This window comes from Manihot esculenta, chromosome 2 (assembly GCF_001659605.2).
Source record: "Manihot esculenta cultivar AM560-2 chromosome 2, M.esculenta_v8, whole genome shotgun sequence".
Lineage (NCBI taxonomy): Eukaryota > Viridiplantae > Streptophyta > Magnoliopsida > Malpighiales > Euphorbiaceae > Manihot > Manihot esculenta.
The window spans coordinates 35,247,362-35,319,450 of NC_035162.2; the positions used below are offsets into that span (position 1 = coordinate 35,247,362).

The following is a 72,089-nucleotide window of genomic DNA, read 5'->3' on the forward strand; positions in this document are numbered from 1 at the left end:
AGAGATTCGAGTGGACCGATCAGTGTGAAGAAAACTTTGAGGAGCTCAAGAAGAGGTTGACTTCAGCACCAGTGTTAGCTCTGCCAAACAGCAATGAGGATTTCACAGTGTTCTGTGATGCATCCAGAGTAGGCCTGGGTTGTGTGTTGATGCAGAATGGTAAGGTGATCGCTTATGCTTCTAGACAGCTGAAGAGGCATGAGTTGAATTACCCCACACACGACCTGGAAATGGCAGCAGTTATCTTTGCCCTCAAGATGTGGAGGCATTACCTCTATGGGGTAAAATGTGAGATCTTCACAGATCATAAGAGCCTGCAGCACATCTTGAACCAGAGAGAGCTGAACTTGAGGCAGAGGAGATGGGTAGAACTGTTGAGTGACTATGATTGCAAGATCCAGTACCATCCGGGTAAGGCTAATGTAGTAGCTGATGCCTTAAGCCGGAAATCACTTGGCAGTCTATCCCACATCACGGCAGAGAGGAGACCGGTGGTGAAGGAATTTTATAAACTCATCAATGAGGGTCTACTGATGGAGTTGTCTGGTACAGGTGCTTTGATTGCGCAGATGAAAGTAACACCCGTGTTTCTGGAGCAGGTGGCTCAGAAACAGCATGAGGACCCAGAGTTAGTAAAGATTGCCAGGACTGCTCAGTCAGGCAAAAACAGTGAGTTCAGGTTCGATAGTAAGGGGATCCTCCGCTATGGGAATAGACTATGTGTACCAGATGACATCGGGCTAAAAGGAGACATTATGAGAGAGGCTCATAATGCAAGGTACAGTGTTCACCCTGGAGCCACCAAGATGTACCAGGATCTGAAGGGAGTGTATTGGTGGCCAGCTATGAAGAGGGAAGTGGCACAGTTCGTGTCAGCCTGCGAAATATGTCAGAGGGTGAAGCTGGAACATCAGAAGCCGGCTGGAATGCTTAACCCACTGCCGATTCCAGAGTGGAAATGGGAGAATATCGCTATGGATTTTGTAGTGGGGTTACCGGCAACATCCAACAGACTAGACTCCATATGGGTGATTGTGGACAGACTCACCAAATCTGCTCACTTCATCCCTGTTAGGAGCAACTACTCTGTGGATAAGTTAGCGCAGGTTTATGTGGATGAAGTTGTCAGGCTGCATGGGGTCCCAGTTTCTATAGTGTCAGATAGAGGGCCCCAGTTCACCTCCAGGTTTTGGCGGAGTCTGCAGAATGCTATGGGTACCAGGTTGGATTTCAGTACTGCCTTCCATCCCCAGACTGATGGACAATCAGAGAGGACCATCCAGACAATAGAGGATATGCTCAGGATGTGTGTGCTAGATTTTGGCGGTTCTTGGAGGCAACATCTACCCTTGGTAGAGTTCGCCTACAATAACAGCTATCATGCTAGCATTGGGATGGCTCCATATGAAGCTTTGTATGGGAGGAAGTGCAGGTCACCTGTTTGCTGGGAAGAGGTTGGAGAGAGGTCCTTAGCAGGGCCTGAGCTTGTAGAGATCACCAGCAGAGTGGTACCCATGATCAGAGAAAGAATCAAGACTGCTACAAGCAGGCAGAAGAGTTATGCAGACATCCGCAGGAGACAGGTAGAGTTTCAGGAGGGGGATCTAGTATTGCTCAAGGTGTCCCCAATGAAAGGGGTGGTTCGGTTCGGAAAGAAGGGTAAGCTAGCTCCGCGGTACATCGGACCCTTTGAGGTCTTGCAAAAAGTTGGGAACGTATCGTACAAGCTGGACTTGCCTGCTTCTATGGAGAGAATCCATCCGGTTTTCCATGTTTCCATGTTGAGGAAGTTCGTGTCAGATCCGGGCAAGGTTCTTAGTGAGCCTGATGTGGAGATCCAAGAGGATCTCACTTATGTTGAACAACCAGTGCGGATTCTTGACGCTCAGATCAAAAAGCTAAGGAACAAGGAAATCCCGATGGTGAAAGTCCTTTGGAACCACCACAATATGGAAGAATGTACTTGGGAGACACGGGAGTCCATGCTCCAGCAATATCCCCATCTCTTTTAAGGTTAGTCTCTATGTGTTTTATATGTATGTTATGTTGTTTTGCTATACATGTACTAGTTGAGGAACATTCGGGGACGAATGTTCTTAAGGGGGGGAGAATGTAATACCCGACTAGACTCCGGTATCGGAATTCCCACCGTCCGATGGAATTTGGGTGTCGGAAACCTCTAGAAGGGTAAAAGCATGTTTTTATAAAATGTTTTCATGTTTTTAATGTTTTTAAGTATGATTTTAAATAAGTTTTAGCATGAAAATTCTTTAAGGAAAAACCCAGGTTCGGCCGCCGAAACTTACTTTTGGCCGCCGAACATGCATGGACTTTGGGAGGCACGTTAGGCCCCCGAAAGTCTAAGTGAGGGAAGTGCAGGTTCGGCCGCCGAACCTTATGTTCGGCCGCCGAACATTGCATGGATGCGGAGGCACATTCGGCCCCCGAACGTGGTCTGGCCAGCCACTATAAAAGGGTCCCCTTGGTCCGCACGGGCGAGCTTTTTCTCTCCCATCGTCGGCCAAGGTGAGTCTCCGCCGCTCCTCCCTCGATCTTGAGTGTTTCCTTTAGATCTTTCATGGTTTTAACAAGTCTTCATCTTGCTTTGAAGTTTTTAAGCTTTTGAAACGAGTTTTGAGCAAGTTTTGAACTTGGAGACCCAAGGAGCTCAATCTCTCCCAACTCCAAGTTAGATCGCCTCCACTCTCGATCTTCAAGAGGTAAGAGTCGATCTCTAGCTTACATTATGTTTTAAACAAGTTTTATGCAAGATCTATGGGGTAGAGATGCATGTTTAGGTTTGTTGATGAGTTTATGGTTTTGATGCTTTGATGAACAATGTAGCTTGATTGTGTATGAATGAAGTGTTGTAGATGGGGTATATGCATGTTTGAGGCCCCTAGGAACTTGTATGCATGCTTTGGTTGAAAAATATGCATGATTTATAGATTTGGAGGCGAAATGTGCAAAGGGAGCCAAGTTTCTGCCCTTTGGCAGAAACCAGGTTCGGCAGCCGAAGGTACTTTCGGCCGCCGAACATGGCTGGGGAGGCAGGCCTTTCGGCTGCCGAAGTTGCCCCCGAAAAGAGACTTTCGTCTCTGTCTGGCACTTTCGGCCGCCGAAGGTGCCGCCGAACCTAGCTGAGTTTCGTCTCTGTCTGGCACTTTCGGCCGCCGAAGGTGCCGCCGAACCTAGCTGAGTTTCGTCTCTGTCTGGCACTTTCGGCCGCCGAAGGTGCCGCCGAACCTAGCTGAGTTTCGTCTCTGTCTGGGACTTTCGGCCGCCGAAGGTGCCGCCGAAGGTGCCCTGTTCAGCCATTTCATGCATATTTTCTGTGATGTTTTCATGATGTTTTAGGGGGTTTTTGGGGGATACATTAGAGTTATGATTATATATGTTGGTCCCTCATTGGAGTCCACCTGTGTAGGTTCGGACCCGAGGAACCAAGGACCCCAGCAGTGAGCCAGCAGCTGAGAGTTTGACAGAGTCAGCCAGAAGTGAGTGGAACTAAACTTAACCTTTTAAATTAAGAAATGAAATGCTTTTATCATGTTTCATGCATCATGACTATAATATAGGATGTTTGCATTAGAATCACGAATATGCTACATTGCATTATTATATTGTGGTTGATGAGGAGGGACATTGCACGACTCACTAGTCCTGTATACGAAGTCCTGTGGTGCCCATAATAGGGCCGGGCAATAGCTCCGATTTACGAAGTCCTGTGGTGCCCATAATAGGGCCGGGCAATACGAAGTCCTGTGGTGCCCATAATAGGGCCGGGCATGGAGCTGAGGGATTTTTGGGTCGGTCCTTCCATGATGTGAAATGTTTGTGCAATGATGCATTCCATTATAGCATGTTTTAAATATTTTTTTTATATAGTTCTACTCACTGGGCATCTAGCTCACCCCTCTCCCCTAACCCCAGGTTTGCAGGTATGGGATTGATAGAGAAGAAAAGAAGAGAAAAGTCATATGTATGTAATAGCTAGAATATGTGGACATGACAAATGATAAGAATGTAATGTAAAGTTTTGAACAGTTATGTTTATGTAATTACGTTATTGAGGATAGAGTTGTGCTTGACCATAGTATATGTTAATCCCTTGGTATGTACATGATCTTATTTATGATGTATATGTGAACCAACTCAACACAGGATATATATTGCCCATTGAGGCTTTGATGAAATCCCACAGAGGGATTAATGTTTATGTATATGATGAACATAGTGCATGCACAGGTTGAGTTTGGTGAATGAAGAAAAAGAAAAGTTTTTAATTCTTATGTATGTTTGTTGATCATGTATGGGATTAAACAGGTAAACAGGATGTATGTAGGCTTGCTACGGGTTCCGGCGGCCTTAAGCCGACCTGAATCCTAGCGCCGGTAGCGGTCCGGATTTCCGGGGCGTTACACCTACACCCATACTTACATCTCTACTCTGATCCTCTTCCATCACACCTCTTTCTTCTACTGACCTTCCCCCTCTGCTTACTCCTCTCCTGCTCTCGTCAGAAGACCTTCTAGGGTCTCGTGACGTTCCTTCCCTGCTTGACCTATGAGATCTTGCCCTTGGCAAGGCAGGTGGACGAGCAGCTGTACCCTCACTTACAGGTGGGACTCCAGTCAATCTCGCGGATCGACGAGTTCCTCGCATCTTCACTCTCTGGGAAACAACAAATCACAGAACACATCAGCAACACATCAAAAACATGCACATGCATAACGCATAGCATTGCACATCAGCATAACATCCTATCCTCATGGACATGTTTTACCTATGGTGCTTGACCTGATTAACCTCTCTATGAGCCCAACTCTCTCTCTATAGGTCCGACCATATGAACCTAGGGCTCTGATACCAATCTGTAACAGCCTGGAAACCGAACTGCCACCGGCACTAGGATCCAGATCGACTTAAGGTCGCCGGGACCCGTAGTAAGCCTGCTATCCTGTCTGTATACCTGTGAAATCCCATACATGATCATACATTTGCTGTAAAAACAAAAAAAAAAACTTTTCTTCATTCCAAGGCTTAACCTGTGCATGCACTCTCTCTGTTCTCTACTCATCCCTACTAGAGCTCCTCATGGCTCTAGGCGGATCAAACTCATAATGTTAAGCCTGGTTTTGCTCATAAACATACAACAACAAAGAAACATACATAAACTGATCATGTGACTCCACAAAGGGGTTACAAGTCTTATAAGTCAAGCACTATGCTATACACTGTACATATACACTATCTCTATACAGTTACATGTCCACACTAGTTATGACACTACTCTGTACTCTTCCTGTACCCTGCTGACGTCCCACTGACCTCTGAACCTGCACAACTGGAGTTAGGGGAGAGGGATGAGCTACGATAGCCCAGTGAGTAGAAGAGTAATAAAATAATAGGTGATAAAACATGCTCTCATGGAATGCATCACATCATCACATCACCTCGGCCGGACGGATCAAAACTCCCTCTATCTCATCTGGGGTACCAGAGTACCATGTGCCTGGTCCCCGTAGGGCTGTTCCAGGTCTTTGTGCCTAGTCCCCGTAGGGCTGTTCCAGGTCTTTCCTCTGAGGGCTAATGAATCCTCACGAAGTCCGTGCCGTCTCACATAAGCAATGTACAAGGAGCCATGCCAAGTACAAGGATACATGCAATGCGTCATATTCGTGTCCTCTAATGCACTCACCCTATTGCATAGTCATGATGCATGAAACATGATAAAATATTCAATTGTCATATGAAAACACGTTAAGTTCCACTCACCTGTAGTTATCTCTGAACTGACTCTGCAGGTTCTGACACTGGACTCACTGCTGACCTCCCTGAGTCCTCTGGTCCGTACCTACACAGGTGGACTCAAATGAGGGACCAAACTCACTCACGCATATCTCTAAGAAACTCCCCAACACCCCTCTAAACAAACCTCAAACCATTACATAAAACATGCTAAAGAAAGCTGGACAGGGCACTTTCGGCGGCAGGTTCGGCGGCCGAAACCCCACTCCAGAGACGAAACTCATGCATGTTCGGCGGCACCTTCGGCGGCCGAAGGTCTCGTCCAGAGACGAAACTCACACACTTTCGGCGGCCGAACTCCCTCTTTCGGCGGCCGAAAGTCCCTTGCTAAACCGAAAGCCTAGCTTTCGGGGGCAACTTTTGGCAGCCGAAACTGCCTCCACAAGGGGTTCGGCGGCCGAACCTTCCTTCGGCGGCCGAACCTGGTTTTGCCCGAAGGGCAGAACCCTGCTCTGTTTCATGCAAACTTTGCCCAAAAACCTACAAACATACATATCACCTACTCCCAACGAGCATAGACACATATATATGCACAAGGGGTCTAAAACTACCCTAAAACCCCAAACAAACATAGCACATAACACTTACACATGTTTGAACACCACAAATCACCAAAAACCTCACCTAAACCTAAACATGCATACTACCCATACAAACTTCATAAAACCTTTCCAAATCATCAAAGAAGCTCAGGATCTTCACTTACCTCGTACACAACTTGAGGATGAAGGATCCTAACGTGGAGATATGAAGAAAAGCTCTTCCTAAGCTCCAAGCTTCAAAACTTGGTTCTTTTGCTCAAAACCTTCATAAGTCACCAAAACTCTTAAAACTCTTGAAAGATTTGATGAAAATCATGGAAAACATGAAAGTCAACGTGGGAGAGGCTGAAACTCACCTCTGGCTGCAAGTGGAGGAGAAATAACCTCCTTCCACCGACCCTTGGCCCTTTTATAGGTGGCTGGCCAGACCACCTTCGGCAGCCGAACGTGAAGCCGCAACCATGCAATGTTCGGCGGCCGAAAGTGACCTTCGGCGGCCGAACCTTTGCATTTCTCCCTTGTTGCCTTTCTTTCAACACTCAAGTCTTTTAACACTTCAAAACATGAAAACAAGTGAAAATACCATGGAAAACATATGCATTACCCTTCTCGAGGGTGCCGACACCCGAGATTCCACCGGACTACAGGAATTTCGATGCCGGACTCGAGCCGGGTATTACAATCTAGAGGAAAAGCATCAAAGATCGGTGAGGGGAGGCGGAAGGCTCACCTTGGCCGAAAATGGGGAAAACTCGCCCGTTTTCGGCTAAGGGACCCTTTTATAGTGGCTGGCCAGGCCACGTTCGGGGGCCGAATGTGCCTCCGCATGCATGCCATGTTCGGCGGCCGAACTTGAGGTTCGGCGGCCGAACCTGGACTTCCCTCACTTGTGCTTTCGGGGGCCTAAAGGCGCTCCCGAAGGCATGCATGTTTGGCGGCCGAACTTGAGCTTTCCTCCAAGGTTGTTCTTATGCAAAAACTCATTTTCTTTTTACTTAAAAACCATAAAATACCTTAAAACATTTTATGAAAACATGATTCTACCCTACTAGAGGCTTCCGACATCCGAGATTCCACCGGACGGTAAGAATTCCGATACCGGAGTCTAGCCGAGTATTACATTCTCCCCCCCTTAAGAACATTCGTCCCCGAATGTACCTCAACTAGCACATAACATGGCATAAAACATAACATACATACATAGCACATAAACACATAGAGATCTAACCTTAAAAGAGATGAGGGTACTGCTGGAGCATAGAATCCCATGTCTCCCAAGTGCATTCTTCCAAATTGTGGTGGTTCCACAGGATTTTCACCATCGGGATTTCCTTGTTCCTTAACTTTCTGATCTGGGTGTCTATGATCCGTACTGGCTGTTCAACATAGGTGAGATCCTCTTGGACCTCCACATCAGGCTCACTAAGAACCTTGCTCGGATCCGACACAAACTTCCTCAACATAGAAACATGAAAAACCGGATGGATTCTTTCCATTGAAGCAGGTAAATCCAGCTTGTACGACACATTCCCAATCTTTTGCAAGATTTCAAAGGGTCCGATGTATCATGGAGCTAATTTACCTTTCTTTCCGAAGCGAACCACTCCTTTCATAGGAGACACCTTGAGCAATACCAGATCCCCCTCCTGAAACTCTAACTGCCGTCTGCGGATGTCTGCATAACTCTTCTGTCTGCTAGCAGCAGTCTTGATCCTTTCTCTGATTATGGGTACTACCCTGCTGGTGATCTCAACAAGTTCAAGCCCTGCCAAGGCCTTTTCTCCAACCTCTTCCCAGCAAACAGGTGATCTGCACTTCCTTCCGTATAAAGCTTCATATGGAGCCATCCCGATGCTAGCATGATGGCTGTTATTGTAGGCAAACTCCACCAAAGGTAGATGCTGCCTCCAAGAACCGCCAAAGTCCAGCACACACATTCTGAGCATATCCTCTATGGTCTGGATGGTCCTTTCTGATTGTCCGTCCGTCTGGGGGTGGAAGGCAGTACTGAAATCCAACCTGGTACCCATGGCGTTCCGCAGACTCCGCCAAAATCTGGAGGTGAACTGGGGCCCTCTATCTGACACTATCGAAACGGGAACCCCATGCAGCCTGACGATCTCGTCAACATACACCTGCGCCAACTTGTCCACAGAATAGCCACTCCTGACAGGAATGAAGTGAGCAGATTTGGTGAGTCTGTCCACAATCACCCATATGGAGTCCACTCTGTTGGACGCCGCCGGTAACCCCACTACGAAGTCCATAGCTATTTTTTCCCATTTCCATTCTGGAATAGGTAGCGGGTTAAGCATTCCAGCCGACTTCTGATGTTCCAGCTTCACCCTCTGACACACTTCGCAGGCTGACACAAACTGTGCCACTTCTTTCTTCATAGCTGGCCACCAATAAACCTTCTTCAAATCTTGATACATCTTGGTGGCTCCGGGGTGAATGTTGTATCTTGCATTATGAGCCTCCCTCATAATGTCTCCTTTTAGCCCTATGTCATCTGGTACACACAACCGACTCCCATAGCGGAGGATCCCCTTACTGTCAAATCTAAACTCACTGTCCTTGCCTGACTAAATAGTCCTGGCAATCTTCACTAACTCTGGGTCCTCATGCTGTTTCTGAGCCACTTGCTCCAGAAACACAGGTGTCACTCTCATCTGGGCCACTAAAGCACCGGTACCAGACAACTCTAACTGTAGACCTTCATCAATGAGCTTGTAAAACTCCTTCACCACTGGTCTCCTCTCTGCCGTGATGTGGGATAGACTGCCTAGTGACTTCCGGCTTAGGGCGTCTGCCACGACATTCGCCTTACCCGGATGATACTGAATCTTGCAATCATAGTCACTCAGCAGCTCTACCCATCTCCTCTGTCTTAAGTTCAAATCTCTTTGACTCAGGATGTACTGTAGGCTCTTATGATCTGTAAAGATCTCTCATTTAACCCCATAGAGGTAATGCCTCCACATCTTGAGTGCAAAGATTACTGCTGCCATCTCAAGGTCATGCGTGGGGTAATACAACTCATGCTTCTTCAGCTGCCTAGAAGCATAAGCGATCACCCTCTCTTTCTGCATTAGTACACAACCCAGTTCCACACGGGACGCATCACAAAAGACTGTAAAGTCCTCATCACTAGATGGCAGAGCTAAAACTGGTGTTGAAGTCAACCTCTTCTTAAGCTCTTCAAAACTCTCTTCGCACTGGTCGGTCCACAGAAACTTCTGATTCTTCCTGGTTAGTCTGGTCAGAGGAGCTGCAATCTTTGAGAAGTCCTGAACGAACCTCCTGTAGTAACCTGCCAAACCCAAGAAACTCCTGATCTCCGTCACTGAAGTGGGTCTAGGCCAGTTAGCCACAGTTTCTGTCTTCTTGGGGTCTACCTCTATACCATTCTCTGACACTACATGCCCCAAGAACGAAATGCTCCTCAGCCAGAACTCACACTTAGAGAACTTGGCATACAAGCCATGTTCCCTCAAAGTCTGCAAGACCAACCGCAGATGATGGGCATGCTCCTCTGCATTCCTGGAATACACCAAGATATCATCTATGAAGACAATAACAAAGTGATCCAGGTATTGGCTAAATACTCTGTTCATGAGGTCCATGAATGCTGCAGGGGCGTTGGTTAACCCGAACGGCATCACAAGGAACTCAAAATGCCCATATCTGGTCCTGAAAGCTGTCTTTGGCACGTCTTCTTCTCTTATCCTCAGCTGATGGTACCCAGATCTCAGATCTATTTTGGAGAAACAACCCGCTCCGGCTAGCTGGTCGAATAGATCATCGATCCTTGGCAGAGGGTACCTATTCTTGGTAGTGACTTTGTTCAACTGCCTGTAGTCGATACAAAGTCTAAGGGATCCATCCTTCTTTCTCACAAACAAGACCGGAGCACCCCAAGGTGAGGTACTCTGTCGGATGAAGCCCCGTTCTACCAGCTCCTACAATTGCTCTTTCAACTCCTTCAACTCGGCTGGGGCCATCCTGTAGGGAGGGATAGAGATCGGTCTAGTTCCAGGCATCTACTCTATCTCGAACTCTATCTCCCTAGCAGGTGGTAAACCTGAAAGCTCATCGGGAAAGACATCCTGAAACTCTCTGACAACTGGCACTGAGGCTGGCTCCCTGACCTGACTGTCTAGCTCTCTCACATGAGCTAAGTACCCCTGACATCCCTTCCTAAGCAACCTACGAGCCTGAAGAGCTGATATCAGACCTCTAGGTGTGCCCCTCTTGTCTCCTCTGAAGACGACCTCTGACCCGTTCTGATCTCTGAACCTAACTACCTTGTCCCTGCAGTCCAAGGTAGCACCATGGGTAGATAGCCAATCCATCCCTAGAATGACGTCAAAGTCTATCAAATCTAGAACCACAAGGTCGGTGGAGAGGCATCTTCCCTCAACAAAAACTGGACTGTACTGGCAGACTGACACTGCCACTGACGGGTCACACTTGGGTCCACTGACCCATAGGGGACACTCTAACCCAGAGACTATCAGACCCAACCTCTCGACGGCTCTCGGAGCAATAAATGAATGAGATGCACCCGGGTCCATTAAAGCATACACATCAGAACACCCAATGACGAGATTACCTGACACCACGGTGTTGGATGTGTTAGCCTCCTGCTGAGTCATGGTGAAGTTCCTGGCTGGAGCTGATGGACCTTCACCTCGAGAACCAGAAGAAGAGGCTGCCCCTCTCCCTCTACCTCTGCCACTGCCCTGAGTTGTGGCTGGAGCTGCTGGCTGTGCCACACTACTAGAAGCTGTCTGCTGGGGTTGGCCCATAAAAGGCGCTCTAGGACACTCCCGAGCTATGTGTCCCTCCTGTCCGCATCTGAAACATGTATTAGTCCCAGCTCGACATACTCCCCTGTGCGGCCTTCCACATCTCTGGCATTCTATACCATCTGAGCCTGAGCTCGAGCCACCACCAAATCCCAGACCGGATTTCAACTTGTTCTAGAACTTATTCTTCTTCGGCTTCTTGGTGGTGTTATCCCACCTCTTCTTACTTGAGCTCTGAGAAGAGAAACCTGGTCCTTCTTTGCCTGGGGTCTTAACCCCTGAAGACTAGGTCACTGACTGCTTCACTGACCCCTCAACTATAGCACTCGCCTCCATCCTTCGAGCCATATCCACCACAGTGTGGAAACTTTCCTTCTCAACTGACTGAATCAACGAGGAGTACCTGGAATGCAGCTTCATAACATATCTCTTGGCTTTCTTCGTATATGTATCTAGAGCTTGCCTTGAAAAAGGCAATAGCTCCAAGAATTTATCCGTGAACTCCTCTACACCCATGTGCTCTGACTGCCTCAGTTGCTCAAACTCAATCATCTTCAGTTCTCTGGAACTGTCTGGAAAAGCCCATCCTGCGAACTCATTCGCGAATTCCTCCCATGTCATGCCGTCTAGTCTCGGGTCCACATAACACTTGAACCATTCCCGTGCCTTCTTGCACTTTAAGGTGAACCCTGCCATCTGAATGGCCCTGCTATCATCCGCCCCTAGCTCATCAGTTATTGTCTTCACCACTCTCAGATACTCAAAGGGGTCATCCCCTGACTTGTATTTGGGAGCATCCAGCTTGAGGTAATCTGTCATCTTTACCTTGCTCCCACCAGCTGAGCTAGGTCTGGGAGGTTGAGTAACTGGGGCTGCTGGTTCTGTAGGTGGTGGAGGTGGGGGTGCAGCATTCCCCGAGGTGGGGTTTGCCGGGTTAGGATAGAAGGGTGAGGGTGGATAAGCTGGGTACTGTGTATAAGGTGGATAGAAAGGTGGATAAGGCATGTAGGTAGGGTAGGGGTTAAAGCTGGAGAAGTCCGATGTGCCTCCCATCGGATACCCTGAACCCTGTGGGAAGGGTGGATAGTGGGGTGGAAAACCATACCCCGAGGCCTGAACGCCTCCCTGAGACTCCCCTGTCCTTTCTTCCTCTATGCTCACATCCTGGTTCCCATCCCTCCTCTGCTCCTCTTCCATAACCTCCCTCACATCTGAAGAATTTCCTCCTCTATCTGTCCCCCTTCTGCTAGCATCAAAAGACCTTCTAGGGTCCCTTAACACTCTTTCTCTGTTTGCTCTACAAGACATTGCCCTAGGCAATGTAGGAGGACAGGCGCTCGTGCCCTCATCCTCAGGTGGCACTCCAGTCAATCTTGCAGATCGACGGGTTCCTCTCATCCTGTTTTCGGAAAAGCAGTACACATCATACAAACATTAGCATCATATGGTTCATGTGGGCACACATGAACCCTCATCACATATACATATCATTCATATCATTAATGCACATGCATATAATCATGGCATTTCACATCATCATACAAGACAGGACTCCACATCCTATCCTAGTGAACATGATCTTTCCTATTGTGCTTGACCTTCTAGAACATCTATGAGTCCGACACTCTAGGTCCGATCCTATGAACCTAGGGCTCTGATACCATTCTGTAACGACCCGAAAATCGGACCGTTACCGGCGCTAGGATCCGGGTCGGCTTAAGGCCGCCAAGACCCGTAGCAAGCCTGACATTCATCCTGAAAACCTGTTTAATCCCATACATGATCAACAACATACATAAAAATTTAAAACTTTTCTTCAAACATCCAACTCAACCTGAACATACATGTACATAGTCATGATCATAATCATGATCCCTCTGTGGGATCTCATCAATGCCCCAACGGGCGATACAACATGAGATGAGTTGGCTTTCATGAACATTATAAAACATTTTGATCATGTAATAAAAGGGATACCTCATACACAATGTCAAGCACAATATCTAATCCTCAATATCAATACATGACTGAAACTGTACTTTTACATAACATTCATACGTCTAGCATGTCCACACTAACTATTACATACACGTGACTTCATTACTCTTGTAAACCTCCTGGTCTACCCTGTACCTGCAAACCTGGGGAAATGGGAGAGGGGTGAGCTACTAGAGCCCAGTGAGCAGAATAATAAAAACATTTAAATCATATGAATCATGGTATGCATCACATCACAGCTAATCACATCAAGGATGAACTTGTCACCAATAGCCCTCTACATGGTCCAACTGTGCCAGAATGTAGAATGGGTCCTGGTCTTTCCCTTACATATCATAACATAACAGTGTCCAACTGTGCCAGAACGTAGAATGGGTCCTGGTCTTTCCCTTACATATCATAACATAACAGTGTCCAACTGTGCCAGAACGTAGAATGGGTCCTGGTCCTTCCCTTACATAGTGCCAGCGAACGTAGAATAGGTCCCACTGGTCTTACTTTCCATGCCGTACATATCATATCGTCATATCATAGATCGAGGGCTATGGATCATCCAACATTCATCCACATCAACATTTAACATATGCAATGCAACATATTCGTGAATTCTAATGCAAACAACCTAATTCATCACATGGCATTCATGATGCGTGAATCATGCTAAAAAGTTCATCATTTGCTTTAAAACATAATGAGATATTCCACTCACCTCTGGATAGCTCTGACCAGACACTGGGGCAACAGACTCACTGCTGGGGTCCTCGGTTCCTCGGGTCCGAACCTACACAGGTGGACTCAAATGAGGGACCAAACATACAGGAACATAACTCTAAACTATTCCCCAAAAACCCCCTAAAACATCATGGAACAATCATAGAAAAACATGCAAGAAAGGGCTGGACAGGGCACTTTCGGCGGCAGGTTCGGCGGCCGAAAGTCCCTCCAGAGCCGAAAGTCAGGCAGGTTCGGCGGCACCTTCGGCGGCCGAAACTCCCAGACAGAGGCGAAACTCATGCATGTTCGGCGGCACCTTCGGCGGCCGAAAGTCCCAGACAGAGACGAAAGTCTCCTTTCGGGGGCAAGCTTCGGCAGCCGAAGGCTGCCTCCACAAGCATGTTCGGCGGCCGAAAGTTCCTTCGGCTGCCGAACCTGGTTTCTCCCAGAATGGCAGAAACTCAGCTCCCCTATGCATTTGTGCCTCCAAAACTAACCATTCATGCATAAACCTATTCTACAACATTCCCAATCATTCACAAGCAAACATACAAGTTCCTAGGGGCATCAAACCATCAAAAACCCCAACTACAACACACAAGCAACTCACATTGCTCAAAAACACATATAAAACCCATAAACCTAACTATGAGCTAAACATGCATTCTACCCCCATGAACTTCATAAAACTTGCTTAAAACATAAAATAAGCTAGAGATCGACTCTTACCTCTTGAAGATCGAGAGTAGAGGCGACCAAACTTGGGGTTGGGAGAGATTTGAGTTCTTGAACCTCAAAGCTCCAAAACTTTGCTCAAAAGCTCAAATCTTCAAAACAAAGTTAAAACAAGTGAAAAACTTGAAGGATCTAGAGGAAAAGCATCAAAGATCGGTGAGGGGCGGCGGAAGGCTCACCTTGGCCGAAAATGGGGAAAACTCGCCCGTTTTCAGCTAAGGGACCCTTTTATAGTGGCTGGCCAGGCCACGTTCGGGGGCCGAATGTGCCTCCGCATGCATGCCATGTTCGGCGGCCGAACTTGAGGTTCGGCGGCCGAACCTGGACTTCCCTCACTTGTGCTTTCGGGGGCCTAAAGGCGCTCCCGAAGGCATGCATGTTCGGCGGCCGAACTTGAGCTTTCCTCCAAGGTTGTTCTTATGCAAAAACTCATTTTCTTTTTACTTAAAAATCATAAAATACCTTAAAACATTTTATGAAAACATGATTCTACCCTACTAGAGGCTTCCGACATCCGAGATTCCACCGGACGGTAGGAATTCCGATACCGGAGTCTAGCCGGGTATTACACTAGCCATCAGGGTAGAGTCAGGTATATAGACAAAGGCAGGGACCAGCACAAAGTTTTGTAGGAAGATTTGGGAAGCAAACTAGTACTTTTGTAGCCAGTTTAGGAGGGGCAAGTAGGGGACAATACCCAATATGTGAGTATTGTGATAGAAGGCATTTGGAACCCTATAGAAAACTAATAGGGGCTTGCTTTGGGAGTGAATCCATTGAGCATCTTATGAGAGACTATCTTAGGGGATAGGTACCATCAGCACCACCTATAAAGAGGCCTATTCCTGCTAGACCTAAAAGAAGAGGAAAGGGTAGAGATAATCAAACTGGGGCAACTAGCTAGGGGTGTAAACGAACCGAGCCGAGCCGAGCTTTGAAGAGCTCAAGCTTGGTTCGTTAAAATTTTTTCGAGCTCGAGCCGAATTCGAGCTTTACTCATATCGAACTCGAGCCGAGTATTAAGAAGCTCAAGCTTGGCTCGTTTAGCAAACGAGTTTAGACGAGTCGAGCTTTTATCGAGCTGAGTCGAGTTTTAATCGAGCTGAGTCTCGAATAGTTCACGAGTAATTTAATTTATTTACATGTATAATGAGTTTTAGTTTAAAACTAATAAGTTTAAAACTAAAATAATTTTAATTAAATAAGTATATCTACAAATTAGCATGTAAACTTATAAAGATGAGTTTTTAAATCTCAATGATCCAAATATATGCAAGTTTAAGAGTGTAACTAAACTATATAGAGCTGAATTTTAAAAAATTTAGATTTGGCTCATTAAAATATATGCAGGGTTTGAGTTTATTTCTCTTATAATAGTAATTTCAGTTTGCTTAACGAGACTGTTCACGAGCCTATTCGCGAGCCTGCTTATGAACTCAGAAACGAACCGAGCTCACGAGCCTTAATGAGCCGAATACTATGGAGCTCAAGCTTGGCTCGTTTAGAAATCGAGTCGAGCTCGGTCGAGCTTTTATCGAATCGAACCTCGAATAGCTCACGAATGGTTTGGTTCATTTACACCCCTAACTTCAGCTAGTCAGAGGGTGTCTGAAATAGTAGATAGACCAAACTTCAAAACACTTACTAGAGCCTATGCCATCAAGGCTAAGGAGGACATAGACTCTCCAGATATAATTGTTGGTACATTTTCAATCTTTAATAAACCTGTGCATGCATTGATAGGCCCAGGATCTACTCATTCATACGTATGTACACCCATTATTAATGAGAAGAAATTACAGGCAAAGATATAATAGTAACTAACCTCTTTGGTCATAGTGTGATAGTGAGTAAAGTATATAAAGATTGTCCTATATCCGTTCACAGTTAGACTTTTTATGGTGATTTGATAGAGTTACACTTTAGAGAATTTGTTGTAATCTTTGGCATTGACTGGTTATGTCGGCATCAAGTAATAGTATATTATAGATAAAAAAGAATTACATTTAAAATGTTGGAAGATAACGATGTAATAATTGTAGGGGAGAGGTCATATTACCTGTCTAATGTTATATCGACAGCTACAACTAGGAGATTAATTAGCAAGGGTGTGAAGTCTACCTAATCTGTGTGCTTGAAACTAAAAAGGAGAATCCAAGTGTGCATGACATACCCACAGTATGTGATTTCCTTGATATTTTTCCTGATGATCTTCCCGAGTTATCATCAGAGAGAGAGGTGGAATTTGCCATAGATGTTATACCAGGCACTTCACCTATCTCTATTGCTCCTTATAAGATGGCACCTACTGAACTAAAAGAGTTAAAAATATAGTTATAAGAATTGCTTGACAAGGGTTTTATATGACCTTGTATCACACCTCGGGACGCACCTGTATTGTTTGTAAAAAAAAAAAGGATGGGAACCTAAGGTTATGTATAGATTACAAGCAACTAAATAAGGTGACAATTAAGAATAAATACCCTTTGTCCTGAATAGACGACTTGTTTGATCAACTGAAAGGAGCAAGTATTTTTTCTAAAATTAATATGGGATCGAGTTATCATCAATTGAAGATAAAAGAAACAGATGTCTCTAAAACTGCATTTAGAACCCGACATAGACACTATGAATTTCTTGTTATGTCTTTTGGGCTAACTAATGCCCCTGCAGCTTTCATGGATCCGATGAACCGCATCTTCTATCCCTACCTAGATCAGTTTGTAGTAGTGTTCATGGATGATATCTTAATATACTCAAAGGCTAAGGAAGATCATGATCAACATTTGAGAATGGTACTACAAACTCAGAGAGAGAAACAACTTTATGCTAAGCTTAGTAAATGTGAGTTTTGGCTAAGTGATATATTCTTTCTTGGGCACATTGTGTCTGCCGAAGGAATCATAATAGACCCTAAAAAGCTAGAAACTATCCTTAAATGGAAACTACCTAAGAATGTAGCAGAGATTAAAAGTTTTATGGGTTTAGCTGGATACTATAGGTAGTTTGTAAAGGGATTTTCAATCGTTGCTGTCCGATTGACTAAACTGTTGCACAAGAATGTTAAGTATGACTGGGATGACAAATACCATAAGAGTTTTGAAAAACTTAAAAAGATGCTTACAAGGTCACCTATCCTTACACAGCTAGAATTGGATAAAGATTTTGTAGTCTATAATGATGCCTCACATAATGGGCTTAGTTATGTACTCATGCAAGAGGGAAAGTTAGTTGCTTATGCTTCAAGACAATTAAAGCCGTATGAGATGAATTTATGGCTAAATGTCTGACTTGACAGCAGGTGAAGGCTAAGCATCAAGTTTCATCTAATCTTTTACATCATATTTCCTGTAACGACCCGAAGATCGGACCGCTACCGGCGCTAGGATCCAGATCGGCTTAAGGCCGCCGGGACCCGTAGCAAGCCTGACATATAACCTGTAAACCTGTATAATCCCATACATGATCAACAACATGCATAAAAATTTAAACTTTTCTTTCATTCATTTCTCATACACCCAACTCAACCTGTGCATGCACTAAACATAATCATAACTTGACCCCTCTGTGGGATCTCATCAATGCCCCAATGGGCGATATACATGTGTTGAGTTGGCTAATATCTGTATCATCAAATTTCTAAGATCATGCATTAACAAGGGATAACAATACTCATAGGGTCAAGCACATCTATAACCTCAATATACCTCATTACATAACATACTGAATCTCTTACATTACATTAGTACAATTGTCATGTCCACAATCTAGCTATTACATAGACATACTTCAAAACTCTGGCTAACCTCCTGGTCTACCCTGTACCTGCACATCTGGGGTTAGGGGAGAGGGGTGAGCTACAAAGTCCAGTGAGCAGAATAGTAAAATCATATATTAAAATTTCATGCTTTTATGAAATGCAACACATCACAACAAATCACATCTCGGATGGTATTGTCACCATTAGTCCTCTACATAGTCCAACTGTGCCGGGACGTAGAATGGGTACAACCGGTCTTTCCCTTAACATAACATATCATACAGTCCAACTGTGCCAGGGACGTAGAATGGGTACAACCTGGACTTCCATACCATATCATGCCGTAACATCATCATGCCATATGAGGACTAAAGGATCATCCAATAACCAATCCACATCAACATCATAAATGCAATGCAACATATTCGTGAATACTAATGCAAACAACCTACTATATCTCATGGCATTCATGATGCATGGATCATGCTCGAAATTCATATTTCATTTAATTTAAAACTTAAGGTTTATTCCACTCACCTCTGGCTAGCTCTGACAAACTCTGTAGCAGCTGGCTCACTGCTGGGGTCCTCAGTTCCTCGGGTCCGAACCTACACGGGTGGACTCCAATGAGGGACCAAACATACATAAACATGACTCTAATATACTCCCCAAAAACCCCCTAAAACATCATGAAACAATCATAGAAAAACATGCAAGAAATGGCTGAACAGGGCACTTTCGGCGGCAGGTTCGGTGGCCGAAAGTCCCTCCAGAGCCGAAAGTCAGGCAGGTTCGGCGACACCTTCGGCGGCCGAAACTCCCAGACAGAGGCGAAACTCATGCATGTTCGGCGGCACCTTCGGCGGCCGAAAGTCCCAGACAGAGACGAAAGTCTCCTTTCGGGGGCAACTTCGGCAGCCGAAAGGCCTGCCTCACCAGCCATGTTCGGCGGCCGAAAGTGCCTTCGGCTGCCGAACCTGGTTTTTGCCAAAGGGCAGAAACTTTGGCTCCTTTATGCACATTTGCCTCCTAACTCTTCCAACATGCATATAACTCATCCAAATCATGCAAAAATACATACAATGGTTCCTAGGGGCCTCAAACTAACTTAAACCCCAACTACAACACACAACAACAACACAAGCCAACATACATTGCTCAAAAACACATATAAAACCCATAAACCTAACTATGAGCTAAACATGCATTCTACCCCATAAAACAACTTAAAACTTACTTAAAACATATAATGAGCTTAAGATCGGCTCTTACCTCTTGAAGATCGAGAGAGAGGCGACCTAAACTCGGAGATCCAAGCAAATGAGCTCCTGAGTTCCCAAAGCTCCAAAACTTGTTTCAAAAGTTCGAAATCTTCAATGCAAGCTTAAAACTCAAGAAAAATGGTGGGGATTTGAAGGAAAAACACTAGATCTGGGGAGAGGGAGGTCGGAAGCTAGCTATGGCCGAAAATGGGAGAAAGCTCGCCCATTTCGGCTAAGTGACCCTTTTATAGTGGCTGGCCAGGCCACGTTCGGGGGCCGAAAGTGCTTCCGCATGCATGCCATGTTCGGCGGCCGAACTTGACTTTCGGCGGCCGAACCTGGACTGCCCTCACTCATGCTTTCGGGGGCCTAACGTGCCTCCAAGACGCATGCATGTTCGGCGGCCGAACCTAGGTTTTCCTCCAAAGTCTTTTCATGCAAAAACTCATTTAATTTTCATACTTAAAACCATGAAATGCTTTAAAACATTTTATGAAAACATGTTCCTACCCTACTAGAGGCTTCCGACATCCGAGGTTCCACCGGACGATAGAAATTCCGATACTGGAGTCTAGCCGGGTATTACATTCTCCCCCCCTTAAGAACATTCGTCCCCGAATGTACCTCAACTAGCACGCATAGCATGGCATAAAACATAATGTAATACCCGGCTAGACTCCGGTATCGGAATTCCTACCGTCCGGTGGAATCTCGGATGTCGGAGACCTCTAGAAGGGTAGAATCATGTTTTATAAAAATGTTTTCATGTTTTAATGGTTTTAAGTATGAAATTAAATGAGTTTTTGCATGAATAGTCTTTGGAGGAAAACCCAGGTTCGGCCGCCGAAAGTCAAGTTCGGCCGCCGAACATGCATGCGTTTTGGAGGCACGTTAGGCCCCCGAAAGCATGAGTGAGGGAAGTCCAGGTTCGGCCGCCGAACATGGCATGGATGCGGAGGCACATTCGGCCCCCGAACGTGGCCTGGCCAGCCACCTATAAAAGGGGCACTTAGCCGAAATGGGCGAGCTTTCTCCCATTTTCGGCCACAGCAAGCTTCCGACCTTCCCTTTGCAACTCTTGTGTTCTTCTTCCAAATCTCTTCCATTTTTCTAGAGTTTTAAACTCACATTGTAAGTTTTGAGCTTTTAAACCAAGTTTTGGAGCTTTGGGAACTCAGGAGCTCATTTTCGTGGATCTCCAAGTTTAGGTCGTCTCCCTCTCGATCTTCAAGAGGTAAGAGCCGATCTTAAGCTCCTTATGTGTTTTTAATAAGTTTTATGCTAGATCTATGGGTAGAAATGCATGTTAGGTTATATGTGGAGTTATGGGTTAATCTTGATGTTTTGAACAATGTGTGTTGATTGGGTGTATTTGAAGTGTTGTAGTTGGGGTATATGCTTGTTGAGGCCCCTAGGAACTTGTATGCATGTTTTGGTTGAGATTTATGCATGATTTGAGAGTTGGGAGGCAAATGTGCATTTAGGAGCCAAGTTTCTGCCCTTTGGCAGAAACCAGGTTCGGCAGCCGAAGGAGCTTTCGGCCGCCGAACATGGCTGGTGAGGCAGGCCTTTCGGCTGCCGAAGTTGCCCCCGAAAGGAGACTTTCGTCTCTGTCTGGGACTTTCAGCCGCCGAAGGTGCCGCCGAACATGCATGAGTTTCGTCTCTGTCTGGGAGTTTCGGCCGCCGAAGGTGCCGCCGAACCTGCCTGACTTTCGGCTCTGGAGGGACTTTCGGCCGCCGAACCTGCCGCCGAAAGTGCCCTGTTCAGCCATTTCTTACATGTTTCTATGTGATTGTTTCATGATGTTTTAGGGGGTTTTTGGGGAGTATATTAGAGTTATGTTTATGTATGTTTGGTCCCTCATTGGAGTCCACCTGTGTAGGTTCGGACCCGAGGAACCGAGGACCCCAGCAGTGAGCCAGCTGCTACAGAGTTTATCAGAGCTAGCCAGAGGTGAGTGGAATAAACCTTAAAGTTTTAAAATAAATGAAGTATGAATTTTGAGCATAATCCATGCATCATGAATGCCATGAGATATAGTAGGTTGTTGCATTAGTATTCACGAATATGTCGCATTGCATTTATGATATTGATGTTGATGTGGATTGGTTATTGGATGATCCTTTAGTTCTCATATGATATGATGATGTTATGGCATGATATGGTATGGAAGTCCAGGTTGTACCCATTCTACGTCCCTGGCACGATGTAAGAGAAAGTCCAGGTTGTACCCATTCTACGTCCCTGGCACAGTTGGACTGTATGATATGTTATGTTAAGGGAAAGACCGGTTGTACCCATTCTACGTCCCGGCACAGTTGGACTATGTAGAGGACTATTGGTGACAATACCATCCGAGATGTGATTTGCTGTGATGTGTTGCATTCCATGAAAGCATGAAATTTTAATATATTGTTTCCACTATTCTGCTCACTGGGCTTTGTAGCTCACCCCTCTCCCCTAACCCCAGATGTGCAGGTACAGGGTAGATCAGAAGGTTAGCCAGAGTTTTGAAGTATGTTCTATGTTGTAATAGTTAGATTGTGGACATGACAATTGTATTATGATGTAACGTAAGAGATTCAGTATGTTATGTAATGAGGTATATTGAGGTGATAGATGTGCTTGACCCTATGAGTATTGTTATCCCTTTTGATACATGATCTTGATGTCTATTGATGTTTATGTTTAAGCCAACTCATCTCATGTTGTATTGCCCGTTGGGGCATTGATGAGATCCCACAGGGGGATCATGATTTTGATCATGTTTATGTACATGTATGTTCAGGTTGAGTTGGATGATGAAAGAAAAGTTTAAATTTTTATGCATGTTGTTGATCATGTATGGGATTAAACAGGTTTACAGGTTTTATGTCAGGCTTGCTACGGGTCCCGGCGGCCTTAAGTCGACCCGGATCCTAGCGCCGGTAGCGGTCCGATTTTCGGGTCGTTACACATAACATACATACAAAGCACATAAACTCATAGAGATCTAACCTTAAAAGAGATTAGGGTACTGCTGGAGCATGGACTCCCGTGTCTCCCAAGTGCATTCTTCTAAATTGTGGTGGTTCCACAGGACTTTCACCATCGGGATTTCCTTATTTCTTAACTTTCTGATCTGGGTGTCTATGATCCGTACTGGCTGTTCGACATAGGTGAGATCCTCTTGGACCTCTACATTAGGCTCACTAAGAACCTTGCTCGGATCTGACACAAACTTCCTCAACATTGAAACATGGAAAACCGGATGGATTCTTTCCATTGAAGCAGGCAAATCAAGCTTGTACGACAAACTCCCAATCTTTTGCAAGATTTCAAAGGGTCCGATGTATCGTGGGGCTAGTTTACCTTTCTTCCCAAAGCGAACCACTCCCTTCATAGGAGACACCTTGAGCAATACCAGATCCCCCTCCTGAAACTCTAACTGTCTCCTGCGGACGTCTGCATAGCTCTTCTGTCTGCTCTGAGCAGTCTTGATTCTTTCTCTGATTATGGGTACCACCCTGCTGGTGATCTCTACTAGCTCAGGCCCTGCCAAGGCCTTTTCTCCAACTTCCTCCCAGCAAACAGGTGATCTGCACTTCCTTCCGTACAAAGCTTCATATGGAGCCATCCCGATGCTAGCATGATGGCTGTTGTTGTAGGCAAACTCCACCAAAGGTAGATGCTGCCTCCAAGAACCGCCAAAGTCCAGCACACACATTCTAAGCATATCCTCTATAGTCTGGATGGTCCTTTCGGACTGTCCGTCCGTCTGGGGGTGGAAGGCAGTGCTGAAATCCAACCTAGTACCCATGGCATTCTGCAGACTCCGCCAAAACCTGGAGGTGAACTGGGGCCCTCTATCTGACACTATCGAAACAGGAACCCCATGCAGCCTGAGGATCTCATCCACATATACCTGCGCCAACTTGTCTACAGAGTAGCCACTCCTGACAGGAATGAAGTGAGCAGATTTGGTGAGTCTGTCCACAATCACCCATATGGAGTCCACTCTGTTGGACGCCGCCGGTAACCCCACTACGAAGTCCATAGCTATATTTTCCCATTTCCATTCTGGAATAGGTAGCAGGTTAAGCATTCCAGCCGGCTTCTGATGTTCCAGCTTCACCCTCTGACACACTTCGCAGGCTGACACGAACTGTGCCACTTCTTTCTTCATAGCTGGCCACCAATAAACCTTCTTTAGATCTTGATACATCTTGGTGGCTCCGGGGTGAATACTGTATCTTGCATTATGAGCCTCTCTCATAATGTCTCCTTTTAGCCCTATGTCATCTGGTACACATAGTCTGCTCCCATAGCGGAGGATCCTCTTGCTGTCGAATATGAACTCGCTATCGTTGCCTGACTGAATAGTCCTGGCAATCTTCACTAATTCCGGGTCCTCATGCTGTTTCTGAGCCACCTGCTCTAGAAACACGGGTGCCACTCTCATCTGGGCCACCAAGGCACCTGTACCAGACAACTCCATCTGTAGACCTTCCTCAATGAGCTTGTAGAACTCCTTCACCACTGGCCTCCTCTCTGCCGATATGTGGGATAGACTGCCTAGTGACTTCCGGCTTAGGGCGTCTGCCACGACATTCGCCTTACCCGGATGATACTGAATCTTACAATCATAGTCACTCAGCAGCTCCACCCACCTCCTCTGTCTTAAATTCAAATCTCTTTGACTCAGGATGTACTGCAGGCTTTTATGATCTGTGAAGATCTCGCATTTTACCCCGTAGAGGTAGTGCCTCCACATCTTGAGTGCAAAGACTACTGCTGCCATCTCTAGGTCATGTGTGGGGTAATTCAACTCATGCTTCTTCAGCTGCCTAGAAGCATAAGCGATCACCCTCTCATTCTGCATTAGTACACAACCCAGTCCCACACGGGACGCATCACAAAAGACCGTAAAGTCTTCATCACTAGATGGCAGAGCTAAAACTGGTGCTGAAGTCAACCTCTTCTTAAGCTCTTCAAAACTTTCTTCGCACTGGTCGGTCCACAGAAATTTCTGATTCTTCCTGGTTAGTCTGGTCAGAGGAGCCGCTATCTTTGAGAAGTCCTGAACGAACCTCCTGTAGTAACCTGCCAAACCCAAGAAACTTCTAATCTCTGTCACTGAAGTGGTTCTAGGCCAGTTAGCCACAGTTTCTGTCTTCTTGGGGTCCACCTCAATCCCATTCTCTGACACTACATGCCCTAAGAACGAAATGCTCCTCAGCCAGAACTCACATTTAGAGAACTTGGCATACAAGCCATGTTCCCTCAAGGTCTGCAAGACCAACCGCAGATGATGGGCATGCTCCTCTGCATTCCTGGAATACACCAAGATATCATCTATGAAGACAATAACGAAGTGATCCAGGTATTGGCTAAATACTCTGTTCATGAGATCCATGAATGCTGCAGGGGCGTTGGTTAACCCGAACGCCATTACAAGGAACTCAAAATGCCCATATCTGGTCCTGAAAGCTGTCTTCGGCACATCTTCTTCTCTGATCCTTAGCTGATGGTACCCCGATCTCATATCTATTTTGGAGAAACAACCCGCTCCTGCTAGCTGGTCGAATAGATCATCGATCCTTGGCAGAGGGTACCTATTTTTGGTAGTGACTTTGTTCAACTGCCTGTAGTCGATACAAAGTCTAAGGGATCCATCCTTCTTCCTCACAAACAAGACCGGAGCACCCCAAGGTGAGGTACTCTGTCGGATGAAACCCTTTTCTACCAGCTCTTGCAACTGCTCTTTCAACTCCTTTAACTCGGCTGGGGCCATCCTGTAGGGAGGGATAGAGATCGGTCTAGTTCCAGGCACCAACTCTATCTCGAACTCTATCTCCCTAGCAGGTGGTAAACCTGGAAGCTCATCCGGAAAAACATCCTGAAACTCTCTGACAACTGGCACCGAGGCCGGCTCCCTGACCTGACTATCTAGCTCTCTCACATGAGCTAAGTACCCCTGACATCCCTTCCTAAGCAACCTACGAGCCTGAAGAGCTGATATCAGACCTCTAGGTGTGCCCCTCATGTCTCCTCTGAAGACGACCTCTGACCCGTTCTGATCTCTGAACCTGACTACCTTGTCCCTGCAGTCCAAGGTAGCACCATGGGTAGATAGCCAATCCATCCCTAGAATGACGTCAAAGTCTGTCAAATCTAGAACCACAAGGTCGGCGGAGAGGCATCTTCCCTCAATAAAAACTGGACTGTACTGGCAGACTGACACTGCCACTGACGGGTCACACTTGGGTCCACTGACCCATAGGGGACACTCTAACCCAGAGACTATCAGACCCAACCTCTCAACGGCTCTCGGAGCAATAAATGAATGAGATGCACCCGGGTCCATTAATGCATACACATCAGAACACCTAATGACGAGATTACCTGACACCACGGTGTTGGATGTGTTAGCCTCCTGCTGAGTCATGGTGAAGATCCTGGCTGGAGCTGATGGACCTTCACCTCGGGAACCAGAAGAAGAGGCTGCCCCTCTCCCTCTACCTCTGCCACTGCCCTGAGTTGTGGCTGGAACTGCTGGCTGTGCCACACTACCAGAAGCTGTCTGCTGGGGCTGGCCCATAAAAGGCGCTCTAGGACAATCCCGAGCTATGTGTCCCTCCTGTCCACATCTGAAACATGTATTAGTCCCAGCTCGACACACTCCCCTGTGCGGTCTTCCACATCTCTGGCATTCTGTACAATCTGAGCCTGAGCTCGAGCCACCGCCAAATCCCAGACCGGATTTCAACTTGTTCCAAAACTTATTCTTCTTCGACTTCCTGGTGGTGTTATCCCACCTCTTCTTACCTGAGCTCTGAGAAGAGAAACCTGGTCCTCCTCTGCCTGGGGTCTTAACCCCTGAAGACTGGGTCACTGACTGCTTCACTGACCCCTCAACTATAGCACTTGCTTCCATTCTTCGAGCCATATCCACCACAGTGTGGAAACTTTCTCTCTCAGCTGACTGAATCAACGAGGAGTACCTGGAATGCAGCTTCATAACATACCTCTTGGCTTTCTTCGTATCTGTATCTAGAGCTTGCCCTGAAAAAGGCAATAGCTCCAAGAATTTATCCGTGAACTCCTCTACACCCATGTGCTCTGACTGTCTCAGTTGCTCAAACTCAACCATCTTCAGTTCTCTGGAACTGTCTGGAAAAGCCCATCCAGTGAACTCATTCGCAAATTCTTCCCATGTCATACCGTCTATTCTCGGGTCCACATAACACTTGAACCATTCCCGTGCCTTTTTGCACTTTAAAGTGAACCCTGCCATCTGAATGGCCCTGCTGTCACTTGCCCCTAGCTCATCAGTTATTGTCTTCACCACTCTCAGATACTCAAAGGGGTCATCCCCTGACTTGTATTTGGGAGCATCTAGCTTGAGGTAATCTGTCATCTTTACCTTGCTCCCATCGACTGAGCTAGGTCTAGGAGGTTGAGTAACTAGGGCTGCTGGTTCTGCAGGTGGTGGAGGTGGAGGTGCAGCATTCCCCAAGGTGGGGTTTGCCGGGTTTGGATAGAAAGGTGAGGGTGGATAAGCTGGGTACTGTGTATAAGGTGGGTAGAAAGGTGGATAAGGCATGTAGGTAGGGTAGGGGTTAAAGCTGGAGTAATCCGATGTACCTCCCATCGGATACCCTGAACCCTGTGGGAAGGGTGGATAATGGGGTGGAAAACCATACCCCGAGGCCTGAACGCCTCCCTGAGACTCCCCTGTCCCTTCTTCCTCCATGCTCACATCCAAGTTCCCATCCCTCCTCTGATCCTCTTCTATAACCTCCCTCACATCTGAAGAACTTCCTCCTCTATCTATCCCCCTTCTGCTAGCATCAAAAGACCTTCTAGGGTCCCTTGACACTCTCTCTCTGTTGGCTCTACAAGACATTGCCCTAGGCAATGTAGGAGGACGGGCGCTTCTGCCCTCATCCTCAGGTGGCACTCCAGTCAATCGTGCAGATCGACGAGTTCCTCTCATCCTATTTTCTGAAAAACAGTACACATTAAGCAAGCATTAGCATCATATGGTTCATGTGGGCACACATGAACCCTCATCACATATACATCATTCATATTATAGCATCAATGCACATGTATATTATCATGGAATTTCACATCATCATACAAGACAGGACTCCACATCCTATCCTAGTGGACATGATCTTCCTATTGTGCTTGACCTTCTATAACATCTATGAGCCCGACACTCTAGGTCCGATCCTATAAACCTAGGGCTCTGATACCATTCTGTAACGACCCGAAGATCGGACCGCTACCGGCGCTAGGATCCAGATCGGCTTAAGGCCGCCGGGACCCGTAGCAAGCCTGACATATAACCTGTAAACCTGTATAATCCCATACATGATCAACAACATGCATAAAAATTTAAACTTTTCTTTCATTCATTTCTCATACACCCAACTCAACCTGTGCATCCACTAAACATAATCATAACTTGACCCCTCTGTGGGATCTCATCAATGCCCCAATGGGCGATATACATGTGTTGAGTTGGCTAACATCTGTATCATCAAATTTCTAAGATCATGCATTAACAAGGGATAACAATACTCATAGGGTCAAGCACATCTATAACCTCAATATACCTCATTACATAACATACTGAATCTCTTACATTACATTAGTACAATTGTCATGTCCACAATCTAGCTATTACATAGACATACTTCAAAACTCCGGCTAACCTCCTGGTCTACCCTGTACCTGTACATCTGGGGTTAGGGGAGAGGGGTGAGCTACAAAGCCCAGTGAGCAGAATAGTGAAATCATATATTAAAATTTCATGCTTTTATGAAATGCAACACATCACAACAAATCACATCTCGGATGGTATTGTCACCATTAGTCCTCTACATAGTCCAACTGTGCCGGGACGTAGAATGGGTACAACCGGTCTTTCCCTTAACATAACATATCATACAGTCCAACTGTGCCAGGGACGTAGAATGGGTACAACCTGGACTTTCTCTTACATCGTGCCAGGGACGTAGAATGGGTACAACCTGGACTTCCATACCATATCATGCCGTAACATCATCATGCCATATGAGGACTAAAGGATCATCCAATAACCAATCTACATCAACATCATAAATGCAATGCAACATATTCGTGAATACTAATGCAAACAACCTACTATATCTCATGGCATTCATGATGCATGGATCATGCTCGAAATTCATATTTCATTTAATTTAAAACTTAAGGTTTATTCCACTCACCTCTGGCTAGCTCTGACAAACTCTGTAGCAGCTGGCTCACTGCTGGGGTCCTCGGTTCCTCGGGTCCGAACCTACACGGGTGGACTCCAATGAGGGACCAAACATACATAAACATGACTCTAATATACTCCCCAAAAACCCCCTAAAACATCATGAAACAATCATAGAAAAACATGCAAGAAATGGCTGAACAGGGCACTTTCGGCGGCAGGTTCGGTGGCCGAAAGTCCCTCCAGAGCCGAAAGTCAGGCAGGTTCGGCGGCACCTTCGGCGGCCGAAACTCCCAGACAGAGGCGAAACTCATGCATGTTCGGCGGCACCTTCGGCGGCCGAAAGTCCCAGACAGAGACGAAAGTCTCCTTTCAGGGGCAACTTCGGCAGCCGAAAGGCCTGCCTCACCAGCCATGTTCGGCGGCCGAAAGTGCCTTCGGCTGCCGAACCTGGTTTCTGCCAAAGAGCAGAAACTTTGGCTCCTTTATGCACATTTGCCTCCTAACTCTTCCAACATGCATATAACTCATCCAAATCATGCAAAAATACATACAATGGTTCCTAGGGGCCTCAAACTAACTTAAACCCCAACTACAACACACAACAACAACACAAGCCAACATACATTGCTCAAAAACACATATAAAACCCATAAACCTAACTATGAGCTAAACATGCATTCTACCCCATAAAACAACTTAAAACTTACTTAAAACATATAATGAGCTTAAGATCAGCTCTTACCTCTTGAAGATCGAGAGAGAGGCGACCTAAACTCGGAGATCCAAGCAAATGAGCTCCTGAGTTCCCAAAGCTCTAAAACTTGTTTCAAAAGTTTGAAATCTTCAATGCAAGCTTAAAACTCAAGAAAAATGGTGGGGATTTGAAGGAAAAACACTAGATCTGGGGAGAGGGAGGTCGAAAGCTAGCTATGGCCGAAAATGGGAGAAAGCTCGCCCATTTCGGCTAAGTGACCCTTTTATAGTGGCTGGCCAGGCCACGTTCGGGGGCCGAAAGTGCTTCCGCATGCATGCCATGTTCGGCGGCCGAACTTGACTTTCGGCGGCCGAACCTGGACTGCCCTCACTCATGCTTTCGGGGGCCTAACGTGCCTCCAAGACGCATGCATGTTCGGCGGCCGAACTCGACTTTCGGCGGCCGAACCTGGGTTTTCCTCCAAAGTCTTTTCATGCAAAAACTCATTTAATTTTCATACTTAAAACCATGAAATGCTTTAAAACATTTTATGAAAACATGTTCCTACCCTACTAGAGGCTTCCGACATCCGAGGTTCCACCGGACGGTAGGAATTCCGATACCGGAGTCTAGCCGGGTATTACATTTCCATACCAGAATGGAAGTGGGATAGGATCACTATGGATTTTGTTGTGTGATTGCCACTGACATTAAAGAAAAAAGATGTCATCTGGGTGATTGTAGATAGATTATCTAAGTCAGCACATTTCTTATCAGTGAGGACCAATTACTCATTGGAGAGATATGTAAAGATATACATCGATGGAATAGTTCAGTTACATGGAGTACTTTTTTCCATTATTTCATATAAGTACCCGAGGTTCACATCCAGATTTTGGAAGAAATTGCATGAAGCATTAGGTACTAAGTTAAATTTTAGTATAACTTTTCATTCTCAAACAAATGGACAGTTTGAAAGGATAATTCAAATACAGGAAGATATGCTTAGAAGTTGTGTTATTGAATTTGAAGGGAGCTGGGAGACACTTTCCAATAGTTAAATTTGTATACAACAACAATTATCAGGCAAGTATTAAAATGACACCTTATGAAGTATTGTATAGAAGAAAATGTAAAAATCCATTATACTGGACAGAACTCAGTAAAGCTAAATTAATAGGTCCAGATTTGGTGAGGAAAAAAGAAGAGAAAGTTAGAAATAATAAAGAAAAGGTTAAAAGTAGTTTTAGATGGACAGAAGTCTTACGCAAATTTGAAGAGAAAAGATATAGCTTATAAAGTTGGAGATAAAGTGTAAAGTCTCTCCATAGAAGAGGGTACTTAGATTTGGCAAAAAGGGAAAATTAAGTCCTAAGTTTATCGGTCCATATGAGATAACTAAACGTGCGAGTCCGGTAGCCTACAGGTTAACATTACCCCCATAATTATATAAGATATATAATGTCTTCCATGTATTCATGTTGAGAAGATACAAATCTAATCCTTCTCATGTCATTTCTTCTGAGACAATTGATATTCAATTTGATTTAACTTACAAGGAGGAATCAATGAAGATTTTAGCATGAGAAATAAAGGAGCTAAGGAATAAGAAGATTACATTAGTGAAGATTCTTTGGAGGAACTAAAAAACAGAGGAAGCTACATGAGAAAGTGAGAAATTAATGAGGCAACAACACCTCTAACTATTGATGACAGGTAATTTTCGAGGACGAAACTTTTTAAAAGGGGGAGAGAATTGTCACATTTCAAGACCTAAGGATAGAAATAGAGGAACTATTAGACCTAAATTGTACCATTCTAGAGTAAGGGTAATTAGCTTCAGAGGAGGTGTTAGCTTAACCCCAAGCTAATTAGGGGAGGTGCTAGCTTATTCATAGCCACTTGACACACAATTCGCTTATAGGTAGAGCACTAAAAGTTGTGTTTAGATATCCAACTTGCATTTCATATAGAGTTATACATGTAAAGACAAAGTTAAAATAAGAATGATCAGTAATAATATTTTAATATATTTAATCTGTAATAACTGAATCATAGAAAATCCAAATAAGAAAACAGACATATCTTAAAATAAAGCAGATAATGTGATAAGTCAAAATTAAATTACTTTCAGGAGGTACTTAAGGGTTTCCCAACGTGTTAGTTTGAGGTACTCGTTAAAACTAACATGCTTACCTAAATGAAATGAACTTCTAAATGTTAATATTGTAAGTTTAGTAGGTCAATCTATGAATATTGAAAGTTTAAAAACTAAATTAAAACATAGGAAAAAGTTTAGTAGGTTAAAATGTGAATATGGAAAGTTTAAAAATATATTTCAAGTTTAGTCCTCCATTTTTTCCACGTTTTCATCTAAACCCTCCATGTGTCACCTAAATATACAAAGAAGACATGACTAAGCATAAAAGAAAAAGATTGTCTTCATTTTCCTTATGATGGCCGAACCTACACCAAAAAGAAAAGGCAAATTGTTGTCTTATTTTCTTCCATTTCCACCTTATTTCTCCATAAAGACAAGATCTCCATCCATGCAAATTTCTTTCCCTAAGTGAAATAACTAGTAAAGGAACCATAGAAAAGTTTGAGAGAATGAGAGAAGTTTAGGTGCTTAAGTAGTAAGTGATAGAAATTGAAAATTAGGTTAGACAAACATGTTCTTTCATGCTTTCAATGAATTTTATGTTGTTAAATAAATTAAAACTCTTATTTTTCTTATTCTTTGTAAAGAACAAATTTAAAAGGAGGAAGGTACATCAAAGGGCAAAGTCTAAGAAAAAAAATAACTAAGGTGTATCTAAAGCTTTTGAAAAGAATTGTGCAAAAGGTTTGGTGTTGGTATAAATTTCTGTTTTCATTTGATTTTCTCATGAATATGTAAAATTATGATTTTGATTGCTAGAAATATTTTTTTAATTGTGTGGATATGCAGTATGAAAGTTGAAATGATGTTTGAAATGTTTAAAATAAATAAATACAATATGGGAGCTAAAAATGCAAAATTGGCATAACAGGTTTAGAATAGCCTGTGTTGGTAGTTTCATAACATATTATGTAATTGTTGAAATTAAGCCTAACATATGCCAAATGAAAGTTGAGAAAAAGAGCTAAAACCTTCATGAAGTGACACAAATTATGAATCTATAGATAAGTATATGTAAATTGCTAGTGCACCTAAACTGGTCACAGGGATAGTGTATTTGTAACAGTCTGTATTTCTTATCCAATAACTAATTTTTTACTCATTGAAATGAATTAAAATCAGCGCTAAATGAACCCTGAAAAGTATACCTAAAATGTTTTAGAAGAAACTTAAGCTTTTATTTGTACACATATGATTTTTTTTTATGCTTGCTTTATGCACGTGCTAGCTTAATAAACTAAAACTTTACACACATGTTCTTAACGAAATAGCAACATATTCATGACTGAATATGGTCTATTGTACACAGATGTATATTTTTAAGAACTAGTTTTATCAACATGCTTGCTTACGAATGTATAATTCGACATGCTTGCTTGTTTCAATATGTTAAGCTTATAAATGGATAGATTTAGGGCAAATGAATATCTAATATGTACATATACATTCTTGGCCCTAGTAAATCTCGGTAGAGGTTATAGACAAAATAATGATATAGCATGCCATATACAGTTTAGTAGAACTGCACCCTAATAAGTTACATAATATGATATTTTCGACACAATATGTGTCATATAATTTCTCGGCTTTTGAGCTATACAGTCACAATATTCGGCTCTTAGGCCATATATTTGGCCACTTTCTGCTATACAAATACAATTTTCCTTATTTAGCTAGTTGATCCTATTAAGAGTTTATAGGAGTTAAGATTTAATTATATGAGTTGTTAATACCTTATAAGCATGTAAACAAGATGGTTACCATAATATGAGTGGCCTTACATTTATACAACTGCATGACTTAATTGGGTCACTATTCACCCATAGACACTAAAAATTTTCACTCATTTTTATGAAATGAATTTGTTATAACTGTCATGTGTATTTTTGTTTATACTTAAATGAATATATTATTATTCACCCATTAGGCGTATCCTTAGCACATTAGACTTTTTCATGCGCAGGTAATAGATAAAGGAAACAACAATCAAGAGGTCTGATTTTGCATCAGCACGAAGACATCATTATACCAATTATTCACAAGTTTTGTATAGAGGCTGTTTATATTTGGCATGTACATAAGTAGTCCACCAAGAGTCTGTAAATAAGTGTTGAAAATAGTAAAAATATAAATCTACGTGTTTGCTATTTTGAGTTTATATGTTTCATTTGTAGATTTAATAGTGTGAATTGAGTAAATATTGATAATTTATAACTTTTTTTTCCACATGGATAATTACTAATAAATAAGGGAGACTCTTATAATTTCTTTTTTTAAAATTGTTAGTGTGAACTAAAATAAATTAAATAACAATTGATAATGTATAAGTTAATGTACCTCTGCAAATATGAATACCATATTAAAAACTGCTAGCCACAATACTGTGCAATAAACTGGTAAGCCCTTCAGTGCACAATAAGAAGAGATAAGGAGATAAATGATACCCCTGACGAAGACCGCACGTGGAAAAAATAAGACTGACAGAAATGCCATTAATTAAGACTAAATAGGAGATTGAACGGACACAATTCATATTAATAGAAACCCACATAGTTGAGAAATCCAGCTTCAACATAATTGCTTACAAAAGAGCCAGTTTACTCTATCATAAGCCTTTGCCATGTCAAGCTTTACAGACATGAGAGGATGATAAGATCGGCCTCTAGTTTTCATAGAATGAAATAGTTCAAAAGCCACTACAACATTGTCTGTGATTAAATGGCCAGGACAAAGACACTCTGAGACATATCAATAATATCCCCAAGAATAACCTTCAATCAATTTGCAAGAACTTTAATGGCCATCTTCATAATCACATTACACAAACTAATAGGTTGATACTCACGGATGTATTTAGGATTCTTGACCTTGGAGATCAAACAAACATGAGTATGATTCAATCCTTCAGGTAGTGCACCACCATGAAGAATATGTGAAACTAAAGCAATAACATCATTTCATACAATGGACCAATATTTCTGATAAAAGAGTGGTGATAAATCATCCAAACCCGAGGCTTTTATTAGGTGTATTTGCTTAATAACACAGACTACCTCATTTGTATCATATGAACATATCTATATAATCATTTTTCCATCATGCAGAAGTCATGGCATGGAAATATCTGGTGTTTCAATCTCCTTCCTTCAACCAAAGTTGTCTAGATTATTATTGCCAAATTAACTCCTCCCTTAGGCAGATCTCAGCAAGTCTATTCTTCAACTCACAACGATGGTCATGCTTACTACACAGTGAAAGAGCTTCCAAACACTAAAGTTTAACTTGAATACACTGCTTCTAAGTATGCAAATTACCAAAGGCCATTCAACTCCATTGTTGAAGACCCATACAATAATTAGTCACCTTTGCACACCAACTCATTGAAATGGATAGAATAGCAGATTCACACCAGGTGAAGTGAACAATTTCGACACACGCAAGATCCCTAGTCCATATAGATTCAAAGTGAAAGCGTCGTTGTTTAATCCATGGACTCACATTTGACCCTCTATGAATAAGAGTGGGGAAATGGTCTGACCTAGTATGCAAAATATGTGAAAGGGAAGCATTTGGAAATAAAGTAGCCTATGGAGGGGAACACAAAGCTCGATCTAATCATTTCTCAATAAAACCTCCTCGATGTCTACCATTATCCCAAGTGAAATGATATCCAGAAAAACCTAAATAAGCTAAACCAGTAGTCAAAAGCACACTGCAAAAAGTATCAATAGAACCTTCAGGTCGACTAATACCACCCGCTTTCTCATAATAAGCTAACACCTCGTTAAAATCACCCATAAACTAACCAAAGAAGAGATGATTCCAAAGACAATATTTGAAGTAACTGCCAGCAGAGAGATTTGTTGTGCCATTCTACCTAACCATAAAACCCGATAAACCTCCACGAACCAGATAGTAATTGCAAAGACACACTATCATCCCATAAACAAGCCAAACCCGTCCACCATTAACTCTCTTAACTACAAATAAATTTTGAAAACTAAGAGAACATTTAATAAAAGTCATCTTATCCTCACTAGTATGAGTTTCCATGGGGAACAAAATGGTGGGAGTATGTAGCAAGCATAGTTACTTAAGACGTTCAATTGTAGGGGTATTCCCCAATCCTTTACAGTTGTAACTTAAAATCCTCATTATTCTAGGCAACTTAGGGCACCCACAGTGGTCACCTCTGGTATTGAAACAACATTATGCCCCACACATAACTTCTTCCCAGTCATCAATTGGTCCGACCAACACATATCTGAACCGAGATTAGATCCCCGTTTATAAGAAGAAAGTAACACAGGAAGGGCCTCGTAGAGACTGTCTACATGTAACTTACGATGGCAAGTAGCCTTACACTTGCCCTTGGAAGGACTACCACTATCAACTTTAGCCTCGTGATCCTACTCCAACCCATTAAATTTAACATCCCTTGTGTAATACCCGGCTGGAGTCCGGCATCGGAATTCTACTTTCCGGTGGAGTCCGGGATGTCGGAAGCCTCTAGAAGGGATAGAGTGATGTTTACTATAATGTTTTTGATATGTTCATTCAGTTTTATGCATAAGGAAATGAGTTTTTGAGTGAAATGAACCAAGGCAGAAAAGCCAGGTTCGGCCGCCGAAGTGTGAAGGAAGACATTATGAGGGAAGCTCATAATGCAAGGTATAGTGTTCACCCAGGAGCCACCAAGATGTATCAGGATCTGAAAAGAGTGTATTGGTGGCCAGCCATGAAGAAAGAAGTGGCGCAGTTTGTGACAGCTTGTGAAATGCGCCAGAGAGTGAAATTAGAGCATCAGAAACCAGCCGGAATGCTTAACCCATTACCGATTCCAGAGTGGAAATGGGAGAACATAGCCATGGGTGATTGTGGACAGACTCACGAAATCTGCTCATTTTCTTCCCGTTCGGAGTAACTATTATGTGGATAAGTTGGCACAGGTCTATTTGGATGAAATAGTGAGATTACATGGTGTTCCAGTGTCGATAGTCTCAGATAGAGGACCTCAGTTTACCTCCCGCTTTTGGCGAAGTCTGCAGAGTGCATTGGGCACGAGATTAGAGTTTAGCACTGCTTTCCACCCACAGACTGATGGACAATCAGAGAGGACCATCCAGACCATAGAGGATATGCTTCGACTGTGTGTGTTAGACTTTGGCGGTTCTTGGAGGCAGCATCTACCTTTGGTGGAGTTTGCCTACAATAACAGCCATCATGCTAGCATAGGGATGGCTCCTTATGAAGCTTTGTATGGGAGGAAGTGCAGATCTCCTGTTTGCTGGGAAGAGATAGGAGAGAAGGCTCTTGCAGGGCCAGAGGTAGTAGAGATGACCAGTAGAGTGGTGCCCTTGATCAGAGATAGAATTAGGACAGCTTAGAGTAGACAGAAAAGTTATGCAGACGTTCGCAGAAAACAGTTAGAGTTTCAGGAGGGTAATTGGGTATTGCTAAAAGTGTCTCCAATGAAAGGAGTGGTTCGGTTTGGAAAGAAGGATAAGTTAGCCTCACGATACATTGGACCCTTTGAGATTTTGCAGAGGATCGGAAATGTGTCGTATAAGCTGGATTTACCTGCTTCGATGGAGAGAATTCACCCGGTATTTCATGTTTCTATGCTCCGGCAGTTTGTGTCAGATCCGAATCAGGTTTTGAGTGAGCCTGAGGTCGAGATTCTTACAGATCTCACCTATATAGAGCAGCCAGTGCGGCTTTTGGACACACAGATCAGACAGCTAAGGAACAAGGAGATTCCGATGGTGAAAGTTCTGTGGAACCACCATAATCTCGAAGAGTGTACCTGGGAGACGCGGGAGTCTATGCTCCAGCAGTATCCATATTTGTTTTGAGGTTAGTTTCCTCCGTTTCATGTGTTATTTGTTTTAGGATCATTCGAGGACGAATGTTCTTAAGGGGGGGAGAATGTAATACCCGGCTGGAGTCTGGCATCGGAATTCTACTTTCCGGTGGAGTCCGGGATGTCGAAAGCCTCTAGAAGGGATAGAGTGATGTTTGCTATAATGTTTTTGATATGTTCATTCAGTTTTATGCATAAGGAAATGAGTTTTTGAGTGAAATGAACCAAGGCAGAAAAGCCAGGTTCGGCCGCCGAAGTTGAGGTTCGGCCGCCGAAGTTGAGGTTCGGCCGCCGAACATGCATGGCTTTCGGTTTCACGTGTGGCCGCCGAAGGTGGTCTGGCCAGCCACCTATAAATGGCCCTCAGTCGGTTGAAGTGGTCAGAGCACCGTTTCTTTTGTCTTCTGAGGTGAAACCCTGTCCTTTGTGAGTTTTCTTTCATATTTTCATTAAATCATGCAAAGATTTGATTAGTTTTCATGATTATTTGAAGGTTTTAAGCTAAACACTCAAAGTTTTGAAGTTTGGAGCGTTTGAAAGGCAAGTTGCTCCAAAACTCCACGTTAGGATCCTTCATCTACTTGTTTTCACGAGGTAAGTGAAGATCCTGAGCTTGTTTTTATGTTTTCTGAAGGTTTTATGGGATTTATGGAGAGAGTTGCATGAATAGGGTTAGTTGAGAGTTTTTGATGATTTTATGTGTACAGCTTGTTTTTGTGTTGTTTGTGTTGTGTGTCTGGGGTTGTTAGCTCGTTTTTGACCCCTTTGAGCATATACATGAGTGTATGCAAGTGGAGGAAGTGTGGTGTGCAGTTGGAGAGGAGTTTGATGCATTTGGTGAGAGGCAGGGCACGTTTCTGCCCTGCTGATGAACTCAGGTTCGGCAGCCGAAGGTACATTCGGCCGCCGAACCCCTGAGGAGGAGAGAGGAGGTGGCTTCGGCTGCCCAAGCTTGCCCCCGAGCTTTTGGACTTTCGGCTCTGGAGGGAAGTTCGGCCGCCGAAGGTGCCGCCGAAGGGTAGAGACTTTCATCTCTGGAGTGCCTTTTGGCCCCCGAAACTTGCCCCCGAAAGGGTTCGGCAGCCGAAAGTGGAAGTTCGGCCACCGAAGGTGCTTGAGTTTCGTCTCTGGAGAGGACTTTCGGCCGCCGAACCTGCCGCCGAAAGTGTTCTGTCCAGCCTTAGTTGAGTGAATTTAAGGGGAGTCTTGGGGAGGTTAATAGAGTTATTCATAAGCTAGTTTGGTCCCTCATTTGAGTCCATTTGTATAGGTACAGACCAGAGGAACCAGAGAGAGCAGCAGTGAGTACTGCTCCAGAGTTTCAGAGCCTGCAGAGTCAATCAATCCAGATAGCCAGAGGTGAGTGGAACTAAACTTAACTCTTTTAATAGAATGTTTTGGCATATCTCATGCATCATGATTATGCACTAGGTTGAGTGCATTAGTATCCACGAATATGTTGCATTGCATAGTTAATTGTTGATGTGAGTAAATGCTGAATGATCCAATAGTCGCAGACAGGAAGTCCAGGAGCCTTTGACTACGCCCTGGCATGTATAGTAAAGACCAGGAGCCTTTGACTACGCCCTGGCAGTTATAGTAAAGACCAGGAGCCTTTGACTACGCTCTGGCAATGGTAAGTACAGAGGTGTTATATACACATATACATATATGACAGGAAGACCAGGTGCTCGATTCTACGCCCTGGCACAGAGTTACTAGGACTATGTGGTGACAAGTTTACTCTTGATGTGGTTTGACTGTGTTATGACGCATTTCATGAGATCATGTTTTACTGAGATATTTTACTGTTCTACTCACTGGGCTATAGAGCTCATCCCACTCCCTTAATCCCAGTTTTGCAGGTTCAGTGTACAGTGTACAGGGACAGTTCAGCAGAGTACGGAAAGAGTAAAGAGATTTGTAATAGCTTAGAGTGGACATGTAATATTAAAGAGCTGTAATAGTTGTGTATAAAGTTAGAAATGTGCTTGACTTAGTGATGTATGTTTTGTACACGATCTGGATATGTGTATATGTTTTACTGTATGTGAAAAGCCAGGCTTAACAGGTATGAGATAACCCATCTAGAGCAAGCTCTAGTCAGGGGTATAGAGTACAGAGTACAGAGTACAGAGTACAGAGATAGTGCATGCACAGGTTAAGCCTTGGTTCAGAAAAGAGTTTTTATTTTCTATGATCATGTATGAGTTTTACAGATACACAGAGAGTATAGCAGGCTTGCTACGGGTTCTGGCGGCCTTAAGCCGACCTGAATCCTAGCGCCGGTGACGGTCCATTTTGGGGTCGTTACACCTTGATTCCTCCCAACATCATTATAGTTAGAATTCAATTGTTGTAATACTTGATTCTGTATTACCCTAGATTACCTAGACTCAATAGGAGTGGATGGTAATGATATAGAAGAAGCAGCATCAACAACCTTTTCCCTAAAACCCCTTACCTACTTAAGAAGATTAGTCATCAATATTGTTTCATTATCCTTATCAATCTGATTGTACAGTTGGAATGAGTGTTCAGTATAAACCCTAAGCCAATCACCATATTGGACATCAACCTTCCCTGCAGACTTGAGATAATCCCGTTGGACATGTCCCATGTAACCACAAAAATCACAAAACCTTAGTAAATGCTCATAATATAGACAAACCCAATGAGCAACACCCGAATGTAACTTCAGCAACACACCACACCGTAAACGTTTCTGATAGGAATTTGTGACCTTAATATGCAATGCAAATGCCCAACCCAACCTATCTGAATCATCAAAATGATTAAAAGAGCCTATTATAGCCAATATAAGATGAGCTGTTGACAATGAAAAGTAGGTAAAGGGAACATCATATGCCCGAACCTAAAAAGAACATGTAGATAACTGAATAGTGTATATATTATCATCCTCCTGTATATCCTTTAAAAGCACAAGATGATCATCAAAACACCAGGGACCCCTCCATCACATGTGTTTTATCAACATCAAGAAAAACTAAAACACAAACACATTAGAATCAAGTTGTCGAAATCCAAAACCCTCCTTTAGCGTCAGCTATGTAACAAAGTTGAATGAAGAGCTAGAATATTAAATTGTTTATTTGATAACATTGAATTGTTTATCTGTTAACATCTTGCCAACCAAACACATGAATATTTTCAATTTTTGTACCCTAACCTCATATTATAAAAAAGCGAAAGGTTCATCTACTAAACTCGAAGCCATCATAGAAAACACCCATGTAAAACACAAAAGAAAGAAAAGGAAGACGAAAAGAAAGGAGAAAAAAAGAAAAGGAAGAAGACAAAGAGAAAGTAGATAGAATAAAGAAAAAAAAAATCTAGCCATCAAAATCAGAGAAAAAGATCCAAAGTAAAAAGAGGACTCCTAAAGGAGAGACACCAACCATATTATAAAAAATAATTAGTTAGACTTTTTATTTTTTAAAAACACATTAATTTGTTTCAAAGACTTTTAAAAAAATATTAAAAAGATCTTGTCATTAACTTGAAAAATAATTACTTTTAACACTAAAATTTGAAAAATAATTTTTTTAAATTCCATTTATTCCATGAAAATATTTTTAAAAATATTTTTTAACATTTAAAATATTCAGAAAAATTAAATTATTTTAAAAAATAATTTTATATTAAAAAAAATAAATTTATACTTTTTGAAAATATTATAACACTTCTATATAATTTGTTAATGTATTTTATTTTATAAATTAAAATTAAACAGGGAAATAAACTATTTTGTCAGAAAATATTTTTTCATTTTCATAAAAAATGTTTAAATACAAATAATTTTAAAAATAAAAATTTAATTAATTAATTTTTTATATTAAACTTTGCGAAAAATAATTTGTAACTGAAAAATATTTTCTGTTAAAAATATTTTCTATAAAATATTTTAATAGAATAATTTATATTTTATTTATAAATTTTAATTTAAAAAATAAAATATATTAATAAATTTATATATAAAATTTTTAATAAGACTTAAAGTGCAAAAAATAATTTTCTTCATTTTAGATGAAGTTAATTTTTAAATCATTTAATTTTTTATTTAAAAAAATATTTTTCATTAATTAATTTTTTAATATTTTAAAAGTGAGAAAATATAAATAAATAAGAGTCTAAATGATTAAATATTAATTTTACAAAGAAAAAGAAAATATAGATTCAGTAGATGCGATTAAAGAAAAAGAAAAAGTAAAAAAAGAGAAGGGGAAAAAGCAAAAGAAGGAAGGAAAAGCCCATATAGTTGAAGACCATCGAGTCCGTGTCTCTGATATAAATCCCAACTCAAACCCTCTGGTACTCTGCTCTCGAAGAGTGTTTGGAAAATTTGATGGAAAATCTTCGCCCATAAACGACACTTCAATCTCCCTCAATTTGAGCCCTTCCTCGAGAAAATGGTTGGAAGAACGGAATCCGTCAACGGCACTGCAAAGCCAAAATCTGGATCATCGCCGATGAGCAATTTCAACTCAGATCTGTTTCACACATTCTCTCTCAAGTCCCTCAAGCTCAAAACTAAGCAACAAGAGCTGTTGATCCGTGTCTCCATTCTCTGTCTCGTCTATGTTTTGGCTTTCATTACCCGTTTGTTCAGTGTTCTTCGCTATGAATCAATGATTCATGAATTTGACCCTTACTTCAATTATCGGACCACTCTTTTCCTTACCCAAAAGGGTTTCTATGATTTCTGGAATTGGTTCGACTATGAGAGTTGGTACCCTCTTGGTCGTATCATCGGTGGCACTCTCTATCCTGGTCTCATGGTTACCGCCGCCGTCATTTACTGGACTCTCCGATTCCTCCGATTTGCTGTGCATATACGCGAGGTCTGTGTCTTGACCGCACCATTCTTCGCATCCAACACGACCCTTGTCGCATATTTCTTTGGTAAAGAGATTTGGGACTCTGGCGCTGGCCTGGTTGCCGCTGCTTTAATTGCCATATGTCCTGGCTATATTTCTCGATCCGTTGCTGGATCTTATGATAATGAGGGAGTTGCCATTTTCGCTCTCTTGTTGACCTTTTACTTGTTTGTTAAGGCTGTCAACACGGGCTCACTTGCTTGGGCATTGGCTTCGGCTTTTGGATATTTCTATATGGTGTCTGCATGGGGAGGTTATGTGTTTATCATTAATTTGATCCCTCTTTATGTCTTGGTGCTGTTGATTACTGGGAGATACTCGCTCAGGTTGTATGTTGCTTATAATTGTATGTATGTGTTGGGGATGCTGCTTGCTATGCAGATTAGATTTGTGGGTTTTCAGCATGTGCAATCTGGAGAGCATATGGCTGCAATGGGAGTTTTCTTCTTGATGCAGGTATTCTTTGTTGAATTATTAAACAGTGTGCTTGATGGCTAGCACTAAAGTTTTTTTTTGTGAAAACAGCTAAGCTCCAGTAGAAGTAATAATTGATGTTTGTTTAATGCATCAAATCATTTATGGATGTCTGTGATCCACTATGGAATTTGTAACTGTGTTGCTTAGTTTGAAGAATGCTGAATTTGTTTAGTTTTTCATTCCCTTTTAGTGAACTGTTGGTGAAAGGTAGACTCAGACTAAGTTGACCTATGTGTACAGGTATTTTATTTCTTGGATTGGGTTAAGTACTTGCTGAATGATGCAAAATTATTTCAAGCCTTTTTGAGGATCACAGTGACCTTCGCAGTGGGCATTGGTGCTATTGCCCTTGGAGTTGGCACAGCATCTGGTTACATTTCTCCTTGGACAGGCCGGTTTTACTCCCTTCTGGACCCTACTTATGCTAAGGATCACATCCCCATCATTGCATCCGTATCTGAGCATCAGCCAACAGCTTGGTCATCTTTCATGTTTGATTTTCATATTCTGCTTTTCCTTTTCCCTGCCGGTCTCTATTTCTGCTTTAAGCGGCTGTCTGATGCTACAATATTTATAGTGATGTATGGTCTTACTAGTATGTATTTTGCTGGTGTTATGGTTCGGTTGATTCTTGTGGCTACACCTGCCGTTTGTCTTATTAGCGCCATTGCTGTTTCTGCCACTATTAAGAATTTGACTTTGTTGTTAAGGGCAAAGGACAAGGTTGCCCAAATTGGTTCTACCAAAGGAAGTAGCAGTGCAAAATCTTCTTCTAAGGTGAGATCTCTACTACACTTGGTTTAGGTTTTTTTTCACTCCCTCGTTTTGGTATATTGCTTTGAATGACCTTGTACAAGAATATTTTAATTACTTCTATTAAATTGTGTCAATGTACTTGCCCATTCCTTTTTGAAATTTAATAGACTCGTTGGAACCATTTTAAAGCATTAGCAACTTGTGAAGAAGTATTTTCAATGATAGTACATATGAGTTCCTATTCAGTTCTACTGATTGTGGAGTACTAGTACTTTTTTTTTCTTATATTGTTAACTTTAACGTGGTTCAATTTGCACATCTTTAGCATTCTATGTTTGTTGATTTGGAAAACTATTAATATTCGTTTATTAGTGCATGAAAGAGCTCATGGAGTGTGGGTTTGAGTCCTTCACAATTCAAAGTGTTGTAACTTTGTGGTAGGGTTTGAGAAGCTATTTATCTCTTTGTAAAACTGTTTCTATTTTGTGAAAAGGGGTCAGGTCAACCAGTTCACTGGCTATTTCATTGGTCCAAACCAATGATGATGGATTTGATACATAAGTCACAGAAACTAGACATTGAAGTTATGAGAAATCTCATTTTTTCCTACCAGATGTTTAGTACCATTGAAAAGTTGTTTTTGCTTTGTGCTGGTATATCTCTTAAAAAATGGTCCTATTCTCTTTTGATGCACAAGCAGGGTTTGCTTGATCAGTATTTTTAGTACCATTGCAAAGTTGTTTTTGCTTTGTGCTGGTAATCTCTTAAAAATGGTCTTATTCTTTTTTGATGCACGAACAGGGTTTGCTTGATCAGTCTCAGCCTTTTCAAAGGAATGGTGCTATCGCATTGCTTCTTGGTGCATTTTACTTGCTCAGTAAGTATGCTACCCACTGTACCTGGGTGACGTCGGAGGCGTACTCATCTCCCTCAATTGTCTTGGCTGCAAGGGGTGCCCATGGAAGCAGGGTCATTTTTGATGATTACCGTGAAGCATACTTTTGGATACGGCAAAATACACCTCCAGATGCTAAGGTGATGTCATGGTGGGATTATGGGTACCAAATTACTGCCATGGGAAACAGAACTGTTATTGTCGACAACAATACCTGGAACAATACACACATTGCTACTGTTGGACGTGCAATGTCATCTTACGAGGATGAAGCATATGAGATAATGAGATCGCTTGATGTGGATTATGTATTGGTTGTCTTTGGCGGTGTTACCGGTTACTCATCTGATGATATCAATAAGTAAGGCTCTAACATTCATCAAAAAAATATGTTTCTTAAAGCAGTTTACTGTTTGTAATAATTTTGAACCTTTTCATTTGAAATTTTAATGTCATTTGTCCTTCTGAAAATGATGTAATTGATGTTTCTCTGCACCTTGTTGCTGCCCACCAGAAAAGCAACAAAATGCATCAGTAAAACCATTCTTTTGTTATCTGGCGTAAATGATCAAAATATGTTCAACTTCTTGTGAAGCTCAACAAATCCTAGAGCATTCTCTTTGTTGGTCGTTGAAGTTATCTATTATATTTAAGCAAATGCCATACTGTACTATGATTATTGTGGAAAAACAATATTGAATGTATCTTTTATTTTCATGGATTCTGAACTCATGCAATTAACTTCACTAGGTTTTTGTGGATGGTGAGAATTGGAGGTGGAGTATTCCCTGTAATCAAGGAACCTGATTACCTTGTCAATGGTGAGTATCGTGTTGACAAAGGAGCAGCTCCGAAGATGTTGAATTGTCTCATGTAAGTTATTGTTTCTCAGTCATTCTTCATCTTATATTACATTATCAGAAAGATGTGAATTCGTTTGTTTGATTTTCCTTCTTTCTCTTAATGCAATGAATAAATTGAAATAAATAACGGTAATCATAGCTTCTGTCTGTAGGACTGTAGCTAGTTGAAACATATGAGCAAAAATCTTATACAAGTGGATTCTAGGAGTTTGAGAGTTCCCTCTCTTGTATTGAGACATTATATGACCCTTGTTTGAGATGAGTAGTTCTGGAGAGATCCATTGCAAATTGTGCAATTGTCTAGTTATTGTTTGCTTTAGGTTAAGTTACTTTGTGGGCTTAGTAAGTTGGTCAACTCAGATTAGTGATTCTTTGAATCATGGCCATTTGATTTGGTTTGTAAGTATTGTTTTTGATTTGGTTGATAGAACCATAATCACCCTAGTTGATTCATCATAGTTACCGTTCCTTGCTCAAATATATTACTTTGCTTATCCTACGTCTATTATTTCCTTTTAATTTACACATTATTCAAGTTATAAGAGGTGCAGAAGATAAAAGGTAGGCCTAAAATGGAAAGGGAAAAGTGGTTAACAAGGGTTTAATATCATTACACTATCGATAGATGTACCTCTAAATCGGGCAAAATAAAGGAAAATAATTTCATGCGATCAAGATGGTGTTTTGAAGTTAAAATTTGTTCCTAAAGGATAATCCCTCTTCCCCCAGCCAACAATGTACTAACACGAAAAATTAGCTTCGTAAATAATTATCTATATATTATAAAAGGGAAATGATATTAGACCACAAAAAAAACTGTTAAATTTCATGAAGTAAACAAAATGCTACATGTTTAAGGAAGACTAAGGAAAAAAGTAAGAGATTATAGATGGATAAAGATATTGATAATTGATGAAACACCTTTTTTTTTTTTAAAAAAAAAAAAAATTCCTTTGTAATTTCTCATTCAAAAAATAACAGCTCAAATTTAGGGTGCAATATATTATGAAGGTTAATGGTATTTCAGGAGTATCATTATCTCATACTATGTCAATCCAAGAAGTTTTCTCATTTTTATTTAACTTAATTAAAATGATCATATGTATGAAAACAAGAGTTGGCTAAAATGTAATAATGATGCCTAAACCCGTCTATTGTGGATTTGGAGTATTTTGTTTGGATTTTGTCTGTGCAATTTATGGGTTTCTTTTTAATGTAATAATGATGATGATTTCCTGGAGTAATATTTTCCATCATCTTCCACTAGATTTTATTCTTACCCTTGCTTGTCAATTAAAAAAAAAATAATGATTCTGCTTTGTGGTCAAATTTGCAGTGCCATAGTCATGCGTCTCACTTGTTGAAACTTTTTTTGTACATTTAAGTTTTATTGTTTCAATTTTGGTTAATAGGTACAAGCTATGCTACTATCGGTTCGGAGAAATGGTCACAGAATATGGCAAGCCCCCAGGGTAAGTTCAATATTCCCACTCTTTGTTTCTTTAGTTGTTAAATTTGGTGCATTTTGCTCACGAGAGAAGGGGATGTTACTAATGGAACTGCTACTATTAACTTTATTAAAGTTTCCAGAATGGTCTAAGCCAGATATTCTATTGAATAGAAAGGTGCAGTTTCTTATAATTTCATAAACTTAAAGTAGTGTAGAGGTAATTGAGAAGGAAATTGGGGCTACACAAAACTAGATCCCCCATGACCCCCTTTAAAAATTTCCATTGTACCAAATAAAAGGAAGTGTCATCAAGAAGAGAAGTTGATGAGGTAGTTAAAGCTGTGAAGCTGGGAAAGATGCAATGCCTTATTAATAGTAGGATTATTAATATTTTAAAATAAAAATTGTTAATGAAAAATATATTTTTTTGTTTATTATTAATTAAAATATAGAAAGTAAAATGGGTTTAGTTGGTAATAATAGCATTTGAGATGGGCTTGGGCAGTTTAGGATAAATTTTAATTGGATTTTGGATGGGTTTAGGCATTAAAAATAATAATTGGGTTCGGGCATTAAAAATAATAATTGGGTTCGGGTAGTGGGTGATTTTCATGGATACACTGCCTGTTTCCATCCCAACTTACTGATGCAGAACACCCAATTTGAAGGAGAAAAACTATGTTTGGATGGCCTTGTGAGCAGTATCACTGAGTGCTCATCAACAATGTCCATGAAAGCGACAGTTTAATAATACCGTGAACTTTGAATTTTTCCCTTCTAGCCTATGTTGATGCAACTGTGAAAAAAAAAAAGTTTACAGGAACAAAATTATGGTCTGAATTGCATCTGAGTTTTGATTCCTGAACCAATCTTCATGAGGAGCTAAAAAAATTGATCAAGGTACTTCCTTCATAGTAAGAAACTTGAAGTGTTAAAAATAAGACTGGTAACTGCTATAACCAATCGTGCAATATCCTAACAAGCTTTCTCCATCCTTTTGTTTGTGCCAAATCAATGTCTGAACTCTTGAAGTGTTTGCCTGCTAATTCAGATTTTAAGAAAATAGCGTTTTGCACAACTGGGTATAAAAAAAATCCCATTATTCAAGTGCTTTGTCATTATTTTCTTCCTTCCCGACATTCATTTTCTGTAATTATTCACAGGTATGATCGTGCAAGAGGCGTTGAAATCGGAAACAAGGACTTTAAACTTGAATACTTGGAAGAAGCATTCACAACATCTAATTGGATCGTCCGCATTTACAAGGTGAAGCCACCTAATAACAGGTGGTAAGTCTCTTTGTGTCTGCAAGACAGAAGAAGGATTTCCATAGTTGATGAATGAGAGCTTGAATCATGAAACGTAGAGATAACCTCTAGAAGAAATGAGCGTTTTGATTTGAGATTGAGATTGAGCTTGTCATGTTAAAAGCTCTTAAAGATTTTTGTGGACCCCATTTTTGGAGTTTCTGTGATGGCCCCTTCACTTCTTTAGTTGAGATAATTTAGACGTTTTAGATCCTTTTGACTGCTTAGTAGTCAGTGTAACGAACGAACTAGCTTGGTGAAATTTATAGATCTTGAATGGCTGAGTTTGAAAAAGTTTTTGAAAATTGATATGCTTTTTAACCAGAATTAACATAGATATTTCAAAATAATAATTTTTTAAATTAATTTTGATCATATTTAAATTAATTTATAATATATATTATTATTTTTATTATATAAATAACTTGATTAATTTGAATTAAATTTAAATTAAAATTTTAAATTTTAAATTATTTAAAATTCTCAGATAAATGATTAAAATTAAATTAAAAAGTTATCATAATTATAATAAATTTAAAAATTGAGTTTTTTATTTAAAATTAAAAATTTAAATTATAAACGGTAAAAAATTCAAAGTTATTATCTTCTGAGTAAATAAACCTTTAATATTTTAATTAAATTTATCAATGTATTTAGAAAATTTTAAATGTTTGTCATTAATGTTTTAGAAATCTTATTTAATTAATATATTAATATTTTCTTTAGAAAAGAATCTATTAGAAGGAATTTTTATTTGTTAGGCATAATTCAATCCATGAGAAAAGAATTTAAATGATTTTTAATAAAATCATATATGATTTTATTTTTTAAAAAATGAAAATTTTATAAGTTAGAAAAATAATTCTTTATTTCAAAAAAATTTTAATTAAATTAAAATTTAAAATTGTTAATAAAATTGACAGGATATAATTAGAACTTGAATAAATTTAAATTTTAAAAAATATATTAAATGGAATCTTAAATTTAAGTAAATCCATGTTTTTTTATCAATATTTTCAATTTAATTTCACATTCCTAAAAGGTATTATAATAACTTTATAAATCTACTTGACAGTTAAATGTTTAATAAATTTTTTTTTTGAAAGTTAAATATTTAATAAATAGAACTATTACTTAATATATTAATTTTTCATTAATCAGGAGGTTATTATTTTAATAAAGTATTACAAAGCTAGATTAATTAATAAAATTTTTAATTTTTTTTCATAAAGAGTACCGAGTAATTTTGTTTTTTTTAAATATTGGGTTTACAAGTGGGAGTTTTTACCGAGCTTGGTAAATTTATTTACTAATATATTTAATGAGTTATTAAAAAGCTAGAAATTTAGATTATAGTTTCATGTGAAATTTTATATAATTTCTTAATTTTTTTTCACTAATATTAAAGTTGATGTATAAAAAGAAATGTTTTAATGCTTAAAATTTATTGTTATAATAAATTTATCAATATCAAAAAAAGAATTTGTTAACAATATGATTAATTTTTTAAAAAAATATTATTTAATCTTAATAATATAAAGAAATTTAAATTAATTTAGCAATTTTAAAAAATATATAAAAATATTTTTAAAATTTTAAAAAATTATTTTTTAATCTCAATTATAAAGAAATTTAGATTAATTTATCAATTTTAAAAAATATATAAATATATTTTTAGAATTTTAAAAAATTTATTATTATTTCATCAATTTTAACTATTAAATATTATAAAAAAATTTTAAAATACTTAAAAGAAATAATTAATAAATATTTTTATAAAATCAAGAAATTAACTAATAAAATCAATTAATAATTTTTTTTTTAAATTTTCATAAAATTTTAAAATGATTATAGCGTTATTTCTTTAATAATAACTTAAAACGCTTTTAATTCTATACTCCCACACAAAAGATAAATATTGTTTTTCTGGAAAAAAATCTGTCTAGATTCTGTTAAAAAAGTAGTTAAAAAAAAAAACAGTTTTGTTATTTTTAGTGGTATTATGAATATAAATCTCATTTTTTTGTTATGAAAATTATTTTCTGCTGAAAAACATTTTATAAAAAATAAATTTATTTTTCATTCGTGTATATTGTAATTTTAAAAATAAAAAATATTAATTAATTTATATATAACAATGTTAGTAAGATCCTTAAATAAAATTTCTTAAAAATGATTACATTTTACTTTTTAATAAAAAAATATTTTCTATTTATTAATTTTTTTAAATGCATTAAACATAAAAAAATATTTTTTTAAATAATATTTTCTAAATAAACGGATTTTAAAACTTATCAAAATATATATTTAGATTTTTTTTTGTAGATATACTTACATATATTTGAATACTCTGTATAACTATTATATTCCATAATTTATTATTCCATACCGATGTTGCTGAAACTAAAATGATGAATTTGGTCAGAATGAAACTATATTGGGATTGGCTAATCTTGCAAGATAGAGAAAGTGAGGTGGTAGGTGTCCACATAGTTATTCCGACGCTTAAGTTAGTAAACTGGAAAAAATGGTGAATGAAGAACTTGAGAGTGTTTATATGGGAGAATAACGTATTTTTGCCTTTGTGATCGTTATCTTTTTATACTGTAAGAAGATAGAGATAAATATAGTATTTCCTTATAATCCGGCAATAATGTGGTCGGCTCGTTTGGCAAGGGATCTTCACTGACTAATTGATCAGAAATCCCGTAATCGTTGGCGTAAAGGGGATCTGCTGTATTGTAACCGTTTAACGGTGCCTTCCTTATGGAGCCTTACTCTGAAGTTGAGAGGGAGAGTATGTTCGTCCTGAGTTCGACCTGTCCTGAGGTAGACCTGAAGCGCCCGGGTTTTTTTTTATACTGGTGGGATCGTGTATAGGATTATCAAATCCTTGCCACGTGTCCCTATCTTGTAGTGAAAGTTATTGCCTACTTTGGGTGAGTCTTATGTAATATCAGAGGTCCTCCTGCTAGTCTTCAATTCTTTAGATTCAACTAGTCTTCAATTCTTTAGATTCAAAGTGACAGTTATCTTCATGATCTGGGGTATATGACTTGCTTGTCCGGGCTGTGTGCACGATGTCCTTACTTTCTTCTTATTTGTCCTACCGATCAGTCAGGTCTGATATTGTCTAGCAAAAATTTATCCAAGTGATATAGTGATGCTTTGATGAATTTCTAGTGTTTCTCGAGTCATATAGATCATATGGGCATCTTCAAGCCCTTTGACCTTTCCAGCCTTATCGAGCTTTCGGGTATTTTTCAGCACTGGCGTACTTCTGAGCATTTCTTGCCTCAACCAGCCTTGACGAGCTTCCAAGCGTTCTCTAGCCTTTGCGAGCTCTCTGGATTTTTACAGCCTAACGGGCTTCCCGCCTTTTATAGCCCTGATGGTCTTATATATATTTTTACTGTCCTAACGAGCTTCCTACGTGTATTTTTACTGTCCTAACAAGCTTCTGAGCATTTTCTAAATCCTCATGTACTCCTTGGCTTTTTATAACCTTGACGGGTTTTCTTGCATTTTTCCAGCTTTGGCAAGCTTCCGAGCATCTTCTCAGCCTTGACGTGCTCCTTGTTTTTTACAAGCCCTGATGGGCTTCCTAGCCTTTTACAGCCCTGATGGGCTTATGTGTATTGTTCCAGCCTTGACGAGTTTTCAAGCATTTTCTCAATCCTAATGTGCTCCTTGGCTTTTTACATCCCTAACGGGCTTTCTGACCTTTTACAGCACTGACGAACTTTCTAGCATTTTCTTACCCTGACCAGTCCTGACGAGCTTTTGGTCATTTACCTCATTGCAAAAAGTTTTAAATTTTCGGGACTGATTATAAGAGCAGTGACACATGCCTATGATTCTCCGGGGGAGATGGAACCAATGCTCTCAATGGCGTGGCCTGACTCATATCCGCCTTATGGCCTAGATATCAAATGTCTTAGAAGCTTTTCATGAAATAGGACTAACACCTGGTTGGCCGGCTTGACATATACCTGCCTTATGGCCTAGCATCAAATGCCTTAGAATCTTTTTGTGAAACGGGACTAACACTCGGTTGATCAACCTAATGTATAGCTGCCTTATGGCCTGACATCAAATGCCTTAGAAATTTTTCGTAAAGCGGGACTAACACCTGGTTGGTTGGCCTGACGTATACCCGCCCTGCAGTCTGGCATCAAATGCTTTAGAATCTTTTTGTGAAACGGGATTGACACCCGGTCTTCTGGCCTAGCGTATACCTGCCTTGTGGCCTAGCATGAAATGCTTTAGAATCTTTTTATAAAATGGGACTAACACCTGGTCTTCTGGCTTAGCGTATACTCGCCTTATTGTCTGCCATCAAATGCCTTAGAAGTTTTTTTTGAAATGGGACTAACACCCAGTTAGCCTAGCGTATATCCGCTTCGCCTGACATGAAATACCTTAGAATCTTTTTTGTGAAACAAGACTAATAAGTCTTATGTAAATTGGATCTGCTTCCCGAACTTTATATTGTTGGGATCTACATGACTCTGTTTTATAGTGATAACTCACTACTTACTTTGGGTGAGTCTTATGTAACATCATATACCATATTATATGTTTCCATATCATCTATAGAACCATGTAGACATTTGAATGTCACCCAAACCGTAATTCTTACTTTTTGTTTAACTTGCTTTATTTTATAAGGATGAGAATTTAAATAGATTCTTATAAATTCAAGTAAAATTTTATTTTTTTAAATAAAAAATTTTAAATTAAAAAAATTGAATTTTTTATTTTAAATAAAATAATTATTAATTATTAAAAAATGAACTGAATTAAATTTTATCAAAATACTTGATTATATTGATATTAAACGGAGAGTTAAAAAAGTGACATATGTAGGATAAACAAACATTGCGGTGATCGAAATACAATTAAAATTGCATATCTAAATCAAGAGCAGCAAGCAGAGCATGAAGCCATAACTCCTGCGCCACAAACACAATCAAATCTGAACTTTTAAGGGTGTGCAGTTTTAGTTCGAATTTTTGGTACAAGGATATCTAGAAATCGAAACCAAACGAAAGTTCAGTTCTCTGTTGTTTTAATTTTAATGTGATACGATTTTTAGTTTTTCTATTATGGTACAGTACAGTATGGTTCTCATTCTGATTCTCAATCCTTAAAATAAATTTATGTAATTTTTTAATAAAAGTTAACATTTAAATTAGTATTTAAGTTTTAAAGGTAGTTATAAGTACAAATCATATTTTATAAAATAAATTATGCTTTAGTCTCTAAATTTTAGCATAATTAATGGATTAGTCCATATATTTTAAAAATTAAACACTTAAATCTATCTATAATCTGTTCATTCAAATGAAAGGTCATTCCATCAATAATTTTATTAGTCAACAAGTTAAAGGGCGTAGTTAATAGATTAGTACTTGTGTTTTTAAAATTGAATCTTTAATTCTCTCTATATTCAATCCAAAATTACAATTTTTTCATTCATTTTATATATTAGTTTAAAACTAGTGGGTGGTCAAACTGAAAGTATAATTTTTTATTAAAATACTTTTTGTAAAAATCTACAATTTATTCAAAGGTTACTTGGTACCATTTAAACATGGCTAAAGTTATAAGTATTTTCTAAAATTTTTTAAATTATCAAGTATCAGAATATTTTAATAAATAGAGATTGAATAACAAAAGGTGTTAAAATTTAGTTGAATATGATAATCTGAATATAAGTTAACGGTGACTTAAGTGTTATTTCAAATGAAAAATAAATGATCAAAATGTTTAAATTTTAATAGATGAGGAAAAATAGATGAAACTTTAAGTCTTTAATATTTTTAATTTAAAAAGGAGATAATAAAAATATTTTTTTACTTTTAATTACAAGAAATGGATAAAATGATTGAAATCTAAACAAACTGATTATAGATGGATTTAAATGTTTGATTTTAAAAATATAAGTACTGATTTGTTAAATAGGACTAAAGTGTAGTTTATCCATTTAAAAAGGTAATAAAGATATTTTCATATTTTTTAACGGTAAAAATAGAGACCTTTATTTAGACAGATTGATTAAACAGTGATTTAAGTGTTTGATTTCAAAAATATAAGGATCAATCCATTAATTATATTAAAATTCAAGGATCAAAGTGTAATTTATCTTATTTTATATAACCATGATAATAATAATATAAGTACTTTATTTAATATATAATTTATTTATTTTTTATTATATAATATTTAATTATAAGATATATATGTAATAAATGATTAATATATTATGATAAAGGACTTTATTGCTTCAACAAAAATAAGGGTCTCACAGCTCAAGAATAAAATCTATCGATTTCAAGCTGGAAGTATCCCTTCAAAAAAGTTTCGGCGAAAGCTTAGAGGAAGAAAATGAGAAGAGAAAAAGAGAGAATTAAAGTTTTTGGGCTCTAAGACTAAAAAGTATGTCTGTTTTTTCATTTACTGATACTTTTTAGCGAGGGTGCAGAATATCTTTCAATATATTCTCTTATAGGTTTTATTATTTAATTTAAATTATTTAATTTATTGTCATAAGAGATGAGGAGAAAAAGAGAGAATTAGAGTTATTGGGCTAGCGGACTAAAAAGTTCGTCTATTTTTTTATTTACTGATATTTTCATCGGGGATATATAATATCCTTCAATATATGCTAAGGCAGATTCCATTATTTAATTTAAATTATTTAATTTGTTATCATATTATAAATATAGTGATATAATATTGTAATTCCAAAAACGAGTGATGAATATTACATTTGTGGAAGTTGATGAGTCTTTTCTCCAGAAGATTGTTAAAAATGAAGAGTCAAGTTTATCCTATCCTAAAAATTTGAAAAGTCTATTTAGATACTAAGTATTGCATCAATGAGGTCTTTTATTAGTACTTATTAAGTCTTTCAATTTTCTATGAAACTTTTGATTTTCTATTGTATTTATTGTAAACTTTTAGTTTTCTTTGTAAACTAGTCAAGACTTATCTATAACTAGTCCTTGTAATGTGAAGAATTATAATATAAAACTAATTTTCAGAACTCATTTTTTTTTTTGAATTTATAATTTTCAAGTTTCAACAATAGTATCAAAGCTCTTGATCTTTAAGAGATAGAGTTTTTGAAATATTGTGATTTTTGCAATTAATGAGAGTCTTTTGTGAGTTGTTGTGTTTTTTTTTTTTTTTACCATGTCAAGTTCTAATTTCTCTTTAATTTCTCCTCTGCATTTTCTGGGAAAAATTATCAAGTTTGGACCATCAAAATGAAGGTTTACCTTTGAGCAGTGTCTTTGTGGGAAGTTAAGATAGATGAAGAACTGCCACAATTAAGATAAAATCTAAACATTGCTCCATTGAAGAAGCACGGGACAACTTAGCAAAGAAGCCGAAGGCTTTACTCAATATTCACTCAGCAGCATTTGAGGCAATTTTTTGCAAGATCATGGCTTGTGAAATACATAAAGTGGCAATGGACAAATTAAAAGAAGAATTTGAAGGCAGTGACATAGTTAAGATAATCAAATTATTAACTCTCAAAAGGGAGTTTGAAATGATGAAGATGAAAGAAGGTGACTGGTGAAAGACTACTCCCAGATTATAGAACTGGTGAATTAAATCAGATTATTTGGAGAAAGTTTTGAAGATTCAAATGTGATTGAAAATTCTGGTTATACTACTAGAAAGGGTTGAAGCTAAAATCTCAGCCATAAAGGAAACTTGTGATCTCAAAACACTATTTATTGTGGAGCTTACTAGTAAGCTTAAACTTAGGAGCAGAGATCTTCCATGAGGAATAAAGGAGTTGGTGAAATTCCCCTTCAAGTAAAGCACAAAGGTAGGAAGTTCCATGGCAAAGATTCAAGGAAGAAATCAAATGACAAGTTTAAAAATCCAAAATAAAAAAACTATAGGCCTGGTGATTTTCAAAAGAAAACCAAGTTTCCTCCTTTTCTATCTGGTAGAGGACAAATCACCTTGAGAATAATTGTTACTTCAAAGGAAAATCCTTATATCATTGAAATTTTTGCAACATAAATGGTCACACAAAAAACAATTGCAAGGGTAAGCAAATTTGTTGAAGGAACATGCTCAAAACAGTGAAGCGAGATTGTTTGTAGCCTCTCATCTTGCTCACGAGCATGGCAAGTTTATTTGGCTCATTGACAATAGTTGTATAAGCTATATGGCTAAAGGGGAATCTTCTTTCTCTTCACTAAATAAACCATTCAAAACCAGTATCAAGTTGGGAGATGGAAAGAGCATTAGAGCAGAAGGCAAAAGTTCTGTCATAATTCAAACCAAATAAGGTAACTTGTTGACTTCAGATATTTTATTTGTTCCTTATCTTGATCAAAAACCTACTCAGTGTGGCACAAATGATGAAGGATCATTACTCTCTTGTGTTTAAAGATGATTTGTGTACTATATTTGATCCATTTGGCTGTGAGATAGTGAAGGTTAAGATGGTTGATAATAATTTTCCATTGAATTTGAAGTATGGTAGTCAACATACTCTAACTTGCACATTTGATGAAATATGGCTATGACATAAGAGATTGAGTCATTTTAACCTAAATTCATTGAATTTTATGCAAACTCATGAATATGTCCTTGGGGAGGGGATTTACATTCATCAACCTGAAGGTTTTTTGGTCAAAGGCAATGAAGATAAAGTGTATAGGCTCAATAAATCTCTTTAAGGCTCTAAGGTTTCAGAATGAGTAAGAATGAAGCCACTTTGTATTTCAAGTTTTTCCTAGTTGGATTAATGAACTATTTTATAGGCATAGAAGTTTATCAAGAGTTAAATAAAATTTTCTAACCTAAAGAAAATATGCTGGGGATGTATGGAAGAAATTCAAATCGAGGAAAAGCAAGTCTGTATCAATTCCTTTAGCACGTAACGAGAAGTTTTCATTTAAAGATGTGTAAGAAAAGTTGATGCAACTGAACACAGCAGCATTATTAGCAGTATACTATATTTGATTGCATTGGAACTATTTTCCTAAAATTCAAAAAAGCAAGAATGCTCGGTCAATTTCTCATTTTACTTTCTAAGGCCATCTCCAACCCTATGCACAATTTTTTACACTATTTTGGTGCTTTGCACTAAAATGGTGCAATATTTTCTTCAACCTTCTGCACTAATTTTAACACCAAAAAAATATTCTATTTATATTCTTCTCTCTTCTTAATATTATATTATTTATTTTACTTTAATTTTATTTATATATTTCATTCAAAAAATTTATATAATTTTATATATTCACTCTAAATATTTATATATTTTATATTTTCATTCAATATTCAAATATTTAATTATTTTATAAATAAACAAAAAAAATTTCAATAATTGTGAATATATTAATTTAAATTAAATTTCAATAATTATAAAAATATAAAATAAATTAAAAATATAATAAATTATGAGAGTGAAAAAAAATTAAACTTAATTAAAAATATATATAAATTTTAAATTATATTATAATTTAAAAAATAAAAAAAAATATAAAATTTAAATTATATTATAAATTAAAAAAAAAAAAAAAAAATGGCGCTGCTACAGACGTAACACTGTAGCGGTGCGCCAAAATCCCGTAGGATTTTGGCGTGCGTTGGAGGGCCATCTCCAACGCCAAAATAAAAATTGGCGCAGCGTTGGAGATGGCCTAAGAAAAGTTAAAATGAATAAAAAAATCAAATTCTTTCGTTGCAATTCAAAAAGTTAACTTGTTAATGTTTTTTATAAAAACTTTATCAGTGGAAAGATTTAGAATTAAGAAAGTTGATCCAAATTTGCAAGAAAAATCTCAGAAGAATGTTGAAGTTGATGAGACTCTTTTTTTTTTTTCTCTAGAAAATTGTTAAAAATGAAGAGCCAAGTTTATTTTATCTTGTGATTTATTGTTAACTTTTTGAAATTTAATTTTATATTCTAATTATAATCGTGACAAATTTAAAAAATTTGACTTTGTTTAAAATTTAAAATTAAAATATAAATTAATATAAATATATTTTTTTCAATAGGCCAAATTCTATATAATTTCTTAATTTTTTGTCTGATATCAAAATTCAGGTGATAAAAAATAAGCTTAAAATTTATGGTAAATTTATCAATATAAAACATGAGAATTTTTTAACAATATCAATATAAAGCGTGATAAATTTTTATAGAATTTTAAAAAGATTATAGCATTAATTCTTTAATAATAACTTAAAGATAAATTTTATATTACCTTTCTTATTTGAAAAAAGTCCATAATTTGAAACCGAGCGATGATGCCAAGGTAAGTGCATTTTTTATAATGTAGTTAGAGATGAAATTTGTTTTTCAGTAAAAAAGAAAAATGATTGTAGATTTTGTTTAAAAAAAGAGTTAAAAAAAAAACAAATTTGTTATTTTTAGTGATATTATGAATATAAATCTCATTTTTTGGTTATGAAAAATATTTTGTGAAAAAACATTTTATGAGAAATAAATTTATTTTCCATCTTTATATTAGATTTAAAAAATAAAAATATTAACAAATTTATATATAATAATATTAATAAGATCTTTAAACTTTAAAATATATTTCATCTTTTAAAAAATATTTCTGAAAAATGACTATATTTATATAGAAAATATTTTTGTTAATTAATTTTTATATATATCAAACATTAGAAAAAACTATTTTTTTAAAACTATTTCTGTGAAAAAAGAATGAAAAACTTATTAAAATTATATTTAAATCTCTTTTTTCTAGGTATATTGAAAAATTTTAAGACTCTGTAACTATTGTACTCCATAACTATATTGTTCTATACCATATCATTCTCGTGTTTCCATATCATCCATAGAACCGTACAGCCATTTGAATTTATCTAAAATATAACCTTTACCTTTCATTTTACATAATTTATTTTTTAAAAAATAAAATAAATTCTTTTATAAAATCGAGTAAAACTTTAACTCTATTTTAATAAAAAAATTTTAAATTAAAAAAAATTATTAAACATAAAAACGTAAAACTTTACGTTTAATCACGACTTTAATCGATTTTAATCTTAAATAACATAACTTTAATTTTTAAATTTATTATAATTATAATTAATTTTTAAAATAATTTATCTAATTAAATATAAAAATCTAAAATTTTATATTAAATTATAATTATAGTAAAAATTTATAATATTATATTATTTGTTTTTGCCATTATAAGCAATTCTTAAAATATTTTTAACCAATTTTATATTAATGCATGTGTTATGCCATGTATTGTTTATTTATTTTTTTAAATATTAATTAAATTTATGTAACTAATCATATACTTTAAAAACACTTAGACTTATTATTATTCTAGACTCTAAGTTAAACTCTAAAATCCCTCATTTAAAATTAACTAAATTTAGAGATCCATTTAAAATGAAGATTCACATTTCAATTGAGAATTAGAATAGTGAGAATTGGGTGCTTTTAAGGTAAATGATTAATAAAAATTAAAGAATTATTTATATAAATTTAATTAATATTTAAAAAGATAAATAAATAACACATTGTACGACATGAACACAAATTTAAATTTAAATAAGTGTCGGTTATAATTGTAAAAAAAATAATTAAAAAAAATTTAAAATTTTAGTTATAATCATAATTAAACGTGAAGTTTGGATATAAATTTAAATTTGAATAAAATTATTTTTAGTATTGGTTATAATTATAAAAAAATTTTAAATAAAATATTAAAAATTTTAGTTATAATAGTAATTAAAGGTAAAATTTTAAATTTTTATATCTAATTAGATAAATTATCTTATAAATTGATTATAATTCTAATAAATTTAGAAGATGAGATATTGCCGTTCAAAATTAAAAGTTTTCATATAATTTTTTTTTAAATGGCATATAATTATTATTAAATGTAAAATTTTAACTTTTTGCATCTAATAAATCTAAAAATATTGAATTATTTCATTTGAAATAATATAATTTTTTTAAAAAAATCAATTTAATCAAATTCTAAGGAAATTATTGATTTTAAATGGATAGTTAAACAATAGACATAAGTGCAAGCATTTGAAATAAAATTGATATTACATATGCAAACCAAGAGCAGCAAGCAGAGCATGAAGCTAATAACTCCTACGCCACAAACACAATCAAGTCCGAACCTTTAGAGCCCGTAATTCCCTCCATGTTCGGACCAGTGTTACCTAGTTCATAGTTCACTTTGATTACAATTAGAGGTGTGCAGTTTTTATTTTGATTTTGATTTTGATTTTAGCACGAGTTATTTAGAAACTAGAATCAAATTAAAATTTGTCAGTTCTATTTCAATTTTTTGCTATTTGTTATACTTCTTGATTTTTCTATTCTGGTTTAGTATAGTACGGTTCCTGTTCAATTTTTTATTTTTAAAATAAATTTATAAAATTTTTATGAAAAGAAATGTTTAAATTACCATTAGTTATAAATATAAATTATATTTTATATATAATACACATTTAAACTAATTGCAATTTATATAAAGTGTATATATACATAAAATTAACCATGAAAATAATAATATAAGTATATTATTTAATTTTTTATTATATAATATTTAAATATGGGATATATCTAATAAATGAATAAACATATTATAAATATAGTAACACTTAAGAATAATAAAGTTATTAAGAAAAAGTAGATAAATAAAAGATAATAATAGTGTATAAATTATCCATAATTATATTATATAGTATAATAATTATAATAAACACAGATTATGATATTAATACATATAAATATGTATAATTATGTTTATAGTATACCATATACTTAAAAAAACAGAAGATTTGGGACCTGCCCATTTCCATGACAGAGCAACAACATCCTTCCCTCTTAGTACAATCACACAAGGTTTTGGAAATCAATTCACAATCTGGTGTATTAGGTTGACCCAAAGATTTTAAGCATTCAATCATTCTCAAGAGAGAAGAGAGAGAGTCAAGATCATTGCAGGCTTATGCAGACAAACAAATATCACATCTCCTTTAGTAATCCATTCTGTTTTTATTTTATTTATTTTTTAAAATTTTTTCTTGCTAATAATATTTTATTTCCCTTTATATTCAGACACGATAGACAATAGCAGCAATTCCCAGTAGGAATGAGCAGCTAGAGAGAATAGTGTAATAAAACTTCCCTGTTATTTCATAAAGGTTGGCCTAGCCATTCAAATCCTAAACCCAATTTCACATTGTAAGTTATAAAATTCCAAACCACCAACTCTAAAAAATTCTGAATTTCCAAAACTTAGCATGAATACAACACAAATCATGATAATATCAACTAAAACAGCAATTGCTAAGCTATAAGAAAAATGGTGAAATAAAGATCTAAAACTAAAAATTACATTTCTGGCATATACAAAACATATGAAAGATTTCAGAAAAATAAAAGAAATTGTAATCACAATATACTTGAACAGTGAAATCAAGAGAAGAAGAGCAATAATTGAGACAAAATATTGTATGGAGAGAACCAGTAGCTATGAATCTGTTAAGAATGACAACACGACAATGCGTGAACTTAGTAGAGATTGATGTCACGATGCGGCGATGAGCAATAATGGACTTGCTTCTTCTCGGACGAAAACGACATAAAATAAAAATAATAGGAGAAAGGAAGGTTGGAAAGAGAGTATAAAATACAAGAACGAGAAGGAATTTCGGAAATCACCCTTGTGAAATGAACATGAGAGTGTGAAAGGGAACATAGGCTTGGAATCGACGGCTGATCTCTGTTTTGAGAGATTTGGAAAATAATGATTTGGTTTAAGTATTTGGCTACAACACCAATACGTCGTTTTCTTTTATTTTTTCAATTATTTTAAAACATTAAAAATTATTTTTTTTGTTTAAATTTAGCGACTACAATATATCCTAATATAATAGTTAATTTAGTCGCTAAAATCTCATAATACTTATATTCACAATATTTAACGACTATTTATTATTAATGAGCTATTTAACTATTAAACAATGAGTAAATAGTGGTCATTAAATTTTTTTTTAAGTATAAAAATTTATTTTTATTCATATTATCGTAAATTTATCGCTGATTCATCACTAAATAGTGACTAAAGTATTTGATCGCTATAATTGATGACTATTTTACTTTTTTATTTTTTTGGTGATACCGTGGACTTCGGATGGTATTGCTTTGTTATATCCATCAATCTTTGTCGTGACTTGGTTCTATGAGTTTTCTATTGGATGCAAGTGGCCTTCATTTTTAGTTATTTATTTTTCTTACAATGTTATGCGCTTTTGGGTTTACTTCTTTATTATAATTGTGATTGATTAATTAATTAATGTTGTCGGTTTGTTACTGGATTTCGGATTGAGAACAGCAAAGCCAGGTCTACCTAGGTTTTTGAAAATTTCAGGTTTCATTAAATTGAATCATTCAGTTTGATTCAATTTAGCCATTCTTAAAATGCATATTCAATTCGATCCAAAATTTTAGGCAATCCACTTCTTAATCAAATCAAACCGACCGCTCCCCGCATTATCATTTACGTTGACGCGAAATACCCAAATTACCTTTTTTTTTTTTTTTTTTTTTGAACAAAATGCCCCAATTAGACTTAACACTGAATAAGGTTGTCCAGTTGAGAGCAAAATTCTCTCAAAGTTGGGACTCTTATGTATGATTCTTACAAATTCGAAGGAATTTGTACCAACTCATCGTTCCAAATAAACGGAAAGTAAGATCAATTTTGTCCTTGTTAATGCCTCAAGTGACAGTTGCATATGAGAATATATTATAAATATGAAACTATATTTATAAATATATACCAGTCGAGTGCTTCAATAATGGTTTTATAGATGTATAGGCTACAAAGTAAGATCAACATAAGCTGGGTTGATTTCTTGACTCACATTGTATAATAATAAAGCAGGGCAGCGTTGCTATCAGCTCTACAAAGATGAAAATTCAACTGAAGCTCATGCTTCTCATATTACAATCAATATAAGAAGGAAAACATATTTCTCCAATAAATCAAATATTAATATCCTCCATTAGAATTCAAATGAACATGGGTCTTAAATAATTGGAATAAATGCACTTCCAGTGATTAAGCATAGACAAATGGCTTCTTATACATTATATAACAACTGATTTTATTAATCTTGATTAGAACACCCTGTTTAAAATTGAGATTCTAAAGCTGTAAAAATTGGCATTTTCAACACTTCTCTCAAATAAATAAACCTAATATCGTATTTTCTTACCTTTTCCTGGCCTTTCTCCTCTTTCAATTGCCCTTTGCAACTACATGACACTTGGCAGTCGATGGCTGTGACTTTCCATTCCCATTAGATCTTAAATACAGAACAAAATTTTTCAATGACATTGCAGAAGATCAGGCTAATCAAGGGCCGCTTTACTCCTGCGTCCAGATATTGGCTTTGGTAAACCATCAAACATAGGTATGTTCATTGCTGCTGATGAGAGAACCTGCAGGTCAGGTTTCAAACTCCACCTTGAAGTTGGCCAAACAGAAGAGGAATTATTGGTGTCCTGGTTATATAGACTTGGTGTACTTGACGATTTACGAACTCCAGTCGGTACGTCAGAAATAATAGAATCTCCCAAACCAATCGGTATAGAATTTGACCATCCAGCCTCTGATTCAGAGTACAGTGCTGTTCGGCTTGCCGATTTTGGTCTCATAGCTAAACCCTTTCCAGTTACAGGTGAGAAATCACTGCTTCCACCACTTTTTTCTTCCTTCAACAGCCTTTCTGGTGTTCCATTTCTAAAATCTGCTTCGGATTTCTGGCGTCTCCGAACCGACTTCTCATTGGACTTGTCACCTTCTGCATCTCCAGCATCTGCAAGAGGCACATAATCGACTGTAGTACCATCCTCAGGGGACAAGCCATTAGCAAAATTTCGTGATTTGAGGTTGTGGTATGGTGACTCATAGATTGGTGTGGCTCTCGGCAACAGCCCTTCGGTTAGGGAATCTGAGCTTCCTCTTCTGTAAACTTTTGTCATCCCTATGCCTTCAGCTGTACCCGTCTGTTTTGAAGATTTGAGACCGTAGTACTTCCATAAAGTGCTCATAGCTGGAGAAGCCTTCTCTTGGGTTGATTTCAATCTCAGGGAATCAAATGATTCCAATCCATTGGAGTAGCAAGGCTGTGATGTTTTATCAATGTCGTTCCCTCTGCAAGAGTTCAAGTTTGATTAATGACTACAAGTTTGGCATAGAAATCTGTGACAAAATCTTTCATGCATTTAATTATTTGGGATTATGGTCTCGCCAAATACTTAAAAAAAAATAGAGTAATTTATAACATAATCATGAAATTTGGCAAAATATACAGATTAGCTAAAAATAGTAATTACTACAACAATAGAATAATTTAATCATTCAAATTTTACTTTATGTAAAAGTTTAGTCCCTATAATTTTAGTTCGTAATTTACCCATATTTTATGTAGAATTTAAAAGTATTCTTATCTGAATCTAACCTATAAATGTTGAAAGTTTAATTCTAAAAACAAAAGTAAATTCATCAGACTTGTATTAATACACATTTATACTACAGTATTAGAATAAAAAGACAAATTTGATGGCCTTCAAATCTAGCCTACAATGGGATACCTGCCCTCACAAACAACTCCACTTAAATCTTCAAGCCTTTGTCCGCTTATAAGCAATTATTGGATAAAAACCCAACTAACTCTTCACTCTTGTCTTGTCCACTTCAGATTTTTCATCTTTCAACTTTCATTATGAGCCAAGTTGTTTCCTCCTTAAAAGTCTTCACTATCATCAACTTCATTGCTTAATAAGAGCCCTAGCTTGAGAAAATATCAACATCTTTGGAAATGCAACTTCCTACAAATTGCAGCAACTCCACCTTCAGATAAACAAGCCAAGATCGTCTTCATGCTCCGACATTAATTTGGTCATGTCAAAAGTAGAATGAGATGGACGTTTGTATTAACTATGAGTAGATAGTTTTAGCACCCCTAGATGTAATTGAGATGATAGGTAGCTTTTTTGAGCTTGTATTTGTTTGATTTTGATAATAGTTGATAATGTCAATATCCACATACATACCTTTGTGTTGAGAGGATATACCATATAAAAATTATCATTCTACTACTTGAGAATGCCTTTATTCATGGTGAGCTAGTCGAGAAAGTCATTCGGACCAAAAATGTCTCCGACAGTAATGGCATGGTTTGAAACCGTCTTCGAAAACATGGTTTGGACGATTTAGTATTGTGATCCAACATTTGGAATGTTCAGGAGCGAAGTTGATCATCCAATATCCCTTTTGTCATGCTGGTTATAGTAAATGTACTTACTTGGTGATATATGTTGATGGCATTGTCATTACTGAAAATGATGGAATCTTTCAGCTTAAACAACATTTATCCAGTCATTTTTAAACTAAATATTTGAGAAAATTGAAATATTTTTGGAGATTAAAGTGGCATAATCCAAAATAGGTATAGCTATCTCTCAAAAGAAACATGCTTTTGATATAAAATCACAGACATGTGAATACTTCCATGAATCTAAATATAAGACTTATTCCTGAATAGGGGAAACTATTAAAAGATCCTTGTTGATATCAAAGACTAGTTAGCAAACTCAACTATCTCAACATTACACAACCATATATTTCCTTTGCAGTCAATGTGGTTAGTCAATTTCTTCAAACTCCATATAATAGTTATTGCAATACAACCATCCGTATTCTCAAGTATGTTAAAGGAGCTCCAGGACAAGGTCTATTATATGAAGTCAAGGTCATTCACAAATTGTTGAGCATTCATATACAATTGGGTAAGATCCCCTTCAGATGGATAACGTCTATTTCAAAATATTGTATTATTATTAAAGGGAACTTGATGTCCTAGAAGAGTAAAAAACAAGATGTGGTTGCAAGTTCAAATGCAAAAGTAGAATGTTGAGCTATGGCTTTGGCAATGTGTGAAATTATTTGGATAAAGCAACTCCTTCAAGAGTTGGAGTACAATGAAATTACACAATCAAGTTGCCTCTGGATCAAATCCAATTTTTCATGAAAGGACAAAGTATATAAAAGCGGATTATTACTTTATAATGCAAAAGATTGAGCCAAAATGTATTATTACTAGTTTTATCAACTCAAATGATTAGTTAGTAGATGTCTTTGCCAAATCTCTTAGAGGCTTTCAAATTGAGTGCAATTGTAACAAGCTTGAGGCATATAACACGTACACTCTAGCTTGAGGGGAAGTGTTAAGGTATGGTAACATATACGTTGATTTGCCCTTGATTTCCAATGATTGTTTGCATAATTAGGTACTAGAACTATGTGCTATAATTAGGGCTACAATGTATTTTCCTTCCAAATTTCTATGTTCTAAACCAGCAATAAATATCCCAATTAGCTTGAGGAGAATCATCAAACTCAAGTATTCTCTCATATCCTTCCTTTTCTTCCTCTTGCTTTTCACTTCTGTTTCACTCTCCATACTCAATCAATGGAAATACTATGAATCAAAATTCCCAACGCAATCAAATATAACAAAAGAATTAGTGGTTATTCCAATATCAAATCGATTAGCGTTGGTGGTTAAATACTAGATGAACAATGTTCTACTATTTTCCCAAATCCTTTGAAGCACAAATTAGTCTAGACGATTGGACAAGAGTTGGTGATCATCAACAAAAAAAATGTAATTATTATAACTACAAATATTTGACAAGTTAAAGCACTAGCACATCGTAAAGTGTTCACTAATGGGGTTTAGTGATTTCAAGGTAAATATGTAAGTAGCTTAATTATCCAATAATTAAGATCAAGCCCTTTTTTCCCCTTTACATCATAGTTCTAACTAACAGCCATCACATAAATTTGTAACTCTTTTTCAAGGCCTATTTACCCATTATCCGTTATTTATAGGCATTTTCAAAGTTACATGGGTGACAAACTTTACCACTATTACTTAATGGTAACAACAGTTATTTACTATCAACTAACAAGGACCATTACCCTAATAGTGCAACTTCTATAAATCACATAAAAGCAATGTTTTAGACGTTTCTTTTGATTATTTGCATGTTTCAGCCTTTCACACCTATTATTTCTATCACATTCTTTCAAAATTTTGCCCAAATTTATCCTCTCTACAAGTCTCTCCCTTTAAGCTTAGATCGTTATGAATATCTCTATTGTCCACAACAAATTCTTGCAAAAGGCAAATTGTTTTCTATTTTTTGCAATTTCTTCTCATCATTTGATGTATCTTATTTGTGTGTCTCATGCTAATTGATGTATTCATGATTATTATATAGTTGTGTATCTTAGTTTTATATGTATTTATTAATATATACTCATTTCATGAACTTTGCAAATTCTTTAAATGTTATGATTATTACAAGCATGTTTCCATTACTCATGATGTGACTGCAAATGCAATTGACTGAGATTTAAAACCATGTTTACATTGTAAGAATATATATTTATTCTTTTTCATTAATTTGGCATTACTTATTGTTTATGTTAATTAGTTTTAATCCATATAAATAATTTTATTTTTCTCAAACTATATTAAAATCCTTCGTATTAAATAATAATAATAATAATAATAATAATAGTCATTCTTTTTTTTATTTGTATTAAATTTTATTTTGTAACTTATATTTTCTATTTGTATTAAATGTTTTTAATCATTTACAAATAAATTATTATTTTTCAATTGTTTAAACCTAATAATATTTCACATATTAACATAATATTACATTCTTTCTAAGAAAAGGTGGAACCAGATTTGGAACAAGAATGAATTCTATTTAACCAAGCCTAATAAGAAGCATAACCTCCAAAAGACATGATGAAACCGCTTTATAACTGAAACAAAATAGTTGTCAATGAATTGAAACCAGTTGGAATATGGAAAATCAATGAACGATTGATTCTAGCTCAAAACCGAGCTTTCTAGGCCTATGCTACACCAAGCAAAAAGGCGGGGGAAGTGGACTAAACAGGAGGCACCGCATGGAGCGTGCATATCATGCCTTGTGGTGCTTCCACATTGGCCCACGTACTTCAAAAAAATGAACTAGCATAGAGTCGTAGGTGTTGGTTCAAGGGTTAGCCCATAACCGACACTTCTATTGTCGGTGGCCAATTTTGCTCCTGATCTAGTTTAGGAAAAGATTCACTATTTTGTTTTGTTCTCCTTCTCCTTTAGTAGTTCTTTTTCTCCTTATAGTCATAAATGCTAGATCTAATTTCCTTTAAGTGAAACTAAGGAAAGGGCCAAGTATAGACTATTACTATGGTTGTAGGTAGCAAACTACCAATAGAAGGAATTTTTCCCTTTAGCCTTGGCAAGGAATATCCTTATCCTTGCTCAACTGACTAGGCCTTGCCTTCGTTGTTCTTGTCTGAGTTAGAACCAACCAAACAATGCCACTAAATTTCTAATCCTCAATTTAAATATCATAAGCATATCCCTCTTCAACATTTTCTGCCCAAGAATGTGAACCTTTGTTTTCCTAAAATTTAATGATTCCAGTTCCTTTCTTGATTAGCTCATCTTTCTAAAGTCATAAAAAATCAGACAATGAACCACAAGATTTACTATTTTGTCATTTTCTCCTTCCCCTTTAGTTCTTTTTCTTCTTGGAGTCATAAACGCTAGATCTAATTTCCTTTAAGTGAAACTAAGGAAAGGGCCAAGTATAGATTGTTACTATAGCAGTAGATAGCAAACTACCAATAGAAGGAATTTTCCCTTTAGCCTTGGAAAGGAATATCCTTATCCTTGCTCAACCAACTAGGCCTCGCTTTTGTTGTTCTTGTCTGAGTTAGAACCAACCAAGCAATGCCTTAACTTCAATTGACTCAGACAAAGTTACCTTAATTTGTTATGCAATGAGTTCACAGCACAAAGGAGGTTGATTTAGGCCAAAAAAGTTAATGTGGATACAGAGAAAGCATAAAGAGAACAGAAGGTTCTAAAGCTATTTTACTCTGCTGGAAGGAAATGTCTAGAATTGGGAGAGTCACAAATGGAAAGATGATGTCTAATTTTTTTTGGGGAATTCTCAGTGGAAAGGACACCTGGAGATGCTATCAGATTTGCAGCAGCAGGTGAAGTAAAAGCTCAAATAGAGAGGCAAAGTAGGGGACAATAATTTACTAAAATTTTCAGCAATATTGATGGGGAAAGAATTGCTTCTCTTGATAGAGAGAGTTGTCTCCTTGGGTTGTTTCTTACTCTCATTTTTTCCTGTTGATTTTTTTTTAGGGTATTTACGTTTTAGAGGCTAATAAACTTTGTATTTGCAGAGGTGGTTCTGTAATTGACTTGAATTATCAATACATTGAAGCTCCCTAAGAAAAAAGGAAATACAACAAGAAAATGATTATAAGAAACAAACCACTTGGGAGACAACTCTCCCTAGCAAGAGAAGCAATTCTTGCCGCAGAAATACTGCCCAAAAAAAAAAAAAAAGTTTTGTCTCCTACTTTGTTCAGATTCTCTCTATTCAAGTTTTTCCTCCACCTGCTGCAAATCTGTTAGCATCTCTAGTGTACTTTCCTTACTTTCACTTAGCATGTATTGATAAAAATAGGTGAATAGAGCATGTTGCTTGTACAAGTGACACAAAAAGAACTAAGAACAAAATGTGCCCATACAGAACAAAATCCTCTTACTGAGTAGAACACTTACTGGATCCACATTCTATCTTATCCACAGGAGTCTATGACAAAAATAAAAAATAAAAATAAAAAAAAATGTGCAGACAAGAGATCCTTTTCCCAGTGTTTCTCGGACTTGTTTACCAGTTAAAGGAAAAATGAGCTTCCTCTTTAAATGAACATTTTATATCCATAAAAAGTTTCACAAAGTAGAAACAGTTCATAACTAAACTAGTATCAAAATGAGGACATTTTAATTACCGAAGCAAAGCATTAGATTAATCTTGAAAAGCAATACATAGGAAGAATCTTGACATGGAACTAGCACACTTCACACACATTACCAAGAGGCATAGCTAGACATAAGACTCATTCAAAACTTACACAATCCTTTACGGGCATGGTTTGATGAATAAATGCATATTCACAATTTCACATACACATACAAAACTGAAATGCAAAAATAAAAATAAAAAAATTTAACATGTAAAGAAATCAGTTATGCATTATAAAGTGCAAAAGTCTAAAGAAATCCACCGGTGTATGCTTTTGTCTTGTAATGCAGTGATCATATTTCTGCTAAGGTAGGTATAAGATTAAGAACTCACAGATATGGAAACTCTAAAATCAAGGCGTGAAATAACAAATACATTGCAATATCGTTATAGATAAGAGAGAGAATGAAGCTTATACTCCGAAGAAGAAGAATCAGAGGAAAAAATGGGCGATGGGGGATGCCTTCCTGGTAATGGTATCAGCAACGTCTTTAAAGCAAACATTTGAAGATCAGTGGCCAACCCATTCAACCTTTTGATGTCAGCCACCTAATAAAATTTCAAAAGTTATTGATCAGCCCTTAAAAGCATAAAACAGAAATATTTTGGCTGGACCCATATAATTAAATGAAGTCTAGGCAGATTTATCGAGTCTAGAAAGCATCTCAAATCAAATAAAAAAACTACCCAGATAAAATTCTAAACAAAAATTAAGGGGAAAAACAACATAGAGATTGAAGAAAAATGAGAATACCTCAACACCATACTTGATGGCCACACCAGCAAGAGTATCAAACTTGGAGACCTGATGCTGTATGAAATTCTTATAATGATTATCAGCTATTTCTCCTCCTGCAGATGAACTGCCATTTGAAGAAGACATATCTGCTTCTCTTATTCAGGCAAATCAGCTCAAACTGTTTCCTCGTTCTTGAAATCGTCAACAAAGAGAGGGGGAATTGGGTCTGAGGTCGACCGGATCGACAGATAAGGAGATTTCAAACAAAGGAAGCACGACTGAGATCATGGAAATTAAGAAACAATTATATAAATTTTTTAGTAGATAGAAAAGAAATTAGAATAATATGAGGAATCAAAATCCAATCATCAGATTCTTCTTTCCATTTCACATTAGCAAAGAAGAGTCCACAGATTGTCAAAAGTTAGGTTTTCTCCAATTTCAATAACCGGAAGTGATCCGAGCGACCGACAGAATACCGGATATATGTAATGGGTAAATAACTATAAATAAAAAATTGACAAAATTAATTATCAAATAAAAATTCTGGCAAAAAAATGAAAATAAAAATTACTCCATAATATTTCTATATTTTGCAATGTCGTTTTTTTTCAAAACAAAACGTTTCTATACTAATTTTTAAAAAATATTAAATATTTTAAAAATAAATAAATATATATTAAAAAAATTATTTTTTTATAAACTTTTAACTGATCATAATAAAAAAAGCTAATAATTATTTTAAATAGATAACTATTAAAACAAAGGGCTAATATCACTTAACTAATTTACTTTAACAAAAATTTTAACCATAAAAATAATCCAATCAGCACTATTTAATTCAAATCGAAAAAATTTATCAAACTGAATTAATTTAAAATTTTAATTTAATTTTTTATTTATTTTAATTTAATTTAATTTTTAATTTTAAAAATTTCATTTTTTTTGTTTGATTTAATTTTAATGAAAAATTTTAAAAAAATTAAATTGAATCAATTAGTCATAATAATATGTTATTTTCAATAATATTGAAAAATTTAATTATATTAAAATTAAAATATTTTAATTAAATTTTAAAATTAAAAATAAAATATAAAAAATAAAAAAATTTATTAAAAATTGAAATTGATCAAATC

General features: G+C 37.6%; 2 protein-coding genes across 2 annotated transcripts; one reads left to right on the top strand and one right to left on the bottom strand.

Annotated features, from left to right (window-relative positions):
• The first annotated feature begins 41,855 nt into the window (after nucleotides 1–41,855).
• On the top strand, nucleotides 41,856–48,529 carry LOC110609289 (dolichyl-diphosphooligosaccharide--protein glycosyltransferase subunit STT3B). Its single transcript, XM_021748762.2, has 6 exons — nucleotides 41,856–42,943; nucleotides 43,205–43,741; nucleotides 44,522–44,976; nucleotides 45,366–45,488; nucleotides 46,891–46,950; nucleotides 48,092–48,529. The coding sequence occupies exons 1-6, from the start codon at nucleotides 42,020–42,022 to the stop codon at nucleotides 48,219–48,221; spliced, it is 2,229 nt and encodes a 742-aa protein (XP_021604454.1). The 5' UTR covers nucleotides 41,856–42,019; the 3' UTR covers nucleotides 48,222–48,529.
• Nucleotides 48,530–63,204: 14,675 nt separating this feature from the next.
• LOC110609476 lies at nucleotides 63,205–71,436 on the bottom strand. Its single transcript, XM_021749066.2, has 3 exons — nucleotides 70,969–71,436; nucleotides 70,633–70,763; nucleotides 63,205–64,449 (listed from the first exon to the last, which is right to left on the bottom strand). Exons 1-3 carry the CDS (start codon nucleotides 71,095–71,097, stop codon nucleotides 63,645–63,647), a joined length of 1,065 nt encoding a protein of 354 aa, XP_021604758.1. The 5' UTR covers nucleotides 71,098–71,436; the 3' UTR covers nucleotides 63,205–63,644.
• Between the last annotated feature and the right edge of the window lie 653 nt (nucleotides 71,437–72,089).

Coding starts and splice junctions, on each gene's coding strand:
- LOC110609476 (XM_021749066.2), bottom strand. CDS start 71,097: ATGTCTTCTTCAAATGGCAGTTCATCTGCAGGAGGAGAAATAGCTGAT. Junction 70,764..70,968: donor CCATCAAGTATGGTGTTGAG/GTATTCTCATTT, acceptor AAATTTTATTAG/GTGGCTGACATCAAAAGGTT. Junction 64,450..70,632: donor TCTGATTCTTCTTCTTCGGA/GTATAAGCTTCA, acceptor GAACTCTTGCAG/AGGGAACGACATTGATAAAA.
- LOC110609289 (XM_021748762.2), top strand. CDS start 42,020: ATGGTTGGAAGAACGGAATCCGTCAACGGCACTGCAAAGCCAAAATCT. Junction 43,742..44,521: donor GTGCAAAATCTTCTTCTAAG/GTGAGATCTCTA, acceptor ATGCACGAACAG/GGTTTGCTTGATCAGTCTCA. Junction 44,977..45,365: donor TCATCTGATGATATCAATAA/GTAAGGCTCTAA, acceptor TAACTTCACTAG/GTTTTTGTGGATGGTGAGAA.